The sequence below is a fragment of the Excalfactoria chinensis genome, chromosome 3, assembly GCF_039878825.1.
Source record: "Excalfactoria chinensis isolate bCotChi1 chromosome 3, bCotChi1.hap2, whole genome shotgun sequence".
Classification (NCBI taxonomy): Eukaryota; Metazoa; Chordata; class Aves; order Galliformes; family Phasianidae; genus Excalfactoria; species Excalfactoria chinensis.
In genome coordinates, this window is record NC_092827.1 from 21,244,945 (window position 1) to 21,310,076 (window position 65,132).

The 65,132-nt window shown below is 44.0% G+C and overlaps 6 protein-coding genes across 15 annotated transcripts; 1 reads left to right on the top strand and 5 right to left on the bottom strand.

The window, feature by feature from the left end:
• The first annotated feature begins 2,114 nt into the window (after positions 1-2,114).
• Positions 2,115-9,852, top strand: TMEM14A (transmembrane protein 14A). Its single transcript, XM_072331881.1, has 5 exons — positions 2,115-2,236; positions 3,122-3,205; positions 4,861-4,962; positions 8,404-8,491; positions 9,064-9,852. The coding sequence occupies exons 2-5, from the start codon at positions 3,130-3,132 to the stop codon at positions 9,101-9,103; spliced, it is 306 nt and encodes a 101-aa protein (XP_072187982.1). The 5' UTR covers positions 2,115-2,236; positions 3,122-3,129; the 3' UTR covers positions 9,104-9,852.
• A 1,193-nt stretch (positions 9,853-11,045) lies between these two features.
• On the bottom strand, positions 11,046-19,298 carry LOC140249635 (glutathione S-transferase). Its single transcript, XM_072331608.1, has 7 exons — positions 19,122-19,298; positions 16,421-16,527; positions 15,284-15,335; positions 14,895-15,027; positions 13,719-13,860; positions 12,116-12,247; positions 11,046-11,622 (listed from the first exon to the last, which is right to left on the bottom strand). Exons 2-7 carry the CDS (start codon positions 16,505-16,507, stop codon positions 11,500-11,502), a joined length of 669 nt encoding a protein of 222 aa, XP_072187709.1. The 5' UTR covers positions 16,508-16,527; positions 19,122-19,298; the 3' UTR covers positions 11,046-11,499.
• Positions 19,299-20,077: 779 nt separating this feature from the next.
• LOC140249511 (glutathione S-transferase-like) lies at positions 20,078-30,337 on the bottom strand. 6 transcript variants are annotated; one of them, XM_072331263.1, is made up of 7 exons: positions 30,131-30,337; positions 24,683-24,792; positions 23,537-23,588; positions 23,042-23,174; positions 22,335-22,476; positions 21,338-21,469; positions 20,078-20,394 (listed from the first exon to the last, which is right to left on the bottom strand). In XM_072331263.1, the coding sequence occupies exons 2-7, from the start codon at positions 24,767-24,769 to the stop codon at positions 20,275-20,277; spliced, it is 666 nt and encodes a 221-aa protein (XP_072187364.1). In that variant the 5' UTR covers positions 24,770-24,792; positions 30,131-30,337; the 3' UTR covers positions 20,078-20,274. The 6 variants fall into 6 exon arrangements, with proteins under 6 accessions (XP_072187364.1, XP_072187359.1, XP_072187360.1 ...); XM_072331258.1 differs by having other exon boundaries at positions 24,683-24,789; positions 30,134-30,217; XM_072331259.1 differs by having other exon boundaries at positions 24,683-24,789; positions 30,131-30,208.
• Positions 30,307-41,145, bottom strand: LOC140249512 (glutathione S-transferase-like). 3 transcript variants are annotated; one of them, XM_072331265.1, is made up of 7 exons: positions 40,929-41,124; positions 35,710-35,816; positions 34,657-34,708; positions 33,561-33,693; positions 32,618-32,759; positions 31,940-32,071; positions 30,312-30,735 (listed from the first exon to the last, which is right to left on the bottom strand). In XM_072331265.1, exons 2-7 carry the CDS (start codon positions 35,794-35,796, stop codon positions 30,616-30,618), a joined length of 666 nt encoding a protein of 221 aa, XP_072187366.1. In that variant the 5' UTR covers positions 35,797-35,816; positions 40,929-41,124; the 3' UTR covers positions 30,312-30,615. The 3 variants fall into 3 exon arrangements, with proteins under 3 accessions (XP_072187367.1, XP_072187366.1, XP_072187365.1); XM_072331264.1 differs by having other exon boundaries at positions 30,315-30,735; positions 35,710-35,819; positions 40,929-41,145; XM_072331266.1 differs by lacking the exon at positions 40,929-41,124 and having other exon boundaries at positions 30,307-30,735; positions 35,710-35,811.
• Positions 41,146-41,433: 288 nt separating this feature from the next.
• Positions 41,434-47,410, bottom strand: LOC140249513 (glutathione S-transferase). Its single transcript, XM_072331268.1, has 7 exons — positions 47,321-47,410; positions 46,506-46,632; positions 45,361-45,412; positions 44,038-44,170; positions 43,317-43,458; positions 42,278-42,409; positions 41,434-41,761 (listed from the first exon to the last, which is right to left on the bottom strand). The coding sequence occupies exons 2-7, from the start codon at positions 46,590-46,592 to the stop codon at positions 41,642-41,644; spliced, it is 666 nt and encodes a 221-aa protein (XP_072187369.1). The 5' UTR covers positions 46,593-46,632; positions 47,321-47,410; the 3' UTR covers positions 41,434-41,641.
• A 2,508-nt stretch (positions 47,411-49,918) lies between these two features.
• Positions 49,919-60,118, bottom strand: LOC140249811 (glutathione S-transferase-like). Of its 3 annotated transcripts, none has more exons than XM_072331968.1 (7): positions 60,062-60,118; positions 57,289-57,410; positions 56,557-56,608; positions 53,653-53,785; positions 53,166-53,307; positions 52,015-52,146; positions 49,919-50,209 (listed from the first exon to the last, which is right to left on the bottom strand). In XM_072331968.1, the coding sequence occupies exons 2-7, from the start codon at positions 57,373-57,375 to the stop codon at positions 50,084-50,086; spliced, it is 672 nt and encodes a 223-aa protein (XP_072188069.1). In that variant the 5' UTR covers positions 57,376-57,410; positions 60,062-60,118; the 3' UTR covers positions 49,919-50,083. The 3 variants fall into 3 exon arrangements, with proteins under 3 accessions (XP_072188069.1, XP_072188070.1, XP_072188071.1); XM_072331969.1 differs by having other exon boundaries at positions 57,289-57,424; positions 60,062-60,089; XM_072331970.1 differs by having other exon boundaries at positions 57,289-57,394; positions 60,062-60,085.
• Positions 60,119-65,132: the final 5,014 nt, after the last annotated feature.

A 65,132-nucleotide genomic window follows, 5' to 3' on the forward strand; every position in this document is an offset into this window, starting at 1 on the left:
GTGTGTAATTATGAGAATCCAAATTTAGCCCAGACTTCAGTGAGGAATATCACTGAATTAGTAACTACAACTGGGCATTATCCCATAGGTGCCAAAAGACGCTGTAGTTGTTTATCTTTTGGAGTCACCTCCAGTAGGACTGCGTGATTTTGCTCAGTTTATTCCAATGCTTATTCTGTTTATGTTGTCCTTTTCAAGTGCTGCAAGTCTCAGCATGTTTCATAAAGAAATCCAAGATTTCTGGACTTCAGCTTAATGAATCCGCTTTTGGTTTGTATTTTGAAGCCGTCCTGCCCTCAAGTGTCCTATGCTTGTTTTCCAACAGTTGCTGTACCTTTCGTCTTCCTTCCCACTGACACTTGAGAGATAAGAGGAATGGTTCTATTTTCCACTGAGCAGGCAGACTTGGACAGCTCACATGGAGTGGGTTTGTGTCACAATTAAATGCTAACAGAAAAAACAAATGGGACATTGGTAGTGGAAATTAAGCGTGTTAAAACCCTAATGAGAGTACTGATAGACTTTCCAGCAAACTCTTTGGAGCGGAAAACTCCCACACCTTTAAGCAAAGAAATCTAAAGGAAAAACAAGATTTTGGCAGGGATTTTCAAATGACCCCCACACAAGGCAGGTATCCAACTCACATTACATGGTATTGTGTGTCTCTCCCTGTGGCCATGCTTACATTCAGCTGGCTTGCAGGAACTATGAAAGCATGGGTAATGTCACAGCAGGCACCTCCAGCTACCACCGGGCTACACGTCCCAACCGATCAAGAACAGCTCATTTGAGAGAAAGCTAAAGTAGTAGCAAGGAAGATGAGAAAATACGTACAAAAATAGCCTGTAGTGGAATGGCTCCAACAAACAGTGCTGGAAGGTGAGAAGGGTAAAATGCTAGAGTAACCATGTCAAGTGGTCTGATAAATCAGCTACGTGTGTAGTACTCAGCTGAGTCCTGGACAAACAAACAACATGAGCATCCTGTCTGCATGTCTGCCGGTGTAATTTCAAGCAGATATCCTTCGGTTCTGAAGACACAACACTGCAGGTCTGAGACTTCCTTTAGCCACACAAAGGAAAAGGATCTGGGGGTATCCATCAACAGCCAGCTGAACATGAGCCAGAGGTATGCCCAGGTAGCCAAGGAAGCCAATGGCATTGTGACTTGCATCAGAAATAGTATTGCCAGCAGAAGCAGGCAGGTGATTGCTCTTCTCTACTCAGCCCTGGTGAGGCTGCGGCTTGAGTACTGTGTTCAGTTTTGGGAGCCTCACCACAAGAAGAACATGGAGGCCATGGAGTGTGTCCAGAGAAGGACAACAAAGCTGTGCGGGGTCTGGAGGACAAGTCTTATGGGGAGCAGCTGAGGGAACTGGGACTGCTCAGTCTGGAGAAGAGGAGGCGCAGGGGAGACCTTATCACTCTCTACAACTACATGAAGGGAGGTTGTGGTGAGGGGGAGGTTGGCCTTTTCTGCCTAACAGTGACAGGATCAGAAGTAATAACCTCAAGCTGAACCAGGAGAGGTTCAGGTTGGATAATAGGAAACATTTCTTCTCAGGAGTGGTGAGGCACTGGCACAGGCTGCCCAGGGAAGTGCTGCAGTCACCATCCCTGGGGGTGTTCAAGAACTGTGTAGATGTGACAGGGAGGGACGTGGTTAGTGGGCACAGTGGGGATGGGTTGATGGCTGGACTAGGCGATCTTATAGGTCTTATCCAATCTTAATGATTCGATGATTCAGTGCAGAGAACAGAAGTGCTTTGGGCAACGAACTGAGGGAGGAAGAGCCCTGCATGAAGGGCTGCAGGCAGAGCTGGGCCTGGCTCCTTCCATCTTGGTCATGGGTTTCAGAGTGGAGCTGATGGGGTTTTCAGACTTAAAATCCTGCGTTAGACTACAGATCTTTCACACTGCCCTTGGAGCCCGTGCAGACCAGCCATCCCAAGGCTGTCCGAGGAGCTTCCCGAGGCAGGGAACAACACTCCTTGCGCCGAGGCCTGAAGCTGCACAGCCTCGCGGGGACCCTGCTCTGCCTCCCCGCTTCTGCCAAGCGCCACAGAGCGGCGCTCCCCCCTCACGGCGCCATGATGGCAGCACAAGCCCACCGTCCTCCTCGCCCGCAGGAGGACCGCAGCCGGCGGCAGAGCTCTGAGCACGAAGCGCCGGGCCGGCGGAGGGCGGGGCGGAGGGAGGTCGGAGGGCAGCGGGGCGGGGCGGCACGGCGGAAAGAGGTACGGCGGGAGGCGAGCGGGATCTGGGGGGAGCCATGGGTTTGTGCTGGAGCTGCGTCTCTTCTGCTGCAGAGACACGGCTCTGCCTGCCCTCAACGGGAGCCGGGCTGTGGTGTGGCTGGGGCTTGGGATGGGAGCACTCTGCGGGGACAGCCGGCGGCTGGGCACGGCCTGCCGAGGCCACGAAGGGTGGTGGATCAGAGGGCAGCTCTGAGCCCGGCCCCTGACCTCGTTTTCAGGGCTGATGTTGTAGCGCGGCCTCCTTTAGCTCTGTAGTTCCTGAGGGGACTGCAGCTGTGCAGGGGATTGTTGTAAGTCGCTCCTTCTAGTATTAAAGGCTTGACACCATTAAAGGCTTGCTCTCGTTCCTGCCCATCCCATCTGTGCCAGACACGCCTGCTCAGGGAAAATGAAGTACGTGCTTAAAACTAAGAATGCAGTTGATTTGGGAGAAAGAAAGGAAAAGCACAGCCTTCCTGCAGAGAAGCCCTGGAAACCTCTGCTCTATGCAGTGCTGTGCCATCCTGCCTGAGGTGCACGACATACGACCAGGCTGAGGGAGCGCTAAGCCTTGCTCTGACCAGCCATAAGCACAGTGTAATAAACCCAATGCTCAGCTAGTGCCCAGCTTACTGCTTGCGTATGTGTACTTTTGACTGGGAACTGCCAGAAGTGTGGTGTGCCTCTGTGCTGAGGAGTAAGGATGGGCCCCAGCTGGTGAAAAGATGATGCGACAGCTAGTAGATGCACCTTTAATCCTTTGAATGGCGTGACACAGTGATAAAGCATGACTTCCAAGAGTGTCATGTTATTTAGAACGCTTTAAATAACGTTTGGTTTTTTTTTACCCAAGTCTTCAGCTGCAGTATGTTCTTTTCTCCACAGCTGGGACCATGGCTGTTGATTGGATTGGGTTTGCATATGCTGCTCTGTTGGCAGTTGGAGGCATTGTAGGATACACTCGTAAAGGTGAGTGCTGATATGTTGAGGTTGCGGAATCTGTTTCCTCGCTGCTATGCTTTGTGAAAAAGAAACAGTGAAAGGCATGTAACTTGTGCTGTAGAGAACACGACTGCATCTTCTATCCAGCCTGTGCTGCTAGAAGATTTGCTTGGATCAGCTTATGCTTAAGTGGTCACTCCTTTCTGTTTATCCAACTGATGGGCTTGTTTTTGGGGCAGAAAGCTGCTCTTACTTCTGACCCTCAATGCATTTTGTGCCATTTCGTTTCCTTTAATTGTTCCTATGTTAAGCACAATAGATTATCTTCAATTAAAACATATTTTCTGCAGAAGCATCTGGGATTGAATTGGGGGTTTTCAGATGCACACCAGGCAGGGTAGTTTTTATTTACCTCTTCTGACCTGGTGGTGAGTTATGTCTGGCATTTTTAACGCTCTTCATTTTCCCTCTAGCATAGGCAACTAAGCTTTAAATTGTCATGTACTTAAGACACGTTTTCCACATTCCTGAGCTGAGTAGAGCGCCCCAGCAGAGGTCGCAGCTGTGCCGAGGACAGCCGGAGCTCCCGGCTCACTGTCCCAGGGTGTGCAGCAGTCGTGTTCACCATGGCATTATCCATTATGATTCTTGAGATTCAGGATCCCCGATTCCCTGCAGAGTGTGTGCATGCTTGCTCCTAAAGCAATGGCTTTGTGTCTTTACTTTCTGAAAGTCTTCCCACCCCTCCCTCCATCTCCCCCTCCCCCCCATCTGCTCTTACTAACTATCCCATTTGCTTGTTTTCTTCTGTCTTTAGTAGCTGGTCAGTCCTTGTGGAAAAATGTGATTTATTTATTTTTATCAGTAATGATTTCTGTTTTCTTGCAGATTCTTGATTAAAAATGTTCAGTATAACAGGACTGGGATCTATATGTCTTCAGGGGTTCTGGATTCTTCCTTTGTAATCATTTTGGAATCAGATTAATCCAGATATTGCCTGCTGTGCTGATTCTGCACTTTTATCATATGGTACCAAGTCAAATGCCTATTCAGAAACCAAATATATTGCTGAAACTCTGGACTTCATGAACCAGCTGTGTAAAAGCATTGAAAGGAAATGTCAAATCAATTTAAAAAGACATGTTTTCATCCTCATCACCATCTAGTAGTTTTGGGGTGTTTTTATTTGTTTTTGTTGTTTTTTGTGTTTGTTTGGTTTTTTTAGATCTTTATTAAATGTAATGTCAGTGATACCATGGCATCCAGCTTAGCCTTTAAATGCGTTGACACATAATGACTTTAATGTCTTTTTTCAGAGACTCTCAAGTGCTGTAAAATACAGTAAAAATGAATAGATAGTCCATAAAGGTCCACAAAAATGCTTCTGAATGTGTGTGATAGAAAAAATAGCCTAGTTCAGGTTTGTTCTTCCCAAATTACAAGTATTAGTAGATCCTCACCCTCTAACTGAACAGACGTTGCCAGTAATGCTATACGAGAGAAAGACTAGGAGGGGTTACAGAAACGCTGCCTCTGTCCACACAGGGTGAGTTGGCTGCAGAGTGGCAGACATGGCTCTCCTTTCAGAATATTCAGATAATACTGTGTAGAGAAAGAGCTGCTGTGAAGACTGAGCATAAAGGCATTGTGTTGAAAGATAACACTTGAATATTTTCTTGCAGGTAGTAAAATGTCTTTAGCTGCTGGTCTTACCTTTGGTTCCATGGCTAGTTATGGAGCTTACTGTGTAACACGTGATCCAAGAAATGTGAAGATATCATTGTGTAAGTGTTTTACTACAGTTTAAAGCAACAACAGAACAAAAAAGACCTCACTGAAGTGCCTATAAAAGTCTCTTATTTCAAGCGTCGTGACAATTCTGTGTTTTTTTCTTAGGTTTTTAGAATAGAATTTAACAGTTCACCTTAGCTTGCAAAATTCTAGAGCTTACACGTGGAACTATTGGCAAGATAAAACAGCTCATTCACACAGAGCCAACAGGTGTGTAACCACCTGGCAGTGCCTCTCTCTGCTGGATGGTTACTGGTTATGTAACAACGTACGTGTTGTGAAATCCAGGTGAGAAACATGGAAAAGTACTGGAATGAAATCATGAGAGACAGATTGGAATGTAGTCTGAGAATTAAAGGTGGTATAAGATAAAGATTTGCATGATGTTCAGTGTCCGTAGCTCTCAGTGAAACAAGTGGTTGATGTGGTGATTTTCCTCGCTGCCAAGAAAGACAAGGCACAAACCCTGCAGTAACTCATCCTAGCAAGCTTGCCATGAAGCCCTCATGAAAGCAAGGAACTACGGTTTCTATTTAAGGGATACATCTTTCACCTCATGTAACTGATTTGCAGTAAGAGTTACTGGAAACTTCTGCCACTGGTGATTTTAGTACTGATGGCTTAGGCTGTGGTTTCATACACAGAGATACATTTAAATTGCACGCAATCCAGATTGTACCAGCACACAATCACTTTTTCTGACCTTAGTTAGAACTTATGGTAGAGCATTTTTGTTGGCTTTATGTTTGAAAGCAACTACAGCGGTAAAAATGTCTTCCATTTAATTAAAAATAACAATAATGTAGCATTCACACCAACTGAGTTCTTTAGTAAAGGTAATCAGTATATCTGAGCTGCTCCTGTGTGGCCTAAGATTGGATATTCAGGTTTTGCAGCTGTGAACTTACTCAGATTACTGACATCTTTTTTGCACTGAAGACACAGCCACGAGCGTATGTAAATCTGTAGTTGTTCAATGTGAGATGCTGTTAAGCAGCATCCGATATTGTACTTTTGTGGGTCAATGAAATGATGAATTTGGGTACAGAATTTGTGGAAGATAAAAATTAGGATTTACTGAATGTTGACTGTTTTCCAGTTCCCTTGTTTTGGATGGACTGGTGTATGATTTCCACTAATGTAGACATCAGATATAATAATCCAGGCTCTCCAATAAATGTCTATGGATTATGTAGACAATCAGAATGCTGTCATTTATGCTTAGCTATCTGAAGCAACTGGAGCATAAATGCAAGAGGGAGCCTGAGTGCATGGAAGAGGGTGACCCTTCTGAGCCATAGAAACTAGTAGCATAAATTACAGTGTAATAAGAGACAAATGCCCCAAACCTTTAATAGGTTAAGGAAGAAAAATCCCCTCATTGTGGTTCTCTACAATATCTGTCACCTACTCAGGAGCCTCCTACAATAGTGTAGGTAGTGAGTTAGTACAAGTCCTTGTGTTCGGGTTGTAGTAAGTTGTGCTGTATGCCAAGTGTGTGTGCCATACAGATACCAGAGCCAAATTTCTGTAGTTGTTTTATAAGTTATTTTCCAAGCATTCATTGATGCTGATTTGAAATGCTTGAGGGGGAAAAAAAAAGCATTTATTAAAAAAAAATAATGAGAGCCCGCTGTCTCTGAAGAGAGCTCCTATGTTTTACTACTTACCTGAATCTTATGTGATTGAAGTAGCTGTAGAAATTCATGTTTAAGTTTGCTATAGCGCATCTGCTGTATTAATTGCTTTATGGGTTTTCTCTTGATGGTTTACTGAGCTGAACTAGGCCTTATTTGTTGAATTATTTATTTATTTTACCGATTAAAAGTGAAATACTGAATATACAATGCTTTTGAAAATCAGGTCTGAAAGGGGAACGTCTTAAAAACTCACTGGCCATTCGAAGAGCTGAATACTGGTAACTGCAGGGAGCTCGCAAACTAAACCAGGCATGTTCTGTAGCTTCTAATTAATTGTAAATATACTCAAGGCCCTAGACAAGACATGCTGTGGAGCAGTCTGCTCTTCAGACATTCCTGAGAGGATCAAAACTATGAGACCAGAAAATAAGAGCAAGGGATAGTGAAGCAAGCTGTTAAATGGGTGCACATGCTTAGCCAGGAGATTTTTGTTTGTAACTGCCAGAACTTGTCATATAATGCTGGAATGAATTTAAAACTCATTTCTGACAACTGTGAGCACAGCACGGCCTGCAGAAGCTGGGGGAGTTTTAAAGAGAGTTTGCCGGACTGTCTACATGCTCCAGGAAAATAAAGAAGCTGCCATTTGATACAATGTAGCTGCTGTAGTGATACAACCCAGCTGTCCCTGGCAGCCCCATCTCTGGCCTATTCTAGGAAGCATTTCAGGTGTTTGTTTGTTTTTTAACTCAACAATAGGTATCTTTGTAGTTTTATGTATTCTTGATCTTGGGTGGTTAGGTACTGGAATGGACTCCCCAGGGAGGTGGTTGAATCGCCATCCCTGGATGTGTTTAAGAGCCGTTTGGATGTGGTGCTCAGGGATATGATTTAGCAGAGGGTTTTTAGAGATAGGGTACTGGTTAAGCTGCGGTTGGACTTGATGATCTTCAAGGTCTTTTCCAGCCTGGGTAATTCTATGATTCATTAGCAGTCATTAGCCTGACTTGGAATCCCCAGGCCTGGTTGACCTGTTGGTTGCTGCCTCTGTTTTCAGGTAAAAGCTCCAGGAAGATGCAGTTCCTTTCATAGTGTTTGCTCTCTGTTTGCTTATGCTGTATCTGTTGCCCTTCTGGGGGCTGCCCACCTTGTGTTGCAGGCAAGGATGGCTCTCTTGCTGCAAATCAAAAGAACTTAGTTACAGCCACATTGCAGGAGGTGTTAGACCATATCCTAGAGCAGAAATAAAGGACAACTTTCAAATCTAGTTTTTAAGGCTTAACAAATATAGAGCTAGCACTCTAAAAGGAAAATTAAAAAGAAAAAGAAAGAAAGAAATGCCAACAATCTGAGTGTTCTAGCTCCTTGAATAGCTAGTAAGAAAAGTAGTTGCAGAGTTGGGATTATGACAGGCTGCATTTGTAACTCAGCATAAATGTTGCTGTTAATGCTGAGGATTCTTTCAACTTCATTGGTAGCCCCATGAATGCAGATATATGGAGGAATACCAATCACCACCCGACAAACTTGCTTTGCATCCACAGAGAAGGATTTAGCGTTCTGCTGCACCTGGAAACTGTATCTGCAGCTGAAGGAAGTCCTGGTAATGGATTTTGGGAAAGCAAGAATGGTTTTACAGACCTGTCTCTATGATCTGACGTTTTACTAAACCACGTTCCATAGCAAAATGTATCAGTGACCATTGCTCGTGTTCCGTATTGGTAAATAGTCCTCTGTGAAAGAGATAACATGTTGGAATGCAATAACATAAATGTATTGAATTGTTTTTTACAGTTTCAGCTTTTCTTTTGACCGTTATAATGGGAATGAGGTTCAAGAGGTCCAAGAAACTAATGCCAGCTGGACTTGTAGCATGCCTGAGGTAAACACGTATTGAGGATCTGAATGTAAAGATTTCGCTGATGTTCAAACAGTTGCTGATTCAAGCTAGTATCACTGGAGGTTACTATCATCCAGCAGCTGCATGGCTTAAGTGACATTAGTTTGGTCCTGTTTCCATAGACCAGCTTTTTCTCTCACTAGGCAAATACATTGACTGAGGGCAGCCTTTCTCACTAACGAAAGGAGATATCTGCAGTTAAACACTAATGCATGTTGATAAGGATTTTGGAAGAATCTGAGGAAAGCTTCAGTGCTCCCATACAGACATGCTTAAAGCCAATTATTAGACTTCATACAACAGTCATCTTACACACACACAGCTTTGCCAAAAGCAATAAATCAGGACTGAAACTGAAAAGTGTTCTGTTATGTCCATGACAGAACAGTCTGCTTAGATTTGTGGTGGACACTGATCTACAGATTGAAACACTTTGCAAGACTGTTCACTAAACATTCTAGCATCAGGTATTTATGAACGTGCTGTTGTTTAATGATGATTTTTACTGTTTATGCACAATTATATTTATGGACTTTTTTTTCTGTTTTCTACAGCCTTTTGATGATTTTGAGGCTTGTTTTTATGCTTCTATAGGAGAACGTGGCAACTCAAGAGCTGAAGTATGACAGCCATGCCCCCCTCACAAACAGGCAGGCTCTTCATACTTGAAAAACAAATTGGAACGAAAGTCTTATTTTGCTTTTATCTTTTCTGTGTAAGATCAATACCTGTACCCTAACTACTGGCACTTGCCAGCTGGCATTTTGCAAGCTATTTATAAAAGCTAAAACAGCGTTTTGTTAATGATACGTTTTGATCTGCTTAAGCAATCTGCTAACTCGAGGGACCTTTACCTCTCAGCTTGATACCTTTCAGAGGTGCTGAGCACACCAGGAAACTGCATTAGCATTGCACCGTGTATCTCAGAGATGTGTTGTTTTGAAGCATAATTTTGTAGCTTCTGTAATTAAGAAATCAATTCTAAGCATCTTGTTAGTGACTAATGAACAAAGGCAGGTGCCTGTACTGTCATATACAAAAAACCATCTTCCTTTTGAATACGCTTACAGTCTTCCACTGTTTCTAAATATAAAACCTACAATCAGTGTTCAAATAAAACTTAAAACGTTTGAAGTTTCTGTCAGGTTTTTATGCAGAGTGAAGTGTCACTTTGTCAGGGGAAGTTGGATGAGCTGCTCTGTACTCATTACTGATTTAAAACATACACTGTGCCATGTACAACTATTGTGGCGCTCAGGGATGTGGTTTAGTGTCCCTTATGTCATAAATATACATATGTATACATAACATGTGTAAATAAATATAGACATTATTATAAAGGCTACCTATTTCTGACTATATATCTCTGGTCTCAATGCATACCAACCCATTAGCAGAATACCAAGCGTCTTTTGTTGGCAGGGGATTAAGTGCAGAGTGTTGCAGGCTGCTCAAACATCTAAGGCATATCTGATCAAAGTGGCCAACAGCAAATAATAAAAACAAAGCACCAGCCCCAGCTGCCACCTCAAGTCTTTAGCTAGCAAATGCTGCTACCAGTCACCACCAGGTGTCACCAGGCTTATGTGCAAATCAGCTGCTACTCTATGGGTTTCAGTTTAGGACCTTGATAAGTAGAATGACAGCTGGACGTGTAGAATGTGGTTATTTCTATCCTGAATTAGACCTTCAAGGCAAGTCAGGGGAATTGGACTGCTGTGTACCATAATGACAAGCTTAGATAACCAGTGCTGTAGATGAGGTGAGTCCTGCTTTGAGTGAGCTCTACAGAAAAGTCTAGACAACCTAGTGCTGAGGTGTGGACACCCTCCGTCAGTTGCTTGCTAGCTCATATCCTAAATGCAATGGGATTTTGTATTGTTCAGTACCTCCAGAGTTGAGCCATCTTTCATTCTCAGAATCACCCCATAGGCACAAGGACAGGCATCAAAGCCCAACTCTAACCCAGAAGTTTTTGTCTAAATGTCTGTGCAGCCCAAGCGAGTTATGTTCTTAGCAAGCCTACTGTATCCCTAAGGGACAGAGCATGTATGCACTTACAGAATGCAAAGGTGATGCCCTCTGTCATTCTCTGCAATGGTTTGACCACCATTCCATTTGTTTGGAATAGAGGCATAGCAACACAAATCTTCTTAGGTACTATGATGGGCAAACTGCTCTTCCAGTTCAAACTACTATATTTCTGAAGTGAACAGCGGTGATTCCCATGGAATGAGGGTAAAGACTCTGAAACTGGCTTTATCTAGCTATCTGTCTATCTATCTCAACAGTCCTTTAAAGCATCTGCAAACTCTTCTACTGAAAAGGTAAGCAGCCAGCGCAGTTCTCTTTCAAGCTGCTTGAGAAGTAACTGGGAAGGTAAAACAGTCAAGTGGTACTTTCCTCACTGCAGCAGTCCAGCCAGGAGCAAAGGAATGAGTAGCAGCAAACTAATTAGACACACATACTCTGATCTTTCAGTGATCAAAATCTCTTCTAAGAGGTTCGTGTGAGGATTAAAACAATCTCTTACTTTCAGTGATAAACTTACGTAGATTTTATTTGTTATCTTTTTGAAAATACAGGCAGCAAATAAGTGCAGCAAGGTACATGGAGTTTTGACCAGGGAAAGTAAACAATGAATTCCCAAATGTTATGGAGTGGCTCTTCTGGGCTGCACTTAGTTAATAAAAAGAGAGGGAAGAAATGAGCTGAAATGCTTTGCCAGGCATGTACTGCAATTAATGGCTAACCAAACAGCAAACATTAGTACATTTTACTTCATGTAACTGATGGTAGCAAGAACCCTTGGTAATAAAACACTACCTTCTGTAATCAGCAGGTCCAACAGCCTTTTACTCTAGTCTAAATTGTCTTCCTCAGAGATTATAGGGCACAAACCACAGAGTAGATCTACACAGTTTACACTTACTTAAGAGGCACAGCGTAGGTAATACACTACAGGCGTGTTATCTGCAACAGCCACGTGATTAGATATTGAATATTTTCCTCATATTAGCAATTGATTTCTCATCCAATGGTGGCTTCCTCTGGCTGCCGGGCTGCAAGAATTTATTGATTGTTGGGACGCTGCTCACTCTTCCTTTAAAAGCCTGTCAGAAGAAGTAAGAAAGCCAACGAAAGCAAGGAAATTAAAAGGTGAAATAAAATAAAATAGATACAATCTGAATCCAAATACTAGAGGTGTATTTGGGCTAAAAAGAACTGAGGGCAGGAGCACCTCAGTGCAAAACACCACAGAAGACATGAAAGAAGAAACGCTCCTGTACAGGAACTGCAGGCACAGCAAGCCATAACCTCCTGTCCTGGTGCCCAAAGCTGTGTTTGAAGACATGTTAGTGGCAGTGACAGATCCAAACTACTAGAGTCAGTAAGTGAATTCCTGCCAGCTGAAAGCAACTAGGGGCAGCAGAGCTAAAGGGAGGTGACTGTAGGGGTGTTCAGCTTGTTTTAGTCAACAGAAGATCAGAGAGCTGCCAGCGACTCAGTACAACGGTTCAAAAGACTTAAACATCAATGAGCTTTTAAAGCTGGGCAGTGAAATGTGTATGTTACGTTTCATGCTGAGATCAGATGATCACTAACCTGTAGCAGAGGGAATGCAGACAGTATATCAGACTTGAGTTCTTCTGTCATTAAAATGGCTTCCAGCAGGTGGATGTCTGCCCAGCTTAGCTTGTTGCCAACAAGATAATCCTGACCGTGGTCTTTTAAGGCCTACAAAATAAGAACAAATAAAGAAGTCGTACAGTATGCAATGATTTTACCTAGATATTTCAGACAGATTTCTACAGAAATAAACAGCCGAACAAATCCATGTGAGAACCCATAAAGATGATTCCTACTACAGTCCCACCAGCCAATATTAGCATTAAAAAGGCAGTGACTTCTTGGAGAGACAAATACCTGGTACCTTGTTGCAGCTGTTATTTCTTACGCTGCCAAAACAAGCTCCACCAAAACCTGACTGCTGAAAGCCGTATGGAAACTCTCAAACGGAGCATCAGAACCAGGCTACCCACAGTGCTTCTGAATTACCATTTGCTGCTGATTGTTCAAAGTGATCGTATCTGGAGATGTTTTACTGCCAGGACTGCATGAGGCACGGACTGCAACCCCTGCCAAGCTGAATCAGTGGACCACTTAAGTGGCCAGGACAGAAGGAAAGTTAGTAATTCTTCCCACAAAATTAGCTAGGCTAAAAGTCATGCAAAGTTAATTCTGTCTAACGTAAGTTAATAAGTCTCCAGCACAGACATGGAGAAACTGCTACGCTGGGAGAAAGCGCTGGGAGAAAGTCTGCACAGCACAGCCATGCAGGGCACAAACTGCAGCAGGAGGCGAGGATCATTGCTAGCTCTAATTCAGAAGGAAAAAATGCAAATAGACGCAAAAGTAAAAGCACCTAAAGGGAAAAACTGACTAGACAGCAAGTTGGTAGGAAATGGCAACACAGTAACACAAAGGCTACTTTCCTGGGAGCAACACAGAACAACCCTTCCTCTCCTTGCCAACTCTCGCCTAGCAGAGACAGGCTTTTTGTGGGCTTTGAGTGCAGTAAGCCTACTAATGCTGTAGCTCATAGCTCCTTAGAGGCCACTTCTTTAGCGTGTGCTAGCCATAAGATAATGGCTTTCCTGCTTTTAAGCTAGATACATTCTGTTTGTGCACATCTCTCTGCTCACATCTAAGGATGCCCAAATAAAGCAATTCAGAAAAGGACAGTAATAATCCCTAAGTGACTTCCATTAAAGCAGTGGGTTTGAGAAAAATCACAGAATTAGGGCCTTAGTTATAACACATGGTTGGATTTAATTTTGAACATCAGGGGTATATATATATTTTAGGCAGGAAGCTCTGAAGGCTGGCACAGGTATTTAAATGGGGCAGTTGTGCAAAACAGTGTAAGCTACCAGCCACTAAGCTACATACGAAAAGTTTAAGTCCACTACTTGCAAATAACAAGGAGGATTTGCCCTTTGAGTAGTCTTCAAGACAGTAAAGGTGCTCAGTACTGAGATCAGCCCGGTATTACCTCACAGCTTTCTTTTACCATTGCTGCACACTGGTTCCATCATACAGTCCCATAGTACCACTGCCTGCCTTCAAGCTATGAGTAAGGGGCTGGGGCAGGAGGGCTGTGCCCTGCTTGGCTGCCTTTGTGGATTTCTGACGCTTCATCTTTTACCTTTTCATAAACAGGAAAGTATCTGGTTGTAGCTCGTTCAATGATTAAGGCATTATTCTTTTCTTTCACATCGGCTGCTTGAAAAGGGAGAGTCCTGATCATTACCATCAGGTCTGTTGTTCCCTCCACATACATATCAATCCTGAAAGAAAAGATTTATATGAGCATTTTACAACTCCCACTTTGGTTATTTTCCTGAAATACAGTACTTCAGAGATAACCAAGTAGGATGCTTGTTAGTGAATGTAGCCTAAAACATCAGTTCACTTTCTTGTTCTTCCGTTTTGATTCCAGCTCAGGTTTTTTGTTTTCCCACACATCTTCAGAAACAGGCTCACAGTGTAAGCAACAAGCAGAGTATAAAACAGAGTCTAACTGATGTTCACATTGTTTTCACAGAATCACAGGGGGTTGGAAGAGACCTCTAGAGATCGAGCCCAACCCCTAAGCCCCCTTTCTTCCACTGATATCCTACTCATCTATGCTGCAGGAGAAAAATAAAGTCACATGTGCAAGCTACTATGTGCAAGCTACAGTTTTGATGCCCAGTCATAAAAGAATCCAGGCAAAAAATGGCTGCCAACAAACAGAATCATAGAATGGCATGGGCTGGGAAGGACCTTAAAGCACATCCAGTTCCACCACCCCTTTAGCAAGCAGGGTTGCAACACACGTGAACACATCCAGGGATGGAACACCCACAGCTTCTCTAGGCAACCTGTTCCAGTACCTCAGCACTCTCACTGTGAACAATTTCTTCTTCATACCTAATTTAATCTACCTTTATTTATTTTAAAGTCATTTCCTCTTGTCCTGTCACTACACTCCCCAATAGAGTCCTGCATCTTTTCCATAGTCCCCTTTTGAGTACAAAAAATAAACATCCTTAGGCATTAAAACTGTATTACTGTTCTGCAGTTGCCCAGCAACATAATGCATTTCCACTCTGGTAGTTCAAAGAAGTCTGAATGTGAACAGAAAATTCTAATTATATTGATATCTAACAATCATCTCTTTGTGTCAAAGTCTGTTCAAGCTGTCCTTGGATCTGAGGAGACAAAGCACAAGTAGATTGTGTTCAGCTTTACACAAAGGCATTTCAGAGCAACATTTTTCTCATATACACTAAAAATACAGGAAGAACATAAGTAAGGACAGTATGTACTGCTACTGTACCAGGCTCTCTCCTTCAGGTCTTTTCCATAGAGATTGTATTTTGCTGCTATGTAGCTGAGGATGGCCCTGGTCTGCACCATCTTCATGCCATCAATTTCCACCATGGGCACTTGCTGGAACAGCAGGTATCCATCTGGGGAAGAAAATAAAGCAAACTATTCAAGCAGCGATTCAATTCTGAGAAACAGACTCGATAACATGTCATGACATTTCTAATGCTGAGTGATCTAAAGCTTCAACAAGGCAACCGGGTCTCTCAGATCTCTTTACAAGTCACATCGTAACAGAGATCTTACAGAAATCTCCTCTCTCACTAACAAAGCCAGAAGAAGGACTCCTTTTGTTCTGTTGCTGTGGACTTACATTCAGAGGACAGTCTGCAAACTTACCACTGCGTAATTTTTCCAGGTCTTCCTTTGTTTCTATAAATTCTTCCTCAAACTGAAAAGTAAAGACAGAAAACAACAACGTGCCACTCCAAAGGTAATGGGAAAACAGAAGGGTGTCTGGAAGCCAGACTCCACCTCTCCCTACTACTTCCCATTGCTGTGTTGACTCTCATTCTTCATTGCTTTTCCAGCAAATAACCCTGGACTACACCATCCCAACCCATCATTACATCTACAGTGCTTTACACTGTAAAAAATCTTCTTCCATCATACAGCTCTGCATACTCGCGTGCATGAGCAATTCATAGATACTGAATCATCCACTGAAAAGCAGCTCATGCCATGTGAAATATCGAGTGTTTAATACATTATGCCTCTGTTCCTGCTACACAGCATTTTCAGTATACATCTTCTTTTTCTTATACATATAACTGAATCATAGAATACTGAGAGTTAGAAGGGATCTACGAGGATCAGAGTCCAACTCCAGTGATTTTTGTCTGCTTTCTAAATGAAAAAGACGTTTGAATGAGAGCACTTCTGCTCTGCAGCTCCTCTGTCAGCAATACTCAAAATGAATGAGCACCACTAAAAAAGCCTTTTCTTTCCAGTGCAACACGGCACCTAAGAAAACAGTTTCAAAGCATTGCATTCAAGCAAAGAGTGAACAGAAATTAAGATGCCTTAGGATAGCTTTCACTTGGTGTGAATCTAGACAGCTCCCCATTGGCTTCAGGGCAGCTTTGCTGATTTATCATCGTGAGGTACTGACCAATGAACAAAAAACACTTTTGGGGGGATTGTGTTCTGAAGTTCCTCGTGTGGTACACTTAAAATACAGGAAACTCACACTGTTCTGGTCTGTAGCAACAATTTAAGATCTCTATGAAATGAAGCATGTTTCAAATATGAACAAAACAATGCTTCTGTTTGCATATTAAAATCAAAGAATACTTTAAATACAATACAAGAGAATGTGTTATTGAACGTAAGCATTCTGCAGCACGATGTGTGATATTGTACATATCTCTCAATATAGAAGTACTTGGAAAACCTTCCCGAAACCAAATCCTCCTTTCAAACAGAGATTAATCTTATTGCTTTATAAAATTAAGAAGAAAAAAATCAGGTACAAACTTCAACCCCAGCTGCTGCTAACAGCCACCGGATTGACTCCATCTTCCCCCTTCCTCTGGTATAGTGAAGCTTAGGTTTCCCCGCCATGATTTCAGAGCTCTTCTTTCCTAAGAAATTCAAGGAGATATCTTAAAGAGAGCTTTAAAAAAATACATATAAAACATTCTGTTCCAAACTATTAAATACATCTGGATGAACATCAGAGTTAAAGGACAATCAAGACCTAAGTACTGGGCTTTGACACAACCAAAGTTCCTGTGGATTTAATGGGGAGAATATGCATCAACTCAACACAGAATTATTACCAAATAACAGTAGTGCAATCTTTGCAGTGGGAGCTGGGCTTTGTGACAGCATCTAAGCCACACCATGCTGGAAAACCTATTATACGGAACTGACCACTTTGCAAGACTCACAAGCCCAAGACATCAGCATTATTTTTAGCTCTCTCATTATGAAGTTTGTTCTGAGCACAAGCTGAACCACATCATGTATTATTCATCATGTGGACTGACTTCAAGATCCATTCCAATCATATGCATAGTTAAACTGTAATGGGGATGTGTATCTTATTGACTCTGAGAACACAACTTTAAGATTCATGCCAAACAAATATGATCATGATCACCTCACCACTGGATAGATAAGGCCTGGACAATGCTCCCAGCATCGAGGACTGAAGTCAGGTCACCAGATAACCGCTCAGGTCCTTTCAAAGTTTCACTACCACCAGGTGCAGTCTCATGCCATAGTACAAAAGTGGTGGCTGAAATGAGCTTGAATGCTGCTGGAAACAAAGTTAACACTGGACTCTTCCACTAGTGAGTCCCAAAAGATAACAGCAGGTTTAGTAAGAGGACAAACTCACAGACTGATAGCAGCATTTCACCATCTGATAGAGTGTTTCATCAGCAAGCCAAGGTTTTATCTCTTTTCTATGGGCACATTTTATTTACTCTTCCATAGCCTTTACAGCACTCAATTAAGCCACAAAATGCACCTTTGGCCAATCTCAAAGGCTCCAGTGAAAACACAAAAACAAACAGCATAACAGTGAGAGTAGAAACTGCACCTCCAAACTTCCACACTGAAGTTCTTTATGATGGGCAGTATCTTCAACGTGCCCTATTAAGCAACAGACATTGCTTTGCAGGAGAACCACAGCGCCCCAGCCCAAACTACAGGTCTTCCAAAGCTCTGCTCAGCTGACACCTACCCTTGGCACTGTTTGTATTCCCAGACACCCCAGTCTCTTCCACCAAATTTCTAACAGATACGCATTTGATAACAAAGCCTTGGTTAAGCCTTGTCAGTTTAGAGTGGTAAACAGCCTGGAGCTGTTTGGTGCCTATCTAATACTCAAATATCAACAAGGCACTCAAGGAAATGCCATGTTACAGCTACCCCACCTACACACAGATCATGATTTATATTACTGAATTTCACAGTACTCTCCAGGAGAAGCTGGCAGCCCATTACCTAGACAGATATACTCTTTGCTGGGTAAAAAACTGGCTGTATGGCCAGGCCTGGAGAGCGGTGCTGAATTAAGTCAAATCCAGCTGGTGACCTGTCACAAGGGGTGTTCTCCATGGGTTAGTACTGGGGCCAGCCCTGTTCTGTATCTTCACCGGTGATACCCATGAGGGGATTGAGCATGTTCTCAGTAAGTTTGCAGATGACAAGTTGAGAGGAAATGCTGATATACCTTGAGGTAAGAAGATGCCCCTACAGAGGCATCTGCATAAGCTGGATCAATGGGCTCAGTTCAATCGTATGAGCTCCAAGAAGATCAAGTGATGAGTCCTGCACTTGCACTCCCCATGTAACATCATAAGCATGGGGCAGAGGGGCTGGAAAGTTGCACAGAGGAGCTGTGGCTGTTAGCTGACAGTTGCTGAACATGAGCCAGCAGACTGCCCTGTCAAGAAGGCAGTCAAGAAGGCTAATGGTATCCAGGCTTGTAACACAAACAGTGTTACTGTCTGGACTAGGGAAACGATTGGAGCAAACTGATAGGGAGGACTAGAGAGCCTCTTCTTCAGCAAGAAAGATAATGAGGCACTGCTGAGAGACCCAGCTCTGGGCTTTGGGCTGAACACCTGCTGTGGTGGCACCGTGCTGAAGGGATTCTGTTACTGCTCTGCAACACACGCTCCTTGGAAACGTCTCCTCACATCCGAGTAGCAAACTTGTACCTTTCCTGAGCAGCACTGCTGGGCCTGAAATCACAAACCACCCACAACTGCTGCCTTTGGCCTCAGCTACAACCACCAGAGCGACTGCTACAGCTGTGAGCACTGTCTTTTCGGTTCTCTTTTTTCTTTTGTGCGTGTGCGTGTTGTTCAAAACAATTCTATTACCGGCCCTCCATCCGGAAGCACATAAGCAAACTTATGGGCGCATACATAGTCTGCTGTCTGAACTTAAACGCTTCTCCTCTTCGCACACGGACCTGCACGCAGCCCGTGCCGATCCAGCGGTCCGGCAGCACCACCCTCGCTCCCGGGCCACTCAGAGCTCCGGGACGGCCGCGGGATCCCTGCCCCAGCCCGGCGTGTCCCGCTTCTAGCGCCACTGCCGGGCGGTACCCCCGCCGTCCTCAGCGGATCGGTCCCGCGGACGAACCCCCGTTCGGGCCGCCTCCCCTCTGCAATGCTCTGCTCTACCCCAGCCCAGCGCGCTCCCCCACAGCCCGTACCGCAGCTGGAGTCCCCGATACCGCCGACTGCTCCCCCTCCGTCGCAGCGCAGCTCCAGCCCCGCCCCGGCCGTCCCGTATCGGCTATGGGCGGGCTGGGGACTCCATACAGCCGTGCGGGCCGGAGGAGGGGAAGAAGCCTGGGAGAAGCTGAAACGGTCTTGACTTGATGGAAGCGCTGCTCGGCGATCTGCTCGGAGTCAACGAGATATCAACATGGTTTTCATCTAAAATCCAAAATACGAGGCCGTGGCAGCCCCTGGAAAGAGGCTTACCTAAAAGCAGGTGTTGTTAGCAGGTGTTTTAGTGTCTGTTGATGGCCCAGCTTCATGCTGGCAATGCTACAGCATCCACATCATTCTGCTTTCTCCTGTTACCTTTACATACACAGGTGATGTGCTGAACTCATATTTACATACTCAGCTTCCTTGCTGGCCTCTCAGTAGCACAGCTGGATTTCAGGGACTATTATGTACAGCTCAAAGCCGAGTTCAGTATCAGCTGGCAGCACTCAACACATAGCTGTGTATGTCAGGGCCCTGCTAGTGCCTGATGCCAACCAGAGTCCCCCTTTCTCCAACCATAACAGCTGCTCAACTCTACAGCTGGCTTCAAGCATTCCTCTTTCAATCCAGTGCTCATGGCAGCTACAGCTGTGTTTGTAAAAAGAGATATTGGTGAAGCGGCCGAGACAAGAGGCTGAAATGCTGCTGACAAAACAGAAGTGCAGTAGGAACCCAATCCCAATGTGCACCAAGCTGAGGAACAGCTCAGTTCAGAGCAAAGCTGAACTCAAACACTGCATCTCCCTGCAGTGCTGCCAAGCTCATTCCAGGATGTGTGTGTTGTCCACTGCTCAGGCTGAGTTCCTCCATATTCCAGCACAGCTTGGGAACATCACTAAGAGAACCAGAGAGCCCTCAGATGGGTACGCGGCAGCAAGAAGTCACTGAATGTACATTGTAATGTCAACTTTATTTCTGGAAAAGTCTTTACATTTTTAAGACAACATGTTAAACTTGAGACAACAGAGTTAACCCTTGCCAGCGTACAAATAAAACTACTGAAATTAAACTAATTACATTAATTTCACTTTGCTTCTCAGAAAACACCACAGACAATGGAATGGAGTTACAGTGCAGTTAGGCTGCAGCTCAGTGGAAAATTGCCATCACACTTGGTATATCCTTTTCCTGAACAAGAGGTTTCTTCGGGCTGCCAGGCTGCAGGAATTTCTTGATGTTGGGAACATTGCTCATTCTTGCTTTGAAACTCTACAAAACAAAAAGAACACAGCACTGCACTTATGACCAATGGCAACTCTCAGAGTAACAGTGCATTGGGTGACGTGAGCCTGGTGGCTGGTTCCTCGTGGCTACATTTTAGGGACATTTCTCTTCAGAGTGTTTACAAATGATGCAGATGGAGAACTCAGACACATCCAAAGCATGTTTGAAGATGTTTCTAATATAAGAGAAACTGCTGACTCCCTCTGAGGTGGGGAGACTTTGCAGAGAGAGATCTCTCAGAAACTGGAAGGCTGGCTGTCACACAACACATTGAGTTTAACATGAGTGAATGAATGCTGGATTCTGCACCTGGGATGCAGCAGCCTTGGATATGTGTACAGAGTGGGAGTAGAGAGGTGGTAGAGCAGCCCTGAGAAAAGGGATCTGGGGTTCTGCTGGATGACGGGTTGGAGATGAGCCAGCTGTGTGCCCTGGCAGCCCAAAGGGCCAATGCACCCTGCAGTGCCCCAGGTCCAGGACTGCTACTGGGAGAGGCAATGGGGTGTCCTGCTCTGCTCTGTGCTGAGTGGCCTCACCTCCAGCACTGTGTGCAGGTTTGGCTGCCACAGTGTAACAGGGACAGAAAACTGTTACAGATTGTCCACAGGGATCTACACAGACGGTGGCTGCAGCTCCTCACAGGGAGCAGAGGTGCAGTGCTGAGCTCTACTTTCTGTGGCAGGAACAGGGCCCAAGGGAACAGCATGGGGATCACTCCAGCCAGCGTCAGGATGGGAATTAGAAAAAGGTTCTTCACCAGAGGACAGTGAGAATGTCCAGGGTAGTGGGAATAGCCCCAAGCTGCCAGAATCACAGGATGCCAGGAATTGGAAGGGACCTTAAAAGATCATCTAGTTCCTGCCAGAACAAGAGCGCTTAGATTAGTTCTCCTTTGGTTTATTTCTATTAAAAATGTCTATGTAATTACCTTCAAGAGGGGAAATTTTGCAAGCACATCAGGCTTCAACTCTTCCACCAATAAAATGGTTTCCATTAAACTCACATCTGCTCTGCTCAGCTTGTTGCCAACAAGAAAGTCTTGTCCGTGGTCTTTCAAAACCTAAAAACATGGAAGGGGGAAGAGAAGCAAGTGTGATATGCACATTCACCACTTAATGCTAAAATATTCTCATTCTCTCATGGAATTGTCTGTGGAGCAAGGAAAGGTAATAAGAACATCTGTGCTACTTATAGATGACCACTCTGCCATCACAGCCCTTATACATTAGTCCCTTCCCTTCTGCATCTTTTTTTCCTGGCAGCTGAGGCCCAGCCCTCTTGCCTTCACTTCTGTAGCCCTTGTAATTACAGCACTCTTCCCCACGCAGTGTTGGTCTACACATCATGGAACACAACCATCACTGTACAGAATTTACAGAAGACTGGAATTCAGCACAGGCCATAGTAGGAGTATCCTGGGCTCTTTCAAATGATGGGCAGCTCCCTTATTTCTCACCTCTTTCTGCTGCAGTTTGGAAATACTGCACTGGGGGCTCTCTGCATGTAGCCCCTGCCTCAGTTTCTTCCTTCCCACTCAGCCATCTTCCTGTTTTTCTTCTTTAATGACAGAAGGACCTGCAGTCCTTCTCCTGTATCTATGCTGCAATTCTTCTAATGCACGTTTGGTCAGAGGGTCCAGTACTTCAGGAAGAGGCTTTGTGAAAAAGCCAGTGCTATTGTCTGAAACAATATACAGACTGAAACATGGAGCTCTGTGGAACTCAGTGCATCCTGGGTTGTTGCAGTACTGCCTGTCTCCCAGATCTGCAGTGTCTTCTGTCTCCAGCCTCATCTCACTCCCACCACAACCACAGCATTTACATTTAATTTTTCCTTTCTTTTCCTCTTCATAAAAGATTGTGTAGATCAGGGCTACTGTTTCAAGAAAATGATATTAATTAAGCTACTAAATGTTTGCTACGTACCTTCTCAAAGACTGGTAAGTATCTGTTTGTTGCCTTGTCCAAAATACTTGCAAGATCGTGCCCCCTTTCTTTAGCTACTTTGAATTCATGGTACATGATTAACTCATTCAGATCTGCCATTCCTTCCACATACATGTCAATTCTGAAAGGAACAGATTCAGTTGGTCAAGTCAAATGTAGGTTCAAATAGCACAACACAAACAAGCTTGAACCCATCAGTAAAAGGCTGTACTCCTTCTTTTTTGACCAGGGCACAAAGTTCTCTGCATTTAAAATTTTTCAAACCCAAATATAGAATCACTATGTATGTGTCCAAACCCATGATAAAACTCCAATCAGGCATGATCGATTAAACAGTGGATCTACAAAATGCCTAACAAATATCTTGAAACCTCTTCTGAATAACATAATGTATTTTAACATTTTTCAGGTTAAACCATGGAACCCCAGTGCATATTCTTTGTTTTCCCTCTGATAAAGCACTGATCTCCAACTTTCATAAGCTTCCTTCTGACTTTCTTCCTTTCTTATGTACCTATCCATAACTATTGTAGACATCACCTGCACTCAGGGTCCAACACACACTACAAGAAAACTTGCTGAATAAACATCTTGCAAGCCTAAATTTGACAAAGGATATTCTTGTGTCACACAGAAGAGTAGTACCAGCTATGAGCTAACAAACAAAGGTAGTACTGGTACAGTACAGGGCTCTCTCCTTCAGGTCCTTCCCGTAGAGATTGTATTTCCCTGCTATGTAGTTGAGGATGGCTCTGGTCTGCACCATCTTCATCCCATCAATCTCCACCATGGGCGCTTGCTGGAACAGCAGGGATCCATCTGGGGAAGAAGACAAGGAAATACTCAGCCTGGGAATGAAGATCATCTATGGGGCTTTGGGAAAATAACCAGCAATCTTATTCTTCATCTGTGGCACCCTTCCTCACCCTCATGATACGGTGTGGAAAATGTACTTTGGACACCTAGACTATTGTTAAAAATTGTGTTCATGCTTAGTGTTAGACATTAATATTTATCTTTGTGACTCCTACATTGACTTTACAGTGACTGAATAGTGCTTGGTGTTTCACGTGATTACTGAAAGAACTAAATCCCACTTGACATGAGACTGTAGTTGTGTTAATCCCTTCCTGAGGAAGATCATCATTATTATTGAATTATAAAAAGAGAAGGAAACTTACCTGCCTTTAACTTTTGGAAGTCATCCTTTGTTTTCAGAAATCTTTCTTCAAACTGTGGGGAATACAGAAGAAAAACTGTGTTCTGACTGCATGTTTTAACTTCTGCTTGCACAAAACAAGAGCCCAAATGGAAATGCTAATGGGAATTTTGTTTTAGATGCACTCAGTAAAGAATTGAATAATTAGTTTGCCTTTGCCATATTGTCTCCTCATCCCTCCCACATTCCATTCATAGATCTTCTGGGCATGCGACTAAGATTGTCCCAAAAGTAATGCCTCACATTTTTTATTTCCTTTTTCATGGAAACGACACCTACAACAACAAACAGCAGAGTAACATTATTTCAGATTCTCATCAACAAAACACTCCAACATAGTCATCACCATTAGTTACGAGTTTTGTCAGCAGTGAACAAGAACCTGCATGCCTTGTTAGTAAAAATAGACATGGCCATCTAGAAGGCCATTGCTGTCAAAAAATGCTGAAACTCCTTGCTGTGCTCACACCCACTGTTTAGCCTGCATAACTGTTCAGAAAGCATTGATCAGTGTCAATGAGTGCCAAATTTCGGCATGGCGGAATTCAATTCCACACCTTCACTTCATACACCAGTCCATGGCAGAAGCCATGGTGTTAGACTACCCATCTGCTGCCATCTTTATCCCAGCAATAAACGGTAATGAAATATTACCAAGAAGGTTCAGCCTCTACTGTCACATCACCAGAATCTGTCTCTGACATTGTGGGCTGAGGTAATAAAAAATGGGAGCATTACTTTCAGAGCAATCTTCCTATTCTGTTAAAGGCATAATATATATGCTATTTTGGAAACTGAGAGCAAACTAGAGGCCATCAGAAGTTGAGGTGCTCAACTCCTCTGATTAGGGGATAAGAGACAAGTTCTGATGCTGTGGTGTCAAATGACTTCTTGCACTGGTCACAAGGGAGATGGATGTAGAATGCTAACAGTGGGACTAACACACAACGCTTGGAAGAGAAACAACAATTTGGCCAGCATTTGATAGGTGATGGGTGTGCAATGCATTAAATGGAGAATCTGAAATTGCTGGTATATCCATTATTAACAAAGAATACTATAAATGAGTATTTGTCACATGCTATCAGTAGAAAAACCATAGACAAACCTCAACTCCAGCAGCTGCTAGTAGCCACCTTATTGGTTCCATTCGACCTCGTATATTGGCATAGTGCAGAACTGGCTTCCCAGACATCTTTCCACGTATCTGATTTCCTGCTATTCAGAACAAAAAAGAACTCTCACAAATCAAAGAGAATCAAAAGGTTGTTCATGAACCCGCAGCTGGTTCTCAAGCACTGCTCAAAGTGGTCTTCTTTTAAACCAATGACTGATGATGCAGGGCTGTCATCAAATCACCAGAGGAGACAAGAGTGGGAATGTGTTGGAAAGTGGTACGGTATTTCACACATGCAGTTTAGTTAAGCACAACAGTGTATTGACAGCAAGTGGTCCATTTCAAAGAACATGCAAAGCAAAGACCAGTTCCAGCCCAAAGTGTTCTGCTCATTATAATGAGACTTGAAGAATTTCCCCCTTGATTGTTTCATAGAAAAGAATCAAAAAATCATTAAAGTTGGAAAAGACCTCTAAGATCATCTTCTCCAGTTGTGTAGCCATCCCCACCATGTCCACTGACAATGTCCCTCAGTGCTATATCTACCTTTTCCTTGAACATCTCTGGGAACTGTGACAACACTTCCCAGGCAGCCAGTTCTAATACCTTGCTCTCTTATGGCCAAGAACAATTTACTCCAAACATCTGAACCTCCTTTCCTAGCCTAAACCTCCTCTGGTGCAACTTGAGGCCAGTACCTTGCCCCATAGGTAGTTACAGGGGAGAAGAGGCCAACCCCCACCACTCAACAACCTCCTTTCATTTTCAAGGCGATAAGATCTCCCCTGAGCCTCCTCTTCCTCAGACTATACAATTGCAGCTCCCTCAGCTGCTCCTCACAACACTTGAGCTCCACACCCTTCACAGCTTCACTGGAATTATCTAGATGCGCTTTAGGGCCTCAATGTCTTTGTTGCAAGGAGGGTCCCAAATCTGAACACTGCATTCGATTTAACTCCATTCAGCAGCACTCTCTGGGCTAAGCCAGCCAGCCAGCTTTTTACCCAGCACAGTGTATGCCTGTCAAAGCAATGGGTTTGCCAGCTTCACCAGAAGAATACTGAGAGACAGGGTCAGAGCCTTCACAGAAGTCCAGGTAGACCATATCCACAGCCTTTTCGCATCCACTTGGCATGTCACTTGGTGATAGAAGGGAGCAGGTTGGTCAAGGAGGATGTTCCTTACATGAACCCTTGCAGTTCATGCCTGAATCCCTAGCTGTCCAACCCAAGCCATCTGACTGCACTCAAAACAAGCTGCTCTGTGACCTTCCCTGATACAGAGGCCAGGCAGACAGGACTACAGTTTGCTGGATCACCTTTCCAATCCTTCTAATAGAGGAGCATCACCCCAGGAAGCCTGCATGCTTCTGGGACATCCTTCATTGACCAGGACTACTGAGAAACGATGGAAAGCAGCTTGACAAGATGTTCCATTAATTCCCTTGCTACCCTCATGTGGATCCCATCTGGCTCCATGGACTTGAGACAGTGCAGGGGGAACGGCAGGTTGCTCAATGTTTCCTCCTGAATTCTGGGGCTTTTATGCTGCTCTCTATCTCTATCTTCCAGCTCTTGGGGCTGAGTACCAAGTCCATAACAGGTCTGAGTTTTGAAGATGTAAAGAAGGCATTAAGATCCTTAGACTTTCTCTCATTCTCACTCATAATGTTGCCTACTGCATCCAGTAAAGGATGGAGATTCCTCCTTTACCAGACAGAGAACTGCCTTTTTTACCCTGGAGACTCAGCAAAAGTTACCTGCTCAGATGGAGCAGCCTCCTTCCCCACCACCTCATCTTATGGCACAAGGGACACTTTGTTCCTGTGACTCTAGGATTTCCTTTTTGAGCAATGTTCAGCCTTCCTGGGCCTCTCTGCCCCTCACTTCCTTATGGGTAAGGATTGGGGGGAAGGAAAATGACTTGACCTTATCATTCCCAGCACTGTGCTCAATCTAATTCACAGCAGACCCCATTCTTCTCTTTCTTTAGGCCACTACCCAATTTTGTTTCTGGTAACATGTTGCAGGTCATCACCACAGGCAGAGCCAAACTGAAATCCGGGCTCAGTTCTACTCCAGCTCATGCAGGGATTCAAATCAGTCATTGTCCCCAGGCTTTTGGGTATCTGTCCTATTCAGAACCAGGGCACAGCAAACACAGTGAAGGAGTAGGCATTGCCCAATTTATTTTCATGTCACAGTTATGAATAACAAGTCAAGAAACAAGCTGAATAATGAACAGCAGCAAAAAGCAACTGGTTACATCAAAACAAATCCCCCTTGCAAATAGCATCCCATTGTCTTTATTACAGGAATCACTTGATGCTTCTGAGATCTAAACTGATCTTTCTTCACTTGGTATATTGACCTATGCAAAAAAACATGTTAGCAAAGAATGCTCCTGCAGGTAATTACCTCCACTGACTTTAGCATCAAGTACACTAATTCCCTACACACATAAAGAAGACAAATATCCTTACCTTGCACAGACTGCAACTCGCTCTGAGCTCTCAGCAGCTTTGCCCTGAGGTTATTGGAGCTTTTAGCCCCTCCTACCAATTTGCAGACACTGCTGTTGGGTAACGCACTTACTTCATAAGTTAAAACATTAAGTTTTAATCACTTATTACCCACTAATGCTGATGGTGCACATATATAGCAATTGTGAGAGGTTACCAGCATTTTGGACAACCACCCCAGCACTACATTTTATACTTCCCATTTTCACTGTATGGCAACTTGCTACTTAGCAAGAATCACAGCTGCCAAAAAACCTTCCACAGTTAAAAAACAACAAACAAATACCACAATACTAATTTCAGTTAAAAAAGATCATGATGCTGTAGTTTTGTACCTCTTTACTCTTGTTATATAAACTATTTTATCTGGAACCATTCATTGTCAACCTTCCCTTTCCTTCTTTTAGAGGCAGGGGACGTTCCTTCAGGTCATTTTATTCAGAAAAACCTCATGTTTGAAGACAGAAGTGTTTATTACTTTCTGTCAAAAACTCCACCCTGGATTTGCCCTGGGGAAAATGGTGGCTCCTAATGAGAGTAGGAGGTGGTGAAAGAGAGCGCCTATCAGGAGGGCCTACTGATACCTGTTTTATTTTATAACTGTGTTGATCACAAAGAGGTTAGTATCACATGATTTCCCTTGCACCTACCTCCTGTCTAATCTACTAATCTACCACCTGATTAGCACATCTGTAGGCATTATGTGCACCCAAGGTAAATGTGCTCTGTGAAAATCTGCTGAATCACCCCAGGCTTGAATGTGGGCCAGGACATTCTTCTGCTATTCCACAGGGGTTGTGTGAACTGTAGACAAATAAATGAGTTGTTACAGTTGAGGCAGTGCTCCTTCTGGTGCTCCTCATAGATGAAAATAGACAACAAAAATTTGATGCTGGTCTCCTTTCAATGGATCTAAATCCAGGTAGGAAGAATCCCTCACCAAACACTGGAGCTACAGCTGATATCCAAACCAAAGCCAGCAGTATGCACTCAAAAGGTCAGTTTCTGGCATGTGTGAAGGCATCTGATTTTTAAGTACTTCTCACTTCAGGTGAACCATCCAGGTGAAAAAACTAAGGGAAATCTCAGATATACACCTTAATAAACTAACAGAGAGAATATTCAACACTGATGCTGCTGGTGACCACCAGCTTATTCCCATCTGGGGACTTCCTTTTTATTTTAAAGAAAGATACTCAAAATTCCAAGGCTGTCTTTAAATGTGAGAGAAAATGGTGCCTGCACAAACTGCACTGTGTTGTGGTATTCAAGGAGGAGGAGGGGATGGAGGGACCTGAGCCTCAGCTGTGACTAAGGAAACCTGCAAGGCTATGCCCAGCCCTGCATTGTTGCAGATACAAAGGACTCATCTGGTGCTTTGTATAATTCAAAGCAACTGGGTATTTATTGCTCTTTCTGAACTGTCACTGCATGCGTTCAGCACACATGAAAAGCCCAACTCACGCATTCTATCCCGTGACATGTTTCCCCTGAGAGCCACCCTTAGAATCCGGCTGGGTAGGTACGTAACAAGTGATCTTTTAAACCCAGGGATATGTTTACACAAATAGCCATGCAGTTATCAGTAATGTAGCTCCAGAGTGTTACCTGTGCACCGTTGCTTTTAGAGCTCTCTCTGCACATTCACATCACAACACGCTCCTCTGAAGCACATCCCCTGCTTTGAGATCTTCTTCACATTCCCTCATTTGCTACTGTTCTTTCTCCTGCTCAGCTTGCAGTTACACTTTGTGTCCTCCTGGCTACAAACTGTCTTACTGTGATGTAATCGGTGTACAGAAACACCCATCTCCAAGGAAGACCAATATGTTGGGTGGTATCTGCAACGTGCTCTATGAGGAACAACCACTGCTTTGCCGCAGAACTCAACCCAGTCAACAGGTGCTCCAAACCTCTGCTCAACTAACAGCTTGCCATGGGGATTCCCAGACACCTCAGTCTCCTTCAGCAAAGTTCTTCTTTCACATGAATGGGTGCTTGATATCAAAGACTTGATGAAGTCTCAATCAGACTAGAGCTGCTTGATGCCTAACTAAGACCTGAATAGTAATCATGCATTTAGAAAAGCGTCTAATTACAGCTACTTACACACAGACAAAAGATCAAGATCTATTCACTACTTCTCATTCCAGTAAGGGTTTGCCTTGTACTGCACACAGTGAAAGTGCTCCCAAACAGCATATTGTTCAGAATTATTTCATTCCCTAGTGCTCCAGAAGTACATGATGGTCTCAAGTCCTCTCTACCTGAGGACACAACTGCACTCAGGGCTCTCACAGCCTGGACCACCACTGGACAAGCACCCCAACATCCAGCGTGTGGATACAAGCTGGAAGATGCACTACAGAGGCAGGCTAGCTTAAGCAGAAAGAGCAAACTTCCCTGACCTCCCCCAAAGCACAAGAACAGCTGGGAAAAATCAAGGCAGCCAAAGCCCTGCTTGCCAGTGTCAGCAAGTGACTGCTACAGCTGTGAGCACTGTCTTTTCGGTTCTCTTTTTGGGTGTCTGTGTGTGTGTGTGTATGAGGGTGTGTGTTTTGTTCAAAACAATTCTATTACCGGCCCTCCATCAGGAAGCACATAAGCAAAGTTCCAGGGGTATGCATAGACTGCTGCCTGAACTTAAACGCTTCTCCTCATCGCACACGGACCTGCACGCAGCCCGTGCCGATCCAGCGGTCCGGCAGCACCACCCTCGCTCCCGGGCCACTCAGAGCTCCGGGACGGCCGCGGGTTCCCGGCCCCAGCCCGGCGTGTCCCGCTCCCAGCGCCGCTGTCGGGCGGTACCCCCGCCGTCCCTGGTGGATCGCTCCCGCGGACGGAACCCCCGTTCGGGCCGCCCCCCTCTGCAATGCTCTGCCCTGCCACCGTCCAGCGCGCTCCCCCACAGCCCGTACCACCTCTGGAGACGCCGATAGCGTCGATTGCTCTCCCTGTGCCGCCGTCGGAGCTCAGCTCCAGGCCCGCCCCGTCGGCTGTGGGCGGCCCCGGGGAGGGGGAGGAGAAGCTGCCCGTGAGAAGCTGAAACGGCCTTGTCTTGATGGAAGCGCTGCTCGACGATCTGCTGAGCGTCAGCGAGATATCAACACGGTTTTCATCTAAAATCCAAAGTACGGGGCCGTGGCAGCCCCTGGAAAGAGGCTTAGCCTCGGATGGGTACGCAGCGGCAAGAAGTCACTGAACGTACATTGTAATGTCAACTTTATTTCTGGAAAAGTCTTTACGTTTTTAAGACAACATGTTAAATTTGAGACAACAGAGTTAACCCTTGCCAGTGTACAAATGAAACTATTGAAATTAAACTAATTGCATTAATTTCACTTTGCTTCTCAGAAAACACCACAGACAATGGAATGGAGTTACAGTGCAGTTAGGTTGCTGCTCAGTGGAAAATTGCCAGCAAGCCTGGGATATCTTTTTCCTGTAGAGGTGGTTTCTTCGGGCTGCCAGGCTGCAGGAATTTCTTGATATTGGGCATATTGCTCATTCTTGCTTTGAAACTCTACAAAACAAAAAGAACACAGCACTGCACTTAAGACCAGTGGCGACTCTCAGAGTAACAGCGCATTGGGTGACGTGAGCCTGGTGGCTGGTTCCTCGTGGCTGCATTTTAGGGGCAGTTCTCTTCAGAGTGCTTACAAATGATGCAGAACTCAGACACATCCAAAGCATGTTTGAAGATGTTTCTAATACAAGAGAAACTGCTGACTCCCTCTGAGGTGGGGAGACTTTGCAGAGAGAGATCTCTCAGAAACTGGAAGGCTGGCTGTCACACAACACATTGAGTTTAACATGAGTGAATGAATGCTGGATTCTGCACCTGGGATGCAGCAGCCTTGGATATGTGCACAGAGTGGGAGTAGAGAGGCTGGAGAGCAGCCCTGAGAAAAGGGATCTGTGGTTCTGCTGGATGACGGGTTGGAGATAAGCCAGCAGTGTGCCCAGGCAGCCCAGAAGGCCAACGCACCCTGCAGTGCCCCACGTCCATCGCTGCCACCTGGTTATGGGAGGGTTGTCCTGTTGTGTTCTGTGTGGCCTCACCTCCAGCACTGGGTGCAGGTTTGGCTGCCACAATGTAAAGACATAAAACTGCTACAGTGTATGCAGGGGACTACACTGATGTCAAAGTGTCTATAAGTCAAGAGATACAAGGAGCAATTTAGGACCCTTGATTTGCTCTGCACAGAGCAAAGTAGCTGAAGGGAAGCCTCATGGTGACTGCAGCTCCTCACAGGGAGCAGAGGGGCAGCGCTGAGCTCTGCAGCGCTGAGCTCTGCTCTGTTTGACAGGGAACGGCATGGAGCTGTGATAGGGGAGGGGCGGCTGGGGGTCAGGGACATGGTCTGCACCAGATGGCAGTGGGCCTGAGTTCAAGGTGCCCTTGGATAATGCTCTCAGACATCGAGTTTGAATTCTGGGAGGTCCTCTGTGGAGCCAGGAGCTGGATTCAATTGTCCTTATGAGTCTCTTCCAGATATTATAAGATTTTAAGAATCTATGCTTCAACCTACTATGCCTTTCAGTACCCTGGCAGCTGAGGTGACAGAAGGCCAGCATAACCACCAGTATTTCAGGCTGGTCAAAACCACTTACAATGTTTGACTTTTATTTTATTTTCCTACTCTGCCACTCCCATATTTTCTCAACCAGTTTAAATCAGGGCTTCTGCTTTGGTTTACATCCATTAAAACTGTCTATGCAATTACCTGCAAGAGAGGAAACTTTGCAAGTGCATCAGGCTTGAATTCTTCCAGCACTAAAATGGTTTCCAGTAAACTCACATCTGCTCTGCTCAGCTTGTTGCCAACAAGGAAGTCTTGTCCGTGGTCTTTCAAAACCTAAAAACATGGAACAGGGACCAGAAGCAGGTGTGATTTGTTTGTCACCTAACATGGTATCTTCACAGTAAGGTCATCCACTGCAAGGATTTGTTGCCCAACGAAGAAATGCAATGAGAACACCTGTAGTACTACCACCCTGCTTCCAGCTCAGCCACCTTCCCTTTTTCTTTTTCTTCTTTAATGACAGAAGGACCTGCAGTCCTTCTCCTGTATGTATGCTGCAATTCTTCTAATGCACATTTGGTCAGAGAGTTCTGTACTTCAGGAAGAGGCTTTATGTAAAAGCCAGTGCTATTGTCTGAAACAACATACAGACTGAAACATGGAGCTCTGTGGAACTCAGTGTGTCCTGGGTTGTTGCAGCTCTGCCTGTCTCCTAGATCTGCAGTGTCTTCTGTCTCCAGCCTCATCTCATTCCCACCACAATCAAAGCATTTACATTTAATTTTTCCTTTCTTTTCTTCTGAATTAGAGATCTTGTATACCAGGATTGGGATTTCAGGAAAACAGTATTAATTAAGCTACTAAATCTTTGTTACGTACCTTCTCAAAGACTGGTAAGTATCTGTTTGCAGCCTTGTCCAAAATACTTGCAAGATTTTGCTCCTTTTCATTAGCAGGTTTGAAGTCATGGTACATGATTAACTCATTTAGATCTGCCAGTCCTTCCACATACATGTCAATTCTGAAAGGAACAGATCCAGTTGGTCAAGTCAAATATAGGAGGTCTGAATTGCACAACAGGAACAAGCTGGAACCCATCAGAAAAGGGCTCTATCTGTTTTTTCACCATGGCATATCTTCTCTGCATTTAAAATTTTTCAAACTCAAATAACGAACTGGCATATGTGTCCATACAAATATCTTGAAACGTCTGACTTCTATTGAATAACATACTGAATAGCCTTTTTACATTCTACAGGTAAAACCAGAGGACTTCGGCTTCTTCTCCCTGGCAACAAACAAGACCCGAGAAAACGGCCACAAGTTGTACCAGAGGAGGTTTAGATTAGATATAAGGAAAAACTTTTTCTCTCAGAGAGTGGTCAGGCACTGGAATGGCTGCCCAGGGGGTGGTGGAGTCACCGTCCTTGGCAGTGTTCAAGAGGCATCTGGATGAGGAGCTTTGAGATCTGGTTTATTGGCTTGTGGTAGCAACAGTAATGGGAGGATGGTTGGACTGGATGATCTTGTAGGTCCTTTCCAACCTTGTGATTCCATAATTCTATGATTATTTTTTTTTTTTTTTCCTCCTATAAAGCACCCATCTCTGGCCTTCAAAAAATCCCTTCCACCTTTCTTCCTGTCTTATCTACTTATCCATTACTATTGTAGACATCACCTGCACTCAGGGTCAACACATGCTATAAGAAAACTCCCTGAATAAATGCCTTGCAAGTCTAAACGTGAACAGGAATATTCTTGTGTCATCAGAACAGTAGCACTAGCTATGATCTAACAAACAAAAGTAGTACTGGTACAGTACAGGGCTCTCTCCTTCAGGTCTTTCCCGTAGAGATTGTATTTCCCTGCTATGTAGTTGAGGATGGCTCTGGTCTGCACCATCTTCATCCCATCAATCTCCACCATGGGCACTTGCTGGAACAGCAGGGATCCACCTGGGGAAGAAGAAGACAAGGAAATGCTCAGCCTGTGAATGAAGATCATCTATGGGGGTAAGGGAAAATAACCACCAATCTTATTCTTCATCCCCACCCTCCTAATAAAGTACCGAAAATGTACTTTGGACACCTGGACTATTGTTAAAAATTGTGTTCACGCTTAGTGTTAACATACACGTTAATTTGAACTTTGTGACTCCTACATTGACTTTACAGTGCACAAATAGTACTTGGTGTTTCACGTGATTACTGCAAGAACTAAATACCACTTGACATGAGGCTGTAGTTGTGTAAATCCCTTCCTGAGGAAGATCAGCACGGCAAAGGCCACTCGGAGTTCAGATATCTTTGAAAAGCCAAGCTATGAGCACAGTCGTATAATTTGGTTTAGAGGAAATGTGATTAACCAGGCTCACAGCAATGGAATCTAAAGAGAGCAAGGTGAGCTGCTGCAAGGAAAATAGGAGCACAAGTACAGCTTAAACTCAGAGATGTACAACTCTGGCGTCATACAGATTATCAAATAACAGCTTTGTGGGCAGCCTAAAGTATGAATGAATTTCATGATGATCTGACTGGAAAGAATGTACTAACATGGGGCAACTGGCAACGGGTTACTGCTGATACAGAGAAAGTGACATCTGAACACCAGGATACACTGTTACTGTGTGGGTGATGGAGAGCTGGCACTGATTGCCCAGAGCCTACGGACTCTCCTCCTTGGAGATCTTCAAAAGCCACTTGGATGCCATCCTGGGGACCTACTCTGGGTGTCCCTCCTTGAGTAGGGGATGGACGTGATGGACCTCAAGGTGATGATTACTGCAGTGCATGTCTGTGATTCCATCTGTAACAGCCAGTCTGTGTTATCTTTCATGAAACACAATTCCTCTCACCTACCAGGACAAACAGTTCTAATGATCATTGTTGTCTGATTATTAAAAGGGGAAGAAAACTTACCAGCCCTTAGCTTCTGGAGATCTTCCTTTGTTTCTATAAATTTTTCTTCAAACTGCAGGGGATAAAGAAGAAAAATTTTGCCTTTTTCATATTGTCTCCTTGTCCCTCTCCCATTCCATTCTTAGATCCTAAGGTACTAAGGTTGCTTCATAAGTAATGCCTCCCACCCCTTTTTTTTAGGGGGAGGAGGTGTTCATGAAAACTGAAATAAATATGAACAACAGAGTAGCACAGTTTGGTAGACCAGATTAGACCCAAGAAAACACTGTCACCACCATTAGCCATGAGCCTTCTTCAGTGATGAACAAGAACCTGCATGCCTTGTTAGTAAAAATAGGCATGGCCATCTGGAAGGTGGCTTGTCTAACACTCTGCAGTTAAAAAATGCTGAAACTCCTTGCTGTGCTCACACCCACTGTTTAGCCTGCATAACTGTTCAGAAAACATTCATTAGTGTCAATGGGTGCTGTTTTTTATGCATGAGGAAATTCAATTCCATACCTTTGCTTCATATGCATGATCATGCCAGCTGCCATTGTATCAGACTGCCCCTCTGCTGCCATTTCATTGCTGCAGCAATAACATGTAATGAAATACTGCCAGGAAGGTTCAGCCTCTACTGCCACATCACAAAATCCGTCGCTGTCATCATGGGCCAATGTAATAAAAAAGGGAGCATTACTTTCCAAGAAGTCCTTCGATTCTGTTATAGGCATAATTTATATACTATTCTGGAAACTGAATGCAAACTAGAGGCCATCAGAAGTTGAGGGGCTCAACTCCTCTGACCAGAGAATAAGAAGACAAGTTCTGATGCTGTGGTGTTAAATGACTTCTTGCACTGGTCACAAGGGAGATGGATGTAGAATGCTAACAGTGGAACTAACACACAACACTTGGAAGAGAAACAGCAACTTGGCCAGCATTTGCTTGGTGATGGGTGTGCAACACATTCAGTGGAGAATCAGAAATTGCTGGTATATCCATTATTAATAAAGAATACTATAAATGAGTATTTGTCACATGCTATTTGTAGAACAACCACAGACAAACCTCAACTCCAGCAGTTGCTAGTAGCCACTTCACTGGTTCCATTCGGCCTCGGACACTGACATAGTGCAGGACTGGCTTCCCAGACATGTTTCAATGTATCTGATTTCCTGCTATCCAGAACAAAAAAGAACTCTCACAAATCAAGGAGGATCAAAAGGTTGTTCATGAATCCACAGCTGGTTCTCAAGCACTTCTCAAAGCAGTCTTCTTTTAAATTACTGATGATGCAGGACTCTTATCAAATCACCAGAGGAGACAAGAGTGGGAATGTGTTGGAAAACGGTACGGTATTTCACACGTGCAGTTTAGTTAAGCACAACCATGTGCTGACAGCAAGTGGCCCATATCAGAGAACGTGCAAAGCAAAGACCAGCTCCAGCCCAAAGTGTTCTGCTCTGACTGAAAATCTGGCTGCGCACAATGCACTGAGCAAACTTAGCAATTACTGTAGTTTCTCCGCTAGACTCTAAGGTGCATTATTATGAGACATGAAGAAATTCCCTGCCATCCTTGGACACTTTCATAGAATAGAATCAAAGACTCATTAAAGTCAGAAAAGACCTCTAAGATAATCTTCTGCAATTGAGTAGCCATTCCCACCATGCCCACTAACCATATCCCGTGGTGCTATATCTACCCTTGTCTTGAAAGCCTCCAGGGACTGTGACTGCAACAATTTCCAAGAAAGCCTGGTCTAATTCATCACTGTTATGGATAAGAATAGATATTTCCTACTATCTGAGCCTCCTTTCCTAGCCTAAAACTCCTCTGGTGCAACTTGAGGCCAGTACCTTGTCCCATAGGTAGTTACAGGGGAGAAGAGGCCAGCCCCCACCACTCAACAACCTCCTTTCATGTTCAAGGCAAGAAGGTCTCCCCTGAGCCTCCTCTTCCTCAGACTATACAATTGCAGCTCCCTCAGCTGCTCCTCACAACACTTGTGCTCCACACCCTTCACAGCTTCACTGGAATTATCGGGATGTGCTTTAGGGCCTCAGTGTCTTCGTTGCTGGAAGAGGCCCAAATCTGAACAATGCATTCAATTTAACTCTCAATTTAACAGCACACTCTCTGGGCCTGGGCAGCCAGCCAGTTTTTTACCCAGCACGGTGTATGCCTGTCAAAGCAATGGGTTTGCCAGCTTCAACAGGAGAATACTGAGAGACAGCGTCAGAGCCTTCACTGAAGTCCAGGTAGACCATATCCACAGCCTTTTCGCATCCACTTGGCATGCCACTTGGTGATAGAAGGGAGCAGGTTGGTCAAGGAGGATGTTCCTTACATGAACCCTTGCAGTTCATGCCTGAATCCCTAGTTGTCCAACCCAAGCCATCTGACTGCACTCAAAACAAGCTGCTCTGTGACCCTCCCTGATACAGAGGCCAGGCAGACAGGACTACAGTTTGCTGGATCACCTTTCCAATCCTTCTAATAGAGGAGCGTCACCCCAGGAAGCCTGCATGCTTCTGGGACATCCTTCATTGACCAGGACTACTGAGAAATGATGGAAAGCAGCTTGACAAGATGTTCCACTAACTCCCTCAGTACCCTCACGTGGATCCCATCTGGCTCCATGGACTTGAGACAGTGCAGGGGGAACAGCAGGTTGCTCAGTGTTTCCTCCTGAATTCTGGGGCTTTTATGCTACTCTCTATCTCTGTCCCCCAGCTCATGGGGCTGAGTACCAAGTCCATAACTGGTCTGACTTCGAAGACAGACTTAAAGAAGACATTAAATCCCTCAGACTTTTTCTCATCCTTGCTTGTAATGTTGCCTGTTGCATCCAGTGAAGGATGGAGATTCCTCCTTTACCAGACAGAGAACTGTCTCTTTTCTCCTGGAGTCTCAGTAAAAGTTACCTGCTCAGATGGACCAGCATTCTTCCCCACCATCTCATCTTATGGCACGGGGGACACTTTGTTCCCATGACTCTAGGATTTTCTTTTAGGGCAATGTGCAGCCTTCCTAGACCTCTCTGCTCCTCAATTCCTTATGCGTAAGGATTGGGGGGAAGGAAAATGACTAGACCTTATCATTCACAGCATTCACAGCAGACCCCATTCTTCTCTTTCTTTAGGCCAATACCAAATTTTGTTTCTGGTAACATCTTGCAGGTCATCACTACAGGCAGAGCCAAAGTGAAATCCCTGCCAGTTCTACTCCATCTCATGCTCATCAATCATTCAAATCAATAATTTTCATCCAGGCATGTGGGCACCTGCCCCATTCAGAACGAGGGCACAGCAAACACAATGAAGGTGTAGGCAGTGCCCAGGAAATGCCTACAACTAAACAAATCCCCCGTATAAGTAGCTTGCCACTGTCTCCAAAATAAGAACCACTTCACACTTCTGAGATCTAAACTGCTTTTTCTTAATCAGTATGCACGCAAAGCAGATGACTATTAATTACTCATCTGACGCACAGAGCCCTGTTAGAAAAGGATACACTTGTAGGTATTTAATTCACAAAATCCTTCCACTGATTTTAGCATCAAGTACACTAATTCACTTTGCAAACCCAAAAGCCAACTCTTACCTTGCACAGACTGGAACCAGCTCTGAGCTCTCAGTAGCTTTGCCCTGAGCTTATGGAGCTTTTAGCTCCTCCTACACAGCAAACTGCAGACACTTCTCTGCTGATGGGTAATGCTACTTCTTAATCAATTAATACATCTAATTTTAATCACTCATTACCTACAAGAAGGGAATACTTGACTAATGCTGACAGTGCACATATATAACACTTGTGAGAGGTCACAAGCGTTTGAGACAACCACCCCAGCACTACATTTTATACTTCTCATTTTCACTGTATGGCAACTTCCTACTTAGCAAGAATCACAGCAGCCAAAAACCTTCCACCGTTTAAGAAAAAACACCATGATCCTAATCCAATTTCAATTAAAGCATTTCATGATTTTTGTAGTTTTGTGCCTCTTTGCACACCTATCATCAACTATTTCACATGGAATCCTTGATTGGCAACCTTTCTTTCCCTTTCTTTAGAGGCAGGGGATGTTCAGTATATTTTCATCAGAAGAACCTCATTTTTGAAGACAGAAGTGTTTATTTCTTTCTGACAAAGACACCACCCTGGATTTGCCCTGGTGAAAATGACTGCTTATATTCAGAGTAGGAGGTGATAGGAGAGCCCTATCAGGAGGACCAGCCGCTAACTGTTTTATTTGATAACCATGTTGATCACAAAGAGGTTAGTATCACATAATCACCCTTGCCCTCACCTCCTATCCAGTCTACCTTGTTAGTGCCCTTGTAGGCAACACATGCACCCAGGGTCAATGTACTCTGAAAAAAATCTGCTGAATCACTCCAGGCTTGAATGTGGGCCAGGAGATTCTTCTGCTATTACACGGAGGGAGTATGAACTGAAGTCAAATAAATGAGTTATTAAGACAGATATAGGTAATAATTGGTTATCATATACGATGTTGATTCCCTGACCAAGTGTAGTAATGTTTTGCATCATCAAACCTTGCAAACTTTCCCATAGAATGGGCCAGAATTACTTTGGCTTGGGTTGGAGATACACTCAAAATTCCAAGGCAGACTTTAAAATGTAAGGGAAATTGGTGCCTGCACAAACTGCACTGTGCTCTGGTATTCAAGGAGGAGGAGGGGATGGAGGGAGTGGGACCTCAGCTGTGACTAAGGAGAGCTGCCTTGTTGCAGGTATAAAGGACTCATCTGGTGCTTTGTATAATTCAAAGCAACTGGATACTTCTTGCTCTTTCTGAACTGTCACTGCATGTGTTCAGCACACCTGAAAAGCCCAACTCACACATTCTATCCCATGACACATTTCTCCTGAGTGCCACCCTCTGAATCTGACTGGGTAGGTATGTAACAAGTGATCTTTTAAACTTAGGGGTATGTTTACACAAGATAGCCATGCAGTTATCAGTAATGTAGCTCCAGGGTGTTACCTGAGCACTGTTGTTTTTAGAGCTCTCTCTGCACATTCACATCACAACACGCTCCTCTGAAGCACATCCCCTGCTTTGAGATTTTCTTCACATTCCCTCATTTGCTCCCTTTCTTTCTCCTGCTCAGTTTGCAGTTACACTTTGTGTCCTCTTGGCAACAAAGAATCTTACTGTGAGTACAGAAACACCCATCTCCAAGGAAGATCATTATTATCTGCAATGTGCTCTATGCAGCAGAACTCAACCCAGTCGACAGGTGCTCCAAATCTCTGCTCAGCTAACAGCTTGCCATGGGGATTCCCAGATACTTCAGTCTCCTTCTGTAAAGTTCTCCTTTCACATGAATAGGTGCTGGATAACAAAGACTTCATGGAGTCACAGACTAGAGCTGCTTGATGCCTAAGACTTGAGCAGCAATCAGTGCTCCAGAAATACGCGATGCTCTCATGTCCTCTCCACCTGAGGACACAACAGCACTCAGGGCCCTTGCAGCCTGGACCACCAATGGACAAGCACTCCAACATCCAGCATGTGGATACAGGCTGGGAGATGCACTACAGAGGCAGGTTAGCTTAAGCAGAAAGAGCAAACTTCCCTGACCTCCCCCAAGGCACAGGAACAGCTGGGAAAAATCAAGGCAGCCAAAGCTCTGCTTGCCAGTGTCAAAGGAACACCCCCAGCCTGTACTTGTCCATCACTGCTCCCTCAGGGACTGGGCAAGGCCTGAAGCTTTGGAGCAGGAGAGGAAAAGCAGAGACCTTCCAGCAACGGCACTGCTGAGGGACCCAGCTCTGGGCTTTGGGCTGAACACCTGCTGTGGTGGCACCGTGCTGAAGGGATTCTGTTACCGCTCTGCAACACACGCTCCTTGGAAAACATCGACTCACATCTGAGTAGCAAACTTGTACCTTTCCTGAGCAACACTGCTGGGCCTGAAATCACAAATCACCCACAACTGCTGCCTTTGGCCTCAGCTACACCCACCAGAGCGACTGCTACAGCTGTGAGCGCTGTCTTTTCGGTTCTTTTGTGTGTGTGTTGTTCAAAACAATTCTACTACCGGCCTTCCAGCATGAAGCACATAAGCAAACTTCCGTGCATTTACACAGTCCGCTGCCTGCACTTAAGCGCTCCTCCTCACTGCACGAAGACCTGCAGGCAGCCCGGGGCGATGCTCTGCTCCCCGCACACACACCCACGGGTCGCTCAGGCAGAAGGACCTTAGAACAGACCCTGCTGCAGCCAGCCCGTTCTTGGGACTGCAATTGCTTACCAGAGGGCGGTTTCCACTCGGATTCGGGACAAGATTTCGATCCTTCAACCAGCCGAGCTGGAAAAGGCTCCTCAAAGAGTATAAGAGCAAATCACCGCCCAAGGCAGCACATCAGCGCCACAACCGGTGGCTCAACGCCAACCCAGCCGTTCCCACCGCCCGTACCGCCGGCAGGATCCACCGCCGCGCAGACCAATCCCGCTCCGCCTCCGCGCTCCTCCCTGCCCGCCCCCGGCATCCCGTGTCGGCTGTGGGCGGCCCCGGTCCCGCGGCGGGGTGTTTTGGAGGCTGTCGGGTGCTGCTTGGCGGTGCTCTGCCTTTGCGCCTCAGTGCGTGGTTGTGCTGTCGGTGCGCTCTGTGCCTCGGGAGCGCGCCGCTGTCTTTAGGGCTTTTGCCCCTCGTGCGCCCTGTTAGCTCTGGGGGGCACCTGTAAGGGAGAACGAGTGAGCCCTCCGATGTGTTCGGAGCAGCGGGATGTCGCCGAGCGTGCACTTTAACGTCAGTAGTTAAATAGGGACTTTATTTGAGGAAAACTCTTAATTATTTAAGACAGTTTCATCCAGTGTACCGCCTAATTGAGTGACTTGCTTAGAAAGCATTTGCTGTAGGTTGGCAAAAGAGACATCACAAAACTTCTCACTGATTTAATTAATTCTGCTTATCAGCAAACACAGAGACAATTAAACGGAGTTTCAGTAGGTTTCAGGTGATGTTCAGTGGAAAATTGCCATCAGTTTTGGTAAATCTTTTTCCTGTAGACGTGGTTTCCTCTGGCTGCCAGGCTGCAGGAATTTCTTGATGTTGGGGATATTGCTTACTCTTGCTTTAAAACTCTACAAAACAAAAGGGAAACAGTGCTGTGCTAAAGAACAACAGCAACTATCAGAATAGCAGTTCATTAGGATACATGAGCCTGGTGGCAGGTCCCCAGTAGCACCATTCTACGTCTAGTCCTTTAGTGTGCTTATCTGGATGTACAACTCAAATGCATCCGAACGAGGTCTGCAGATGATCCTAAGTTAAGAGGAGCACCTGACTCCCTAAAGGGTACTGTGTGGCCTCACCTCCAGCAGTGTGTGCAGGTTTGGGTGCCACAGTTTTACAAGGATGATAAGCTATAAGGGAGTGTCCAAAGCGGGGCTACCAAGGAGAAGGGTCGGGGTGGGCATGGAACAGGCTGATCAGGGCAGTGGGTACTGACCCAAGAGCATGGAGTTCAAGGAGCATTTGGACAACGCCCTCAGACACTGAGTTTGAATTCCTATCCTCCCACCCCCATATTTTCTCAACCAGTTTAAATCAGGGCTTCTGCTTTGGTTTACATCCATAAAAACTGTCTATGCAATTACCTGCAAGAGAGGAAACTTCGCAAGTGCATCAGGCTTGCACTCTTCAACCACTAAAATGGTTTCCAGTAAACTCACATCTGCTCTGCTCAGCTTGTTGCCAACAAGGAAGTCATGTCCGTGGTCTTTTAAAACCTAAAAACATGGAACAGGGACCAGAAGCAGCTGTGATCTGTGTGTCACATAACATGATGTCTTCAAAGTAAGATCATCCACTGCAAGGAATTGTCGCCCAACAAAGAAATGCTATGAGAACACCTGTAGTACTATCGGATAATCCGACCACTCTGCCATCACAGCCCTTATACATCAGTCCCTTCCATTCTGCATCTCTTTTCCGAGGTCCAGCCCTCTTGCCTTCACTTCTGTAGCCCTTGTAATTACAGCACTCTTCCCCCCGCAGTGTTGGTCTACACATCATGGAACACAACCATCACTGTACAGAATTTACAGAAGACTGGAATTCAGCACAGGCCATAGTAGGAGTATCCTGGACTCTTTCAAATGATGGGCAGCTCCCTTATTTCTCACCTCTTTCTGCTTCAGTTTGGGAATATTGCACTGGGCACTCTCTGCATGTAGCCCCTGCCTCAGTTTCTTGACACCCTGCTTCCAGCTCAGCCATCTTCCCCTTTTCTTTTTCTTCTTTAATGACAGAAGGACCTGCAGTCCTTCTCCTGTATCTATGCTGCAATTCTTCTAATGCACGTTTGGTCAGAGGGTCCAGTACTTCAGGAAGAGGCTTTGTGTAAAAGCCAGTGCTATTGTCTGAAACAACATACAGACTGAAACATGGAGCTCTGTGGAACTCAGTGCGTCCTGGGTTGTTGCAGCTCTGCCTGTCTCCTAGACCTGCAGTGTCACCTCTCCCCTTTGTGGTATTCTGTCTCCAGCCTCATCTCACTCCTACCAAAACCACAGCATTTACATTTATGTGCTAATTTGTCCTTTCTGTTTTCCTGAATAAAATATGTTTGTGTAGCCCAGGAATGGAATTTCAGGAAAACAATATTAATTAAACTACTAAATCTTTGTTACGTACCTTCTCAAAGACTGGGAAATATCTGTTTGCAGCCTTGTCCAAAGCATTAGCAAGATGTTCCTCCTTTTTATCTGCTGGTTGGAAAATGTTCGTCAGGATTAACTCATACAGATCTGCCAATCCTTCCACGTACATGTCAATTCTGAAAGGAACAGATCCAGTTGGTCAGGTCAAATACTGGAGGTCCAAATAGTGGAACAGGAACTAGCTTCAACCCATCAGTTAAAGACCATACCCCTTCTTTTTTCACCAGGGGTGATACTTCTCTGTATTAAGTTTCTCAAACTTGAATACAGAATTGGCACATGCATATCCAAGCCCATAGTAAAATTCTCATCAGCTGTGTTTAATCAAGCAGTGGGTCTATACAATTCCTAACGGATATCTTGAATTGTGGAATTGTGCTTATTAAATTGAAGCATTTTAACATGCTTCAGGTTAAACCATGGTTCCCCAAAGCTTTTGCTTTTTTCTTTTTGATAACCATGTTGAACTCTGATCTTTATAAATTCCCCTACGTCAACCTGCCTGCCTTATCTAGCTTATCATTACTATTGTAGACATTGCTCACAGTCACAGTGAACACATGCTGTAAAAAAACTCGCTGAACTACCGTGACTCTGAATGTGAGCTAAGATATTCTGCGTTACGACATCTATTGGTACACAGAAAAGTAGTACCAGCTATGAGCTAACAAACAAAGGTAGTACTGGTACAGTACAGGGCTCTCTCCTTCAGGTCCTTCCCATAGAGATTGTATTTCCCTGCTATGTAGTTGAGGATGGCTCTGGTCTGCACCATCTTCATCCCATCGATCTCCACCATGGGCACTTGCTGGAACAGCAGGGATCCATCTGGGAAAGAAGAAGACAAGGAGATGCTCAGCCTGGGAATGAAGATCATCTATGGGGATACAGGAAAATAACCACCGTTCTTATTTTCAATTCCTCACTCTCATAATATGGTGTGGAATGTTTTGCCATAAGACCATTTATTAGTGATGTACTAATAATTCATTATAAGTTTCTTGATGTTTCTTCAAATCTGAAGAAGTACCCACATGCAGATCTTTCTGCAATCATATGCTGAAAAGCACAAGTCCAGAACTGCGTGGCCCTAGTTCAGTTGATTTTTGTGGAGGATAATACAGATTCTAAGCACTAAAGGATCTGACCCATCATGCACCAAATTCTGTTATGCCTTAGTAAGAATTTTGGAAACCCAGACTTCTGTTAATGTTTATCATTAAATATACATGTTAGTATTTATCCTTATGATTCCTACATCGACTTTCTACAAAACCATGCTTGAAGCAGAGAATACTGTTGGGCAATTCGTGTGATTCTTACTTAAGCCAAATACCAATTGGTGTATAATACCTGTGTGGCTATAATTGGTGTATTTTATCTGTGTAAATATTTTAGCTGTGTAAATCTCTGGCTTGTCTGTGGAAGTCTTACACTAGGAAGGAAGAAGGCAAAATACCTCTGGGAACTGTTGGAAGAAACAGTATTTGCTGCATGGAATCACATTTCTTGACAAAGCTAATCCATTGGCTCTGTCCACCTTTGTAGCCAAAGCAAGGCAGGCATGCACACGGACAGAAACCTTTTGCTATTAAAGATATTTTCACTTCTGCTTGTGCCTCAAGATGATCTGACTGCAGATAAATACACTGACACTGACATAGGGCAAGTGCCAATGGGTATAGTGGGTTAACATCCAAACACCAGGAAACACTGTTACTGTGTGGGTGATGGAGTGATGTCAGAGGCTGCCCAGAGGCTGTGGAGTCTCCTCCTTGGAGATCTTCAAAAGCTACTTGGATGTGGTCCTGGGGACCTACTCTGTGTGTCCCTGCTTGAGCAGAGGATGGGCCTGTTGGACCCTGAGTTGATGGTTACTGCAGTGTATGTCTGTGATTCCATCTGTACCAGCCAGTCTAGGTTTTCTTTTCAAGAGACATAAGATTCCTCTCATGTTCTGGAACACACAGTTCTTATGTTCATTATTATCTGATTATTCAAAAGGGAAGGAAACTTACCCGACTTTAACTTCTGGAAATCTTCCTTTTTTTCTATAAATCTTTCTTCAAACTGCAGGGAATACAGAAGGAAAATTGTGATCTGACTGCATGTTTTACCTCCTCCTTTTCATGAGACAACAAGGCCCCAAAATGCAATGCTGATGGGAATTTTGTTTCAGAAACACCGAATCAGGTTTCGAACAATGAGTTTGCCTTTTCCATATTGTCTCCTCATCCCTCTCCCATGCAAATTTGTATTTTTGTGCCCATCACATTTTGGCTAAACCTGAATTGGAGAGAAGGCACAAAAGTTTCTCTTCAGGAGAAACAGCAAGTGTGATGTTGGAAGAGGGTAGACTTAGATTACAAATCAGGAAGAAATTATTTACTGTGAGGGTGGTGATACACTGGAACGGGTCACCCAGAGAGGTTGTGGATGTCCCTCCCTGGGGCTGGATGGGATTTGAGCAGCCTGGTCTAGAGGGAGGTGTGCCAGTAACAGAGGGGTCTTGAAGGTCCCTTACAACACAATCCATCCTATGATTCTATGATTCTGTGCTTCTGTTCTGAGCACTGGCAATTAATCCTGCAGGGAGGAGAATACTTATATTCATGCAGGAAAGGTGGATTCATGTTAGAGCTCCTATTTCATGAGCTGACAAAAGGAGGGATGAAGCCTATGTGCTCCTTGCAGTTTTCTGGCACGTTGCCCATCACAACAGCAAACAAGCTCCTGAAACTCACACGCCCTGATCTATTATCTAGGAATAATCAAAGTTAAAACAGTAAGTGAATGTTTTATAATACACAGTATGTGCAGGGATAAACTTAGTTGTAATAGGAATAACATATACACTATTTTGTACACTGAGATTTAACTACGGGCCTTCAGAAGATAAAGTACTTGACTTCTCTGATTAGAGGATGATAAGCCAAGTTCTGGTTTTAAATGACTTCTTTCAGCAGTCACAAGGAAGATGCACTTATAATGCTAACAGCGTGGTTATCACATGATGCGTGGAAGTGAAAAAGGAAGCTGCTCTTCCTGCCAAGGGTAAGAAAGTGATGATCCTTTATTTTCTAATGGTAGTGCATTTTTTTTATATGGAATACTATAAATGAGTATTTGTCACATGCTATCAGTAGAACAACCATAGACAAACCTCAACTCCAGCAGCCGCTAGCAGCCACCGTATTGATTCCATTCGACCTCTTGAGCTGGTATAGTGCAGAACTGGCTTCCCAGACATGTTTCCACGTGTCTGATTTCCTGCTACCTAGAATAAAGAACTATCACAAATAAAGAAGGATCAGAAGGCTGTTTGTGAATCTCCAGCTTGTTCTCAAGCACAGCTCAAAGTGGTCTTCTTTTAAAACAATGACTGATGGTGCAGGGCTGTCATCAAATCAGAGGACATGAGAATAGACTGAAAGGCTGTAATGAATTTTCAACACACAGTTTAGTTAAGCAGAACTGCACACTATAAGAATTTGGCCCATATCAGAGAATGTGCAAAGCAAAGACTAATTCCAGCTCAAAATATTCAGCTCTGCCCAAAAAGCTGGTTGTGTGATACACACTGCTCCATACACAATGCAAACTTTGTAATTGCTGTAGTTTCTTTTGGTAGGCAGTGCCCAATTTATATTCATGTCACAGTTATGAAAAACAAGACAATAAACAAGTTGAAGAATGAACAGCAGCAAAAAGCAAATGGCTACAACTAAACAAATCCCCCTTGTAAGTAGCTTGCCACTGTCTCCAAAATAGGAACCACTTCATGCTTCTGAGATCTAAACTGATTTTTCTTTGATCTGTATGCATGCAAAGCAGTTGATTATTGATTACTCATCTGATGCACAAAAACCACATTAGCAAAGAATGTTCCTGCAGGTTTTTAATTCACAAAATCCATCCCCTGACTTCAGCATCAAGTACACTAATTCCCTTTGCATACCCAAAAGCCAAAACGCTTACCTTGCACTGGAACTCACTCTGAGCTCTCAGCAGCTTTGCTCTGAGCTTATGGAGCTTTTAGCTCCTCCTACACAGCAAATTGCAGACTCTTCTCTGTTGTTGAGTAACACTATTACTTAAGCAATTAAAACATCTCGTTTTAATCACTTATTAACTACAGGAAATTAATTCTTGACTAATGCTGACCGTGCACGTATGTAACACTTGTGAGAGGTCACCACCATTTAGGACAGCTGTGCCTTTGTGCCTAGTTTTATACCTTTTCATGCACATTTTATCAACTATTTTAGCATGAATTCTTCTTCAGTGTCATTCCCTTCCCATAGAGGCAGGGGATGTTCCTTCAGGACATTTCTTCTGCTGAATCTCATTCTTGGACATAGAAGCAGATTGTACTTTCTGTCAAAGATATTGCCCAGGATTTGACCTGGGGAAATGATCGCTGCTAATGATAGCAGGACATGGTGAAAGGAGAGTGGTTGGTATCAGGGGGTAAACTACTAACTGTTGTACTGTTGTCTTTTGATAACTGTATTGATTCCTAAGAGACTGTACTGCATGAACACCCTTGCCCCATTCTCCTTTCTAATCTGCCTGGTTAGTAATGTAGGCATCACATGCAGGCACATTCAGTGTGCTCTGTGAAAATCTGCTGAATCACCCCAGGTCTAAATGCGAGCTGGGATATTCTTCTGGTATTACACAGAGGAAATGTGAAACGTAGTCAAAGAAATGAGTTCTTATGTTTCTGGTCTCTCTCCTTCAGGTGCTCCTCGTAGATAATGAGGGATAGCGTAGATTTGCTGCTCAGCCACCAACACCATGGTGCATGTCCCTGGGCATCTACCAGCCTCCAGCCACTGCTGTGACAAAAATGGTATTTGAACTCAAAGCTCATTTGAAGCAAAGGTGTGTAACTGAATTCCTCCCTGAGGAAAAAACTGCAACCCTTGACATTCATCAAGACTTACAGAACGTGTCCAGAGAAGGGCAACGAAACTGGTGAGGGGTCTGGAGCACAAGTCTTATTAGGAGCAGCCCAGGGAGCTGGGATTGTTTAGCCTGGAGAAGAGGAGGCTCAGGGGAGGCAACATTGCACTCTACAACTTCCTGAAGGAAGGTTTGTTGCCTCCCAGACAACAAACAGGACCTGAGGAAATGGCCACAAGTTGTACCAGATGAGGTTTAGACTGGGCATAAGAAGGAACTTTTTCTCTCAGAGAGTGGTCAGGCACTGGAATGGCTGCCCATGGAGGTGGTGGAGTCGCCATCCCTGGCAGTGTTCAAGAGGCATCTGGATAGGGAGTTAGGAGATATGGTTTAGTGGTTTTCTGTAGGTGTGGTAAAGGGAGGATGGTTGGAATGATCTTGTAGGTCCTTTCCAACCTTTGATTCTATGATTTATGGAGGCTGAACTGTGTGTGTCAGCTCAGTGAGGAGGTGGGTGATGTGTTCCTACAGTAGCAACAGTGACAATGGTTCCCCTCTTCTGGTGCAGATTTAAGAGTTCAGCATGCAGGCTCCTGTTCATCACCAGCAAAATGCTTAGCTAATGGATGTGACTAAGCTGAAAAATCTTGTTTTGCAGTTAAGCATTTATTCTATCTGGTTTCCTTTAAATAGACCTAAATCCAGGTAGGAAGAATCCCTCACCAAACACTGGAGCTACAGCTGATATCCAAAACAAAGCCAGCAGTATGCGCTCAAAAGGTCAGTTTCTGGCATGTGTGAAGGCATCTGATTTTTAAGTACTTCTCACTTCAGATGAACCAGCCAAGTGGTAAAGCTAAGGGAAATATCACATATACACCTTAATAAATTAACCCTAAAAACATTTTTTTATTACTCCAGAAGCAGAGAAATGGATATACTTAATTAAACAGTTTCTCCTAGATGTGGCTGTTACTGTGTTTGCAGGAGACCAAAATTCTGGCTTTCCCACCCCTGTTGAAGGAGCAATGGTCACAGCTGCCTACAGTGGTGCAGCCCTGAAGGGAGCATGCATGTTCTGCTTCCTGGGAGACCATGGTGAGTATGCTGTAGAGCAAGCAATCTGCAAAGAAGGTTCATTCTTCTCTCTTCGCTTTACCAGGTATATCTTGCAATTTTTTTTTTTCACTTTCTTCTTTTTTCTCTTTGTTCTCTTCTGTAGTTGTTATTTTGAAGCCTAATTTCAGAGAATCATACAGACATAGAATGTTTTGTGTTGGAAGGGACGTTTAAAGATCATTTGATCCAACTCTCCTACAATGAAGAGGGACATCTACAGCTAGATCAGATTGTTCAGAGCTCCATCCAGCCCCACCTTGTATATTTCCAAGGATGGAACGTCCATCACCTCTCTGGGTAACCTGTTCCAGTGCTCTCAGGTCTCTCTGGAGCCTTCCTTTCTCCAGGCTGAACAGCTCCATCTCTCTCAACCTGTCCTGGCAGTGTAGGTGCTCCACCCCTTGGATCATTCTGCCATACTAGCACTTCATCACTCTCCTTACAAAGGAGTAAGTTCCCTACTCTTGACAAAGAGCTATTTGCTTCCTTTCTGCTTTGTTTGCATGTGTTGCAAAGCGTTAGACACCAAAAAAAAGGCAAATCTGCTGTCACGTTGCCAGAGTAAACAGAATGCTTTATTTCACTCTTCTATTGATTTCTACCATTGCTTTTAAGTACAATAAAACTTTACTGGGTTTCCTACTTCCTTTAAGGGTTTGGATTTTGGTGTCTTTCTTCCCAGCACTCTGGGACTTGGTGAAGTTAACACTGCACTCAGCCTAGCTTAAAAATTTTCATCACAGTTGCTACATAATGTTCATCTGGAGGGGGCTTCCTTGGGCTGCCGGGCTGCAGGAACTTCTTAATTGTAGGCATGTTGCTCATTTTGGTTTTAAAAGCCTGAAAAATAAAAGCGAGAGAGATAAATCCCGACGATGTGAGCAGCAACGTTCCATGCACAGGACACTGGACAGCTTCTTCCCCCTGCTGGTAGAATAGATTTATTCAGGTGCTGAGCAGGTTTATGTAGGTTCCTCCTGCCTAACATGAGAAGGACACAGCTGCTGCCAAATGCTTATTCTTACCAGTGAAAGCAGTGTTGGAGCAAGCAGCACCATCTCCACTGCCTGCAAGAAGCTGGAGGCAAAACTGCAATATCTAGGAGCTTTAGAGATTAGTTTAAAAGGTCCATAGGAATTGTTTTGGCATTGTAAGGTGCAAACTTACCACCTAGGCAAACCAAATTAGCAACAAAATTTTACCACAAGGCACTTCTAAGACTGCGTGGGTGAAAGTGAAATGGCTGGAAGCAGTCTTTACTCAACTCAGTTGTCCTGTGGAGGCTTCCTGTACTATGTGTCTCACCTCAGCTCAGCCAAATTATTTACATGGAGCTGGCAAATATAGCATGGGCCTCAGGCCACTTCCCTTCTAGGGTTGTCTGGTGGCCAAGATGAGGATGACTTAGGCATCTCAGATGACAAGAGATGCCTCCTCTCACTGTATAGTCTGAGAGGACTCACTGGAGCAGGTTTTGAACATCTGGAGACCCCACAGTTAGCTCAGCAATATTATGTATGTAAGAACCACCTCCGACAATTCCTCTTCCTTACAAGCATTGGAATGATAAGGGGGAGTGCAAGAAGGAGTAAGAAAAGTAAAATCTGTGAAGTAAATAAACACCAATATTAGAGGTATTTTCTCTTCTGGACATGAAGGCATCCTTATGATTCAAGTCATGTCAGAAGAACTGTGCCCATACCTGGTGGACAAGGTATTTTCCCAAAAGATGGGAGCTAGAGCCCAGAATTTCCTGAGGCTGAAAAATGGTGCACAGGTTGCAGTTTGGCACAAACTTCTGCCAACTTTGTCACTAAAGCAGCTCATTCTGTCATGCTGAATTCAGACTTATACTGCTGGGGTTGGGATTTGAGGGGTAGGGGGAGTATCACATCTCCTCCCCTCCCCTTTTCCTTTAGTACCAAGCAGAAATTCCAGTGAGGATAGTCTGCTGCTGGACTGCTTGTTTTGTTAATGGGATCAAAGCAGAAGTCTTTGAGTGCATCCTTCAGGTTAACTGTTTTTAAGCACAAAATAATGACTTTAAGCATAGCATCATCAGTCTAAATTTGCATTGCTTGCACTACTCTATTTACCAAGATTACAGGCACAAGGTTGAACTACTGAACAGTATTTGCTTCTTTTAGTCTCAGATGATTTAGATCCTCTGTATCACAACTCTGACTCCTGCAGGTTCGCTCATGCACTGGTTTCTATAGCATTCTGCAGATCTGGAATTGTCTGATCTCTGATTGCCTTACTTTCACTTGGTTGCAGATTTTGTACATAGTACAAGAACAGAAAATTCATCCTTGATGATATCAAGTTGATTACCGAAATAAAACAGCGTGTTTTCTTTCATCAGGGCTTGAATTTCTGGCCATGCTGCAGTAAAGTTATTGGAATCCCAAATTTATAATACCAGAAAATGGCACACTCTATCATATTCTAGCATGTCTACCTATGTCACAGTATTAGTTTGTTATTAGTTGTAGATAGTATTTACAAGCAGGACACCGGAAAATGGAAACAGGGCAGCTTAGGTCAGTGGTTTCCTGAGAATGACATTGATTTCTACTGAGACGGCAGGTCTTTGTACTGTGTGTGTGGTTCCTGAACATGAGCTTGTTCAATAGCATCATTACCTGCAGCTGGGGAAACCCAGAAAGCACAGAAGGTACTTTCTCCTCCACTGCTAAAATGGCTTCTATGAGCTGAACATCTGCCCAGCTGAATCGGTTTCCCACAAGAAAGTCTTGGCCATGCTGTTTCAAAACCTGTAGAGTACAAAAGAGCACAGGTTGCAGATGATACATGGCAGCTGAGCCTTATGGCACAGCTGTAGAGCTAATCAGTGACTGTAAGTGATTGTAAGTGAAGTTTCACTTTTTAGCTAGACATCTGTGAGCCCAAATCACTTCACTGTTGTTGGAAAAAAATCAGAACTTCTAGTGCACATATTACAAACTCTGGTCACTTGGTAACGATGAGTGATTATCAGTACTGGGAAAACAGACAAAGCCACACACTTAAATAAGATATTAACAGTCATAAGGTTATAAAAAGAGACAATGGAGGAACTGGAGAGAATTCATGAAAATGCCATTTAGAGATTTAATTTATGGTTCTGTTCAACATGCAGGAAGCAAACTTAGTATGCAAAAATCACAATAGCCAACCAAAGAGAATCCCTGCCTCCAGAAGCAAGTTGTTATAGTAATAGGAACTTCTAGGATGTTCAGCATTTATCATTGCTTTCCATCAAAACTAAATGAATGTTACAAAGGTGAACAGCGTTCCCAGGTCTTGTGGGTTTGGTTTGTTGTTTCTGCAAATGAGGCGTGCAGAAATCTGAGGCTGTTGTTCTACAAAAGCAGTCCCAATACCTCAGTGTTTTTGTCTATCTGATTTATTTGCAAGGGATTTTTGCATTCTTCGACTGAAGGACAGCAGAACTCTGAACAAATACAAGAGTGCTCTGAACAAATACAAGAGTGGAATTTTCTCTCATGGAAAAAAAACTACCAGCAACAACATACGTGCTTGCTTTTACATCAGTAAAAAAAGATATGCTGTGTAAACTAAAAACATTTCACTTTGTTTGCTTGGTGGCTGTTCCAGCCCTGACAACATGAGCAAACAAACAGAAGATTTGCTGTTTCATTTCCCCTTCTTGTGAGAGCCAAGTGGACTGAGGACCTGGATCCAGCTGTACCACAATGATGTTCTTAGTTTCGGAAAAGTTTCTGATAACTGTAAATGCACGTTTCCTAGGCACATCCTCTCTGTCACATACCTTTTCAAAGACGGGGAAGTACCTCTCTGTTGCCTTCTCTGCAATCGTGGCAAGATTTTTCTCCTTCGCGTCAGGTGGAGAGAAAGGAAACATCAAAATCAATTGCATCAGATCTGATATTCCTTCCACATACATGTCGATCCTATTTGGGGGGAGGCAATAGATCAGAGCACGGGATTTATTTCATTTGTATTGCAATTAACTAAGGCAGCTTACAGGACTTGTGTAGCACAATCACGGTGCCAATTTTCATAGCCAAAACTAAGTACAAAATAAAGCTAGGTAAGTTTTAAAAGGACTAAAAGCCTGTTTCTGTTCAACAGCATTTCATAAGCAATGGTTAAAACCTAAACAAAGGCTACAGTCTGCTTTGTTTCGTTAGCCTTTCTCACACCTTTTTATTGGATTTACAGGGTTGCATTTATTCTATGTAATATGGCTATCAAATAACAGATTGCTCATTAAGCAAGAGGAAGTGTTACAGTACAGGGCTCTCTCCTTCAGGTCTTTCCCATAGAGATTGTATTTCCCTGCTATGTAGCTGAGGATGGCTCTGCACTGCACCAACTTCATCCCATCGATCTCAACCAGCGGCAGTTGATGGAACAGCAGGGATCCATCTAGGACAGAAAGAAGAAGGAGAACTTGTTAATTCCTCCTGGACTTTACAGGAGAGTTCATTTCTTTTGCAGTGTAGATCACAGACGCCTTGCCCTAACTCTGAAACTCCACGTGGTTAATTAACATTGTGGGAAAGATCAAATGCTGTCTGGTAGGCATCAGGTTTGCAGCTCGGTCAGAGCAGTACAGCTGGGCCCCATGCTTTGCAGCTTTGCCAGAGCTGCATTGCCTGACGGGAACTGGCATTGCTCCCTTGCACTCCTGGCCCCTGGCGCTGCTGGCAGGAGAAGGCTGACCCAGCAGTTCCAGCCCCAGGGACCTGAGGAGAATGAAGAGCTGTGTTAAATCTGAACTTCAGAACAAAAAGTCCAGTTATTCTGAATGCAGATCAGTCCCCCAGAAGGCACATAAATAGGCTTGGAAATAAAAAAAAAGAAGTAGTGCCACAGTAAGACTGAGCTAGTGGGACAAAGGGAAAGGTCAGGGCACTGGGAGAAGCAGCGCCAGATTCATTGTGAGGCACTGAAGCCAGGGATGGGGAGTGTGACAGCAGCCTGCTGCTTCAATAGGTTTTGCATAGTTGCTCCAGAAACAGGACTTTGAGCATCCCTGTAGGTTTCCATTACAGGCCTTCCTGTCCCCAGTGTCATTTCACAACAACTTAAACCCGTCCAGCCATGCTACCATCATCCCCTCCTGCCCCTGTGCTGACAGCCCTGTTTTCTCCCAGTGCTGGAAGCAGTCTGGCTGATCCTTTAATGAGGCTGTGCTGAGACCTTGTGTTTGGAACAGCAAAGTCAGTCTTTTCTAGCACAGTTTTCTGCTGAACTCATTTGCAAGCTTTGGAGATACTCCCTGCTCTATTTACACATTTAGGGGCACCCAAAGAACAATCCTGACCTGTTAAGATCACACTGGAGCTCTAAATCCAAGTAGACAGCTGCCACTTTGTATTGCTCAATATTAAGCATTCATTTTAATTGCTAGATCGTTATTAATAGTGCATTTCTTCCAAGTACAAGAGTTCACAACACCTTTACCTACTCTCTTCTTTACATAGGAGCTGCTAAAATACTCTACTAACCAAGAATTAATAAAAAATCTTCACTATATCACTAATTTACAGCTTAAATTCAGAAAGCAGCTCTCTTTGTAGCAAGAAATAGCCTGTTTATTTCTCATAAACACTAACAGAATGACCCTGTGTCATCATCTCTTACCAGAACATGCCTCTGCAGATTAGGAAAAGAATATCACCTCTAAAGAGACCCCTATCTAGCAGAAATAACGTAGGATGAGAAAAATAGCAGCTATCCAAGCATACTTCTCAGCAATAAGTTGCACTAAGTAGATAATGAATCTGACTTTCTGCCCCTTGACAAGAAGTATAGTGTAGCAAATGTGAGGACTCTGAATGCCTGGTTTGTTTCTTATTTACAGAGAAGAATTTTTCTCTTGTGACCATCAGTAGGCTGCTGCTTCTGCTTTTGCAATGGAACCACTTCATGTAGCCATTGCACATAACATACATGCAGGGTCTAAAGCAGTTTGCAACTTATTTTGCTGACTGTATTTTGTGTCTGATGATGGTCTGTGGGCATACATTGAAGAGCGATAATCTAGGCCTGTTTGTCACAGAACAGCAATGGAGGTAGAGGGAGTGGTGGTAACTCATGTTCAGTCCTGCTCTGATCACCTGGCAGCACTACACCAAATGACTAATATTCATCTTTCTTCAACTTATCGTATCAAAGCCAGCCTTTTTCTTTGTGCTCTTAGTCCCTTAAGCTCACTATACATATACACATGAAGAGCCTTGATCTTCCTTAGAAGACTTCCCTGTCCTTTTCACTGCCACTTACTTCTCCTCTCTGGCTACAGATAGGCTTCATTACTGAATGCAGAATGATACCATTCTGTTTGGGTTAAATATCTTTGAGAAGGAAATTCAGATTTGGGCTTTCAGTACCTAAGCTACTGTATTTAGGGCCGTATTTGTTGTCTTTACAGCACACAGCCTTCCCACATCGTTGGATTCCCAGCCATCTAGACCTGCAACTGATCTCACTGATACCACTTTTTCATTGTTGTTTTGTTCAGTTTAGTTTTGTTTTCAGCTTTTCTTTAAACACAGCTTTCCCCATCTGAATGGGCAGCCAGAACACAGCCAAGTCCTTTTCAAGGTGTCTCTTTGCTGTGCTGGTGTGTTCCTGTCTTGGGCAGCTGGAGAAGTTCAGGACAGGCACAGCTGGCAGTGCTCCTCACAGGCCCAGCTCCTTCCCCACCTGGGCAGCAAGGCCTTCTCCTTCCAGGGTGGCTGCAGTGGGCTTTGAACTGGGCTTCAGCTGACCAAGTATGAAGGCCAGTGGCTGTGGGGTTTGCATTGCAGTTGGGATTGGTCTCACTCCTAAAGTTTATGTGAAGGCTTTTTGGCTGCTTGGACCACATCAGACTTACCTGGGGGAAGACTTGTGGCTCTGGCTTGTCCAGCACAACTAGCCTTCTACCTTACTGCCATGTCAAGTCCTACCTTAAAATTCCAAATGCTAACCATATTTAATGTGTTACTGTGAGCACAGTGATAGAAGCTATGACTCCTGTCTCATAGAAGTTATCTGGCACTGCAATGAACAGGTTACACAAAACCAGTGTTTCAGCATATGTATACCTGGAAGTTTGCACTGGTTTAAATAAATTGCTTTTAAATCACAAATGTAGATTAATACGAGCAACTTTCTGATGGCCAAAGCCTCAAGCATCATAGTCTTACCTTGGCCTAACTTCAAAAACTGCTCTCTTGTTTGCAGAAAAACTTCTTCAAACTGGAAAAGAAGAGAGAAGAGCTCTTTATGTTTCTGGCATTTTTCTCCAACTGACTGCACATAACCTCGAGCAGAACAATTCAGCCAAGCAAAACACAATGAGCTGGGGCTTCAGCTGTGCAGTTTGACTGTGAATCCCCTGAGGACTCTCCACCCATCCCCATGGCTGGATTGCAGCGGAAGGGCCTGGCCATTTCTGCCTGGTTGCACTGATTTGGAAATTATTGGAGTGCAAGCAGAAGACACAGGCATCTACAGGGAAGAGCAGGCTGCAGCCAGTGCCAAGGGAAGCACAAGTAAATCAGCTCTTTCTAACACCACCCCCAGAGCATGTGAGTCAATAACATCCTTTTTTTTTTTTTTATACACTTTGCATCTGCAAGCTAAATAAGACTGAGGAAAAGTGATTTTGCACAGCTAGAAAACTTAGATTCATTAAAGGCCTTTTAAAAAATCCCTGTTTAGACCCACTAGAATTACTTCAGAAGACTGATGCTAACTCTGAGAAACCCAAAGCTCCATTGAGTTTGCATCCCAAATACCAGCCACTGAACAGAGTAGGTCCAAACCTAAATCTATTCCAAAAATAAGCTTTTCACCCTTTTACAGTCTCTTATTCCCTGTGTGCATACTGAATTGTTTCACACAGTGTCCATGTAAAGAGCTGAGTGTCAACCAACCTCCACTCCGGCTGCAGCCAGCAGCCAACGGATGGACTCCATTCGCCCTCTCCCATTGAGATAGGTGAGCCTGGGCTTCCCCGACATGCTTCTGAGATCCTGGTGCCTTGAAAAATATTAAGCTGAAAACAAAGATCTCATAAAGCAGGTTTAAGTACCATTATTTGGGGGGAAGAAATAGAAAAGCCTTTTATTCTCACTACAAGTGTGCATTATTTGACTTAAAATATGAGAGATGGATTAGTGACAACACAGCCTATAGAATCATAGAATCATTAAGGTTGGATAAGACCATTGAGATCATCTGTTCCACCAGTCAACCCACACCCACCATGCCCACTATCCATGGCCCTCAGTGACACATCCACACAGTTCCTGAACACCTCCAGGGACTGTGACTCCAGCACCTCCCTGGGCAGCCTGTGCCGATGCCTCACCACTCCTTCTGAGAAGAAATGTTTCCTAATTTCCGATCTGAACCTCCCCTGGCTCAGCTTAAGGCAATTACCTCTTGTTCTATACTAGGAAAGGAAAGATGTGCTGAGTGGCAAAACTTTTCCAGTGCTACTGGGAAAAGGTTTTGATGGTCAGACATGCTCAAACAAGCAACCTGAATACTGAGCTGGAGGGGGAGCCTCACTGCATTAATACAAAGCCACTGGAAATCCTACCATGCCCTCGGAGCAGTTACTCAGTGCCCTTCATTGCCATGATCCCCACTGAAAAGAGGGAAAGGAAAAGGTGTTTTACTGCTAGGCTGAAATGTTTCTAGCTTTTTTTCTTTCTTTCTTTTCACCAGATGTCACAGTGCATCATGCAGCTTCCTCTGTCATCCACTTCTTTCTTTAAGTACATGAATCACTGATCTTCCCTCTGTTCCAAGAGGCAGATTGAGCTGCCTTGGCACTCACAGAATCATAGAATAGCTTGGGTTGGAAGAGACCTCAGGGATATTCTAGTTCCAAACCACCTGCCAGGGGCTGAGTTGCCAACCACTAAATCAGCATCTAGATCAGTCATCTTGGATGGCCTCAGCCTGTCTCCTTGGTGCTTATGGTCACCCCCAAAATCATACCTTCAACCTGGATGCAGGTGCCCCCAAAGTGTATCCCAGGGCACCAGGGAGTGCACACCTGTGCCCAGGACCCTGCACATCAGCACACCATGATCTCTGCAGCTCCCATCATAGCACACATAGCAGAAAGTCAACATGAACCTACTTCATGCAGTATGGACAAACAAATGGGATGTTTGTTTTGAACCTGGAGCATGTATTTGCCTTCATTTCTCTGTGTTCCATTGTCCTAATTGCTAAAAAATGGGACTAGAATTCCCTCTTTACAAACATGTTAGTGTCATACACTACGGAATGGGAATAAAAAAGCTGAAGAACGGGTATCTTAAGGACGTCCTGAAAACAAAACAAGATAAAAACAAGCAACAATCCTACAGATGATTTCAGTTTTCTCAGAGCTAAAAACAAAAGCTGCAACAGTCATACTGTTGCTATCACATGACTGTACCCGCACTTCATTTTCCATTTAAATGGAAAATGCATTCTAGTGATATTTTCTTCAAATCACACTGCTTTCTAAGCGTGCTTAAAACAAAGTACATTCAGACAATGCTTTGCCAAAACTCCATTTTAAAGAGCAACCAGAACAATTCCAGTAAGAATTAAGCTATGCTTTTACAACAAGAAAGTTTCACAGGAGTTTGACAACATAATCTGAATACAGCAGAGAAAATAACACCTCCAGTTTTAGAACACAAACAACTGTTGCTAACTACGGTCCTGACTGTAAGTCAGAAGTTGCATTCGTTTCTGCAACTGCTGAGTGAACAGCTTTTCTGACATGACTGTGCAGTTTATCTGTCTATCCGCAGCTAACTGGTGCCTCTTCATTACTACGCTTATCGGAAGCATTGCATCGTATCATTCCAACACACATTGACCCTGCTTGTAATGCACCAAAACTTACAGTAAATAGGATGTTAACTACACAGCCAAGGGTTCTACAACCGTGCTGGAAAACATAGGGAGTGAAAAGCATTAGGTGACATTTTATTGCTTAAATGAGTGAGAAATTCTGTATAGCATTGAATTATGTGAAGAGTAATCACAAGTAAACAATAAAAACTTGCCATCAGCTACAGCTTTCTAAAATACATAATAACTCCATTGGCCACAAGTAGATTTTAATAATCTTAAACCTCTGACACAGAAAGAAATACTTGGTTGGGGTTTTTGTTTGTTTGTTTGTAGTCTTCTCAGTCTTAGATCCACCAGACATCACCATTGACTACAAAGGGCCCTGCCACACACAGCCTGTATATCAGCACCTGTGTTATGGTGCCTGGATCAGAAGCTGAGTCTTGGACACACGCCTATGTGCCTGTTGCCACTGGAGATGGGCAGACACCATTCCAAACTTGCTGGAGAACTTTGTCCTCCTGAAAAGACAGCCTAGTACTTGGCAGGAAACTGTAGGTGCAGTCAAGCTCTCAGCATCACCACTTGGGTGGAAACCCACAAATCACCATTGCTTCAAGTACAAAAGCGAGAGGATGTATCTACATACATATTCATTTACTGCTGCTTTTGTCTTAACTCTGTATTTCTGTCCTATTCGCTCCTTCAGCGCTTAAGAAATCTGCTTTACCCAGATGTGAATCACACTGCAGGATTAGTTTCCTGATTAAAAAGAATTTTCTTGCTCTACATGGTAGCCTGAGCACTTAAAGAAAAGAGAGTTTAGAACTCCATACTTACCTTCTGAACTCAGCCTCCACTGCTTGCGGGTGCAGTGTCACCTCTGGTTTAACTTTGGAGCTCCTCCTACTCCTGGGGAGTTCCCAGCTATACCCAATTAGAGAGAAATTCTCCTACTGCCGTTAATCTGAGGTTAGAGAACTTAAAGGCATATGTATCTGAAGGTGCCACTTAAGGCAGAGGCTCTTTTGCAGCTTGCTGACTTTGACCATACTATGGGGTATTTGCATAGTTTCTGTCATAGCTATCTATTCAAGCTCCTCTTTTGGAGTTACTGGGGTGCTTTACACACATATAAGAGAAAGACACTTTAAAACACTGAGAACATTATGAGTTCTTCTGTATCTTATTTAAGATAATAGCAACTTTTTAAAAACTAAACAGTAAATCTTCTAGGCCTGTTGTAACAGTAACTGAGGTTCTTATTTTCAGCATAAAAATAATACCCAAAGTAGGGGATAACGATTCCCAACTACTTCTAAATGCAGCTTGCTGGTGACAGTTTACTTAGTGATAACTTGGTATAAAAAAGAGATGAGCAGTTTATGCAACAACTTAGCCCTCATGTTAAGGAAACAGCACAGCTTTTGCAATTGAGTGTACATGGAGACTTACACACAGTGTATACAGAGATGAAGTGTGATTTTCCTACCCTGTTTCTGTGACTTCTAGCTACCTACGCTTTGCTATCTACATGTCAGGCAAATTGATCAAAACGGCAGGGAATGTGGATAGACACAAACATAGCTTAATAGATACGAAGTAGGATTCGGACAGCAAGGACCATTTGCTCCCCTCTAGCGTGGACTCACATATGATGTGGCATCATTTACTCTCTGCATCAGATGTTAGCACAGCTAATCTGAAGGTCTGCCCATAGAGCACACACTGAGTCATGGTACAGTCACGGCTGTACCAACATAGCATCGCAAGATGGGCAGTTTCAGGACCAAAGTCTTTATCTGACTACTCTGAAGAACTTTCAAAATGCTGCTTTCTTTTTTTTCCTCACATTTCTGGTTCAGTTACAGTTTATCTGCCCAGCAGCTGCTGACAATCTCCTCTAGAGATGCATTTTCACCTGAGTCCTCTTGGAAATTCATAATTTATGTTCTTGCAGCGTTGATGGTGTCAGCAAAATACAATGATAGGCTGCTTCTTCCTTCTTTGCCTAATTCTAACCCCCTCGGATTCATCATCTGGAGAATAAAGCAGATCATTAAATGTACATTTCCATATTGTTTCCATGTCAAATCCAATTAGTAACCTCCAGAAAATCCACATGTACAGGCTGGAAGTGTTTGCCCATACCTGTCCGTAATGGCAGCACCAAGTAAAGATTAAGCCGTTCCTGCTTTGAGGTCTCTGATATCTCTGATGTGAGGCACGGTGATGAGCAGTCAAGCAAAATGTTCTGGTGCTTTTTGGACTTACTGAACAATGTCACATCCAGATTCAACAGTTGTTCCCCTTCCACACAGCCCTGTCTGTTGGGAAGGGTTTGCCCCCTGTTAGATTTAGATGATGTTTGAGGCCATTTTATGATTTTGTGAAATTTTTGTTTTGCTTTCAGTTCAGCAATTGTGAAAACAGTGTAACCTTTATAAGCTCCACTGACATCTGTATCTACTGCTGACGAGATTGCTTTCATCTCTAACTCGACTTGTTGTATAATCCTACAGAGTAGAACAGAAAACAAATCTATGTTATAAAAAATCTGGTAAGCCACGCCTGTGAGCATCCAGGCAGCTGGCATGGATCCCAGGTACCACTTAAAGGACCTTGGGTTGGGCACAAGCACGCCCCACCCAGCACATCAAGTTTCCAGTGCAGTCTGTGAACACATTTTGTGATGATGCACCTTGGAGCATCTAAATGTGATGCTCACAAACCACCCAGCTGCTGTCTTGGGGCACCACAACTGCTTTCAACTTCTGGCAGCATCTTTTCAGGGGTAAGGGCTGGGTATGCAGCTAAATGGTGCTGGAGAATGAAGCAGGGAGTTAGGAGGATTCTCCCTGCACTTCCGATCAAGCTCTTAAGATGAAGAACAAGCCCACATTGATAAAACTGGAGTCCACATAAATAGTCAACCAAGTTATGTGTCACACAACCCAAGATGTGCTGACCTGTCATACAGTGACACTCCAGTAATGACTCTAGTCTTGTCCTGAGATCCTTACTGAACACCCAAGTACATAGACTCTTAGAATTCTATGATCCTTAGTTGGAAGGAACCCATAAGGGTCATCAAGACCAACTCCTTGCTCCACCATAGGAACACCCGAAATTCAGACCCTACTGTACGCAAACTCCCTGAACTCTGTCATCTCAGGGCTGTGCCCACTGTCCTGTGCAGCCCGTTCCATGCCCACTGCCCCCTGGTGCAGACCCTGTCCCTGACCCCCAGCTGCCCCTCCCCTGGCACAGTTCCATGCCGTCCCCTCTGGCCCTGTCGCTGTCACACAGAGCAGAGCTCAGCGCTGCTCCTCAGCTCCCTGACTGGGCACACTGTTGACTCATCTTCAACTTGCTGCAACAAAAATCACCCTAAGTATGATGCCAGCCAAGCTGGCGTCGCCGCCTGCACATTTCTGCAGGCCAGCTGGCACTTATCCAGACCACCAGCACAGAAAATTCTGAGTAAAGCAGTCTCAATCCTGATTTACACTCACTGTGCTGCTAGCAGGGAAAGCTTAAACAGAGGGACAGAAACAAGATTTACGCTAGAAAAATGAGAGGCCAGCACACAGACCCCAGCAACAGCATGTGCCTCTCCTTGTAGTCAAAGTTTCCTAGCACAGCTGTGACCTCAGCCAACCAGCTGTCCCACAGGGTGCCCAGGCACTGTGGGTGGGCAAGTGTGGGACAAGGATGGTTGCCAGTCACTGCCTCAGAGACAGACACCCTGTGTGCAAAGTGGGAGTGGGTGTACAGACACCAGCTTCACTGTGCCAATGGCTGCAGGGCCAGAGCACCATCAGCAGCACAAACAGTGCCGGATCATGCAGAACCCTTTGAGGGGCTTTAGACAGAGCCTGGAGTGATGCTTAGCAGTGCACTTAAGAATGAGAAGGACAATGAGGACAAATGAAGGGTGGGCTAAAGCCAGCAGGCAAGCAGAGAAGGTGACATGCTGACTCAGGGCAATGTCAGGGTCAAACATAAATACCAGTTATGCGCATGCCAAAAAAGGAGCAGAGTCTACATAGATATTTAGCCCCAAATCTGCACAGTCTGGTCAAAGGGTGGGTTGATATCCCACATGGTGTGAGATGTGCCAGATCAAGGCTTTAAAGACAACTAAAAAATAACTTTAATGCCTGTTGTGAGATACCGTACTTAAGTAAGGTCAGTAGTAACTTGTGTACATTTCCTTTGTAGGGTTTCTGGCATGTGCTGAAAAACTTTCTAGGACTTACTTTCTAGGACTCTCAGTTAACGCACATCATTACATCTAAAGCTGATGTGCACTGTTGCAAATAGAACAAATGATCAGTTAATAATAATAGTTAATAATAGTTAAATGATTAGATAATATTTATGTTTTCAAAAGGAGATGGAGGGAAGTAAAGCAGACTTCTACATTTATCTGATATTGACCAATTATAAAGCTTAACAACTGCATTTATTCAGGTTATTTTTTTTTTCTCGGTGTAAGAAATTGTCATTGAAATCGGTCACTGGAAAATACTTCAAACCAGCTTTAATCCTGTGAGACATTTTGTTTGTTCTGGTCCTTGTCTTTATAAAACCAGATCCACTTACATTTCTTATATAAGGAGAAATAAATTTCAGGGCATGCAAGTCCACTTCTATTCCTATAAAACCACTTTGTTTTTACTGAAGTCTGTTTTCCTCAGAGTTCATCATCATTCTCATAGGACTCAGTATCCTTCACATAGATATCAGCCTTTAGAAGAATATCCTCTTCCCTTTAGAAGGAAGTATTCTCTCCTTCCTTTAGAGTCCTTTACACAGATCTGTCAGCATGAAAAGATTCAATGAGATGAGAGTAACAGCACGTTATTTATACAGTATTGAACAATCTGACTTTTAACATTCTCTTTATTAACTGTTTTGTACTATCTTCAAAATGATGACGTGTGTGTTTTAATAATATGTATGAATAAACTTCTACCTCCGCATTTACTTTTCTCACAGATGGTGGTTTCTTTCCTCAGCTCTGCTTTTTCATTTTATAGTCTTTGTGCTTTACTTTGTTGGCTGTATTTCCTGCTCCCCTCTTGAATACTTCTGCACTCTGGAAGGCTGCAAGAACCTTCCAAGCATTTTAACTTCTCTTCCATGAGAGAAGATATACTGCACTTCCCAGAACAGGAACACTAAAGGAAGGCTTTGGTGTGCTTGAGAACTAGGCTGACACTTTATACACTCTTTATGTACAAGTAATGAACTTGCAGTAAATAAAACACTGGCGGTACATCCATGCTAGAAAAGTGATGGTGAAGCTACAACTCACTGCTTCTGCCAAGGCTGGTACGAAGCAAATGCAGGAATCTGTGTTGGTATAATTGTTTTATTACCTCCAAACAGAGCTTGGTCATGAAAGCCAAGTACATAGTCCAGAACAGTATAATTGTATAACAATAATAGGAAAGATTTATGAATCCTCCTGATGATAAAACCTTCACCATAGGTTTATATAAATGTAATAATTAATTCCCAGACATTTCCTTCTACAAGCCTCCTATCTATAAAGTGCTCCTCATGGACACCCTTGGCAATAAAATAAGCACTGTCTACTGCTGTAGCTGAAAGCACAGATTCCTAGGCTTCTGCATAGGAATGAGCAGAAAAGACAAATCACCTTTGTAGCCTAAACCTATACATGGGTCTTCAGTAGTCTAATTGGGAAAGGTATCTCTCCTGCTTCGGGAAGGACCAGGACAGTATGAAACGTGTGAGACTGCCCCTTTTAGTGCAAAACCAACTCCTGGATCCTGGGGATGTACGTCCTCCTGCCTCCAACCTGCCCTGCTTCAGCTGAGCACCTGTTAGAATTAGCAAGGAGGTACCACAGCACCAGGAAAATGAAGAGCGCACTTGT

Excerpts from the sequence above, each read along its gene's own strand:
- LOC140249511 (XM_072331263.1), bottom strand. The coding sequence starts at position 24,769 with ATGTCTGGGAAGCCAGTTCTGCACTATGCCAATATACGAGGTCGAATG. Across the intron at positions 21,470-22,334 it reads ACTTACCAGTCTTTGAGAAG|GTTTTGAAAGACCACGGACA; the intron begins GTACGTAGCAAA and ends CCATGTTTTTAG. Across the intron at positions 20,395-21,337 it reads CAAAATTTCCCCTCTTGAAG|AGTTTCAAAGCAAGAATGAG; the intron begins GTAATTACATAG and ends TTTGTTTTGTAG.
- LOC140249635 (XM_072331608.1), bottom strand. The coding sequence starts at position 16,507 with ATGGCGGGGAAACCTAAGCTTCACTATACCAGAGGAAGGGGGAAGATG. Across the intron at positions 15,028-15,283 it reads CCTGGAAAAATTACGCAGTG|ATGGATACCTGCTGTTCCAG; the intron begins GTAAGTTTGCAG and ends TTTCTTCCCCAG. Across the intron at positions 13,861-14,894 it reads GACCTGAAGGAGAGAGCCTG|GATTGATATGTATGTGGAGG; the intron begins GTACAGTAGCAG and ends CTTTTCTTTCAG.
- LOC140249513 (XM_072331268.1), bottom strand. The coding sequence starts at position 46,592 with ATGTCTGGGAAGCCAGTTCTGCACTATACCAGCTCAAGAGGTCGAATG. Across the intron at positions 44,171-45,360 it reads TTTCCAGAAGTTAAAGTCGG|ATGGATCCCTGCTGTTCCAG; the intron begins GTAAGTTTCCTT and ends CTTCTTTCCCAG. Across the intron at positions 41,762-42,277 it reads CGAAGTTTCCTCTCTTGCAG|AGTTTTAAAGCAAGAGTAAG; the intron begins GTAATTGCATAG and ends TTTGTTTTGTAG.
- LOC140249811 (XM_072331968.1), bottom strand. The coding sequence starts at position 57,375 with ATGTCGGGGAAGCCCAGGCTCACCTATCTCAATGGGAGAGGGCGAATG. Across the intron at positions 56,609-57,288 it reads TGGCTGCAGCCGGAGTGGAG|TTTGAAGAAGTTTTTCTGCA; the intron begins GTTGGTTGACAC and ends CTTCTTTTCCAG. Across the intron at positions 50,210-52,014 it reads CTGGGTTTCCCCAGCTGCAG|GCTTTTAAAACCAAAATGAG; the intron begins GTAATGATGCTA and ends TTTATTTTTCAG.
- LOC140249512 (XM_072331266.1), bottom strand. The coding sequence starts at position 35,796 with ATGTCTGGGAAGCCAGTCCTGCACTATGTCAGTGTCCGAGGCCGAATG. Across the intron at positions 32,072-32,617 it reads ACTTACCAGTCTTTGAGAAG|GTTTTGAAAGACCACGGACA; the intron begins GTACGTAACAAA and ends CCATGTTTTTAG. Across the intron at positions 30,736-31,939 it reads CAAAGTTTCCTCTCTTGCAG|AGTTTCAAAGCAAGAATGAG; the intron begins GTAATTGCATAG and ends TTTGTTTTGTAG.
- TMEM14A (XM_072331881.1), top strand. The coding sequence starts at position 3,130 with ATGGCTGTTGATTGGATTGGGTTTGCATATGCTGCTCTGTTGGCAGTT. Across the intron at positions 3,206-4,860 it reads TGTAGGATACACTCGTAAAG|GTAGTAAAATGTCTTTAGCT; the intron begins GTGAGTGCTGAT and ends ATTTTCTTGCAG. Across the intron at positions 8,492-9,063 it reads GGACTTGTAGCATGCCTGAG|CCTTTTGATGATTTTGAGGC; the intron begins GTAAACACGTAT and ends TGTTTTCTACAG.